Source organism: Pteronotus mesoamericanus, unplaced genomic scaffold (assembly GCF_021234165.1).
Source record: "Pteronotus mesoamericanus isolate MK-2021 breed Mesoamerican mustached bat unplaced genomic scaffold, CSHL_Meso_final contig_20, whole genome shotgun sequence".
NCBI lineage: Eukaryota > Metazoa > Chordata > Mammalia > Chiroptera > Mormoopidae > Pteronotus > Pteronotus mesoamericanus.
Window position 1 is genome coordinate 6,938,973 of NW_026555085.1, and position 69,263 is coordinate 7,008,235.

At 50.0% G+C, this 69,263-nt stretch overlaps 3 protein-coding genes across 5 annotated transcripts in view; 2 read left to right on the forward strand and 1 right to left on the reverse strand.

Annotated features, from left to right (window-relative positions):
* The first annotated feature begins 1,570 nt into the window (after positions 1 to 1,570).
* PI16 (peptidase inhibitor 16) lies at positions 1,571 to 10,670 on the forward strand. Of its 2 annotated transcripts, none has more exons than XM_054568728.1 (6): positions 1,571 to 1,759; positions 5,880 to 6,101; positions 7,975 to 8,084; positions 8,356 to 8,444; positions 9,058 to 9,738; positions 9,947 to 10,670. In XM_054568728.1, the coding sequence occupies exons 1-6, from the start codon at positions 1,589 to 1,591 to the stop codon at positions 10,066 to 10,068; spliced, it is 1,395 nt and encodes a 464-aa protein (XP_054424703.1). In that variant the 5' UTR covers positions 1,571 to 1,588; the 3' UTR covers positions 10,069 to 10,670. The 2 variants fall into 2 exon arrangements, with proteins under 2 accessions (XP_054424703.1, XP_054424704.1); XM_054568729.1 differs by having other exon boundaries at positions 9,061 to 9,738.
* A 4,564-nt stretch (positions 10,671 to 15,234) lies between these two features.
* Positions 15,235 to 32,577, reverse strand: MTCH1 (mitochondrial carrier 1). 2 transcript variants are annotated; one of them, XM_054569301.1, is made up of 12 exons: positions 32,257 to 32,577; positions 28,349 to 28,433; positions 25,045 to 25,151; positions 24,594 to 24,671; positions 24,166 to 24,223; positions 23,628 to 23,679; positions 22,029 to 22,088; positions 19,794 to 19,887; positions 17,714 to 17,761; positions 17,475 to 17,542; positions 17,125 to 17,200; positions 15,235 to 16,054 (listed from the first exon to the last, which is right to left on the reverse strand). In XM_054569301.1, exons 1-12 carry the CDS (start codon positions 32,575 to 32,577, stop codon positions 15,983 to 15,985), a joined length of 1,119 nt encoding a protein of 372 aa, XP_054425276.1. In that variant the 3' UTR covers positions 15,235 to 15,982. The 2 variants fall into 2 exon arrangements, with proteins under 2 accessions (XP_054425276.1, XP_054425275.1); XM_054569300.1 differs by having other exon boundaries at positions 19,743 to 19,887.
* A 17,112-nt stretch (positions 32,578 to 49,689) lies between these two features.
* The window catches only part of FGD2 (FYVE, RhoGEF and PH domain containing 2), a 23,675-nt gene continuing 4,101 nt past the window's right edge, over positions 49,690 to 69,263 (forward strand). The window contains exons 1-14 of the mRNA XM_054568730.1: positions 49,690 to 49,770; positions 49,887 to 50,098; positions 53,006 to 53,237; positions 54,912 to 54,992; positions 55,673 to 55,821; positions 57,000 to 57,156; positions 57,322 to 57,460; positions 58,269 to 58,327; positions 58,575 to 58,721; positions 59,421 to 59,513; positions 67,452 to 67,531; positions 67,612 to 67,642; positions 68,076 to 68,168; positions 68,727 to 68,858. Coding sequence (XP_054424705.1) covers positions 50,031 to 50,098; positions 53,006 to 53,237; positions 54,912 to 54,992; positions 55,673 to 55,821; positions 57,000 to 57,156; positions 57,322 to 57,460; positions 58,269 to 58,327; positions 58,575 to 58,721; positions 59,421 to 59,513; positions 67,452 to 67,531; positions 67,612 to 67,642; positions 68,076 to 68,168; positions 68,727 to 68,858 — 1,461 coding nt within the window. The 5' untranslated portion in view covers positions 49,690 to 49,770; positions 49,887 to 50,030. The remainder of the gene's footprint in view (positions 49,771 to 49,886; positions 50,099 to 53,005; positions 53,238 to 54,911; positions 54,993 to 55,672; positions 55,822 to 56,999; positions 57,157 to 57,321; positions 57,461 to 58,268; positions 58,328 to 58,574; positions 58,722 to 59,420; positions 59,514 to 67,451; positions 67,532 to 67,611; positions 67,643 to 68,075; positions 68,169 to 68,726; positions 68,859 to 69,263) is intronic.

Below are 69,263 nucleotides of genomic sequence, written 5' to 3' on the forward strand. Positions count from 1 at the left end.
AGTTTACTTCTAAATATTTTATTCTTTTTATTGCTATTATAAATGAAAATTTTTAATAATATATTTCTCCCAACTTCTAATGGCTTTATTTTTTTTTTAATTGATTTTTAGAGAAAGAGGAAGGGAGTCAGGTAGAGAGAGAGAGAAAGAGACATCAATTTGTTGTTGTTCACGTGCCCTGGCTGGGCATCAAATCTGCAACCTTAGCATATAGAGGCAACACTAACCAACTGAGCTACCCAGCTTGGGCTGGAATTATTTTGTTTTTGGGTTGTTCATCATTATGTATAAAAACACAACTTACTTTGTGGGCTGATTTTGTATTGTGAAACTTAGCTGAATTTTTAAATCAGTTCCAATAGTTTAGTTTGTTTTCAAATCCAGGTTATTTTGTTTTTTTCTTTTGCTTTTACTCAGAGACCAGAGCTGTGACAGGTTTTCTTGCCATCTTCCAAAGCCAATAAGCAGGTCCCCATTCACTGAGAGTGCAGGCTTCAAGGTTCCCAGCTGAAACCAACAGTACTGGTTCCAGCTGCCTCATGAAGGCCCAGACCTCACTGCGCGGTCATTACAGTGCAAGCGCTTGACCTCTGGGCTCCTTTCCCTTCCAATACCTTCCCCTCAGAGCTTCTGCTGCATCAGCTCACCCACCCCTCTGCTTTTCTGCTCTCTTGATTTCAAAAACAGGCACATTCCATTTTCTACATATTCAGAGCAGTAGTGGTTCCAGCATCCCACTTCCGAATGAGCACCTCAAGCACATGCATTCACAGAGGGCACATGAAAGTCAAAAGTTTATCCATAGTGGATAAATTTATCCATTGCCCTAGTACAGGAAACAGCTCAAGTGGGAAACACCTCAGTCCCTCCTCCAAAAGCAAGAGTCCTGCCTCCGCATGGTGCTGGGAGCAGGCCATGTTCGCACCCTGTGGGTGGGTGGTGTCTACTGTTACTGAGGGCCTGCTATGTGCCAGATACTGTACTGGGTGCTTGATATACATTCCATCTCATTTAACCCTCCTTCCAGCACTATGAAGTAGGTATTATTATTGTCCCTGATTCAGCTGAGAAAATTGCCAAAAACACAGCTAGCAAAGAAGCAGAACCAAGATTCAGACTTAGTTTGGCTCAGCCTGTACCAGATACATCTCGTGTTCTCCATCCTTCCACAAGTTATCTCTACCTTTTTCTCCTGTCCAGTCCTCTGGGGATGGGGTCCATGTGGTTTCCTTCCTCTTATCTGCCTTCAGCACCCAGCGGGTGTGACCTCTGCGGAGGTTGCCGTGCTTTTGCCCCCGGAGGACCTGTCCACTACTTGGGAGGGGCTGCGGCACTCACACAGCTCTTGGCCTGAGCCCCTGTTACTGCGAGAAAGGAGGCTTTTGCCAAGGACTCGGAGGGGAGTTCCATGCTGGGAGTGAACTTGACTCCAGTCAGGCCACCCAGCCCTCCCCGAGACATTGTGTGAGCCTGGATCAGCCTCCAGACAGCCCCTCCCGCCGTCCCAGCCAGGGTGGTGCTTGTATGGGAGGGACTTTAAATCCAGCTGCCAGACCCCTGGGCGGGAGAGGCAGAGAGGGCTGCCACCATGCACAGCACCCGCTGTCTCCTGGAGCTTCTGCTGCCACCATTGCTATTGCTGGTGGCCACCACAGGCCTCGCCAGAGCCCTTGATGATGATGAGAGACATGCGATGGTCAAGCTGCACAACTTCTACCGTGCCCAGGTGTCCCCGTCGGCCGCCAACATGCTGCAAATGGTGAGTGTGGCCAGAGGCACTCGCCTGCCAGGATTGAAGGGGAGCTGAGCAGGGCCCTCCACCGGTCCCTCCCAGCCCTTAGCCGGAGCCATCACAGAGGCTCACCTCTCAGGTCAGTGACAGAGTCTCTGAAAGTGTATGATTCACAGGTCTTCATAAACAGCCCCCTTATACAGATGAGGAAACAGGCTCAGAGGGACAGACTGGTCCTTCAAGGGCTTGTAGATCACTCAGCTGATAGAGCCAGGCCTCGACGCCCCAGTTTCCCACTCCAATGACCCTTTCCATCACTTCCTTAAATGCATGTGCCCCTGGGAGGGGGAACATCTTGGTGACAACAGTCTTTTAGATGCCTTCCTAGGAGACAACAAGAGAAAATGGGGCAGCAGGATGGGTCTGGGCACCTGGGGTAGGAGGGAGGTGCTGAGGACGCGGGGTGAGCACAGGAAGCAGAAGCAGAAGCAGAGAGAACTCTGGACCACAGAGTTCAAACCTGTCTTGGTCACCGGTCAGTCCCGTGAGTTAGGGTGAGCTCCTTAACCTAGTGAGGACCCTCGGTTCCTCATCTGTAAAGTGGGGTTATAATTAGAGTTACATATCTATATTAACATAATTGCAGTTACATATATATCAGTATATATCTATAAATCTCATAGATATAATATTGAGTGGGGGGAATGAAATCTCAAATATATATGTATATATTTGTATGTATATAGAGTAGGATACACTTTCATTAAGTTTGAAAATATAAAAAATACTACTATATACAGGTAGTGACACATGCTGAAGCCATGAACGTACATGGACATGCCTACAGATGACAGAAGCCAGAGGCCGGGTGATGGTGACTTCTGTCAGGGAGGGAGAGTTATCTGATGGCAGGTTTAGGGGCAGGATGTCTGTGGCCAGGATTAAAAGAGGTAAAGTGGGAAATTCACCCCTTCCTGCCCTCTCTGAGGGTTGCGCTGGCCCATCCCCTCCAGTCACCCTCAGGTGGCCTGGAAGGATGACGAGCAGTGTCCAGGGGACCACACCCGGTGCCTGAAGACCAGGTTGTACCTGGGGAAGGCAGCAGTGAGTCTGGAGGTCCAAGACTAGAGTTTTAACAGCTATGTCCACCCTGGCGAAGTGACTCTGATGTGCCCCTTTAATGTCAAAGGTTTCTGTTTCCTGACTTGTCATGTGGGGCTCAGATAGGGTGACATATAAGAAAGATCTTGGAGGGGCTCTACAAACACACACAGCACACACACAGCCACTCAAGCCCTGTCGGCCTGGGCAACCAGGGACAGCGGTCACGAACCAGGAGCCCAGTACCAGCTCTGCCAACAAATTCCCGATTGAGTTCTAGAATGCATTGTTGGGGCTCAGTTTCCCCTTCTGTAGCTTCTTAATGTCTTAGAGCCTTGCTGGCTGAGGCTGGGGGCTACACAGGCTGGGAGCTGCCTCGCCTACAGAATGAGCCTCAGGGAGAAGCAACACTCTGGAAATCAGTGTGGGTACTGAGGGGGTGGCTGCTACCTGGTGGGAACAAGGCTTCGCTGCAACCTCAGCAGTAGTAAATGCAGAGACTTTGGAGCCAGATGGCCTGGGTTCAAATCTTAACTTTGCCATTCATTAGCTGTGTGACCTCAGCCAAATTATTCAACTTCTCTGTGTCTCAGCTTCCTCATCTGTAAATTGGGGAGGATAACAACTCCCTTGAAGGGTGGTTGTAAGGATTAAGTGAGTGAATATGTTGAAAGCACTTGGAAGAGTACCTGAGGATTAATAAGTCCTCAAAAAGCGTTTGATTAAGAAGAGGGAGCCGATCCTGGGTGAGGCAGGTGGGGGTTTTCGTGGACTCTTCACTCTCCCTCAGTCCACATCTCATCATCTCCACTTTTACCTCCCAGAAGCTTCGGTTTTCTTTGAATCCTACTCCCACCCCCATCTCTTTGGTACAAACCTGGTTCAGTCTTTCCTTTCTTTTCAAAAGAACTCCTAGAACAGCCTCTACCTGCTTCCGCAGGCTCTGGCCTCTACTACCAGCATAAATGATCCAGCACACAGGCCTGATCCTCCGGGCTCAAAACCCTTCACTGGCTCCCACCGGCTCCCTCGTGCCTTAGGGGAAAGCTTCAACTCCTGAGAAGGTTCTCTCTGTGTGTCAGGCCCCTGCCTGCCTCTCTAGCCTCCTGTGCTGCCCCCTTTCTCCTTCACTAACTGCTTGTCTTTCCCCCAGCCAAAACATTGCTTCTCACCGCCATGCCTTCGCTCAGGCAACACCTTCTGCTCAGGACGCCTCTTCCCTCTCCACCTAGCCAATGCCTTATCTTTTAACACTTAGCTTACCGTCTCCTGCTCCATCTTCAGGCTGGGCTAAATAGCCCTCTTTGGTGCCTCTATAATACCCACTGCATACCTGTCATTTACTACGTGATGACCCAATTAATGGCTTATGATAATGTGAATCTGGGCTTCTTGCTCCTTGTTTCCTCGGGGCTGGCATCGTGCCCTAGACTGTTGAATGAATGAATGAGTTAGTGAGTGAGTGAATGAATGGACTTGTTGTCACATGGTGACCATGTGGCCAGTGTGGGTGGGTGCTGTGATTCCTGAAACTCCTCAAGTGTCTCTGAATGACTGAGAAGCCTTAAGACCCAAAGCAATGATTCTCTAATAGTGGCACCCCAGACAGCTAGTCAGGATGGAAATGACAGCCAGGCTATGCAGTGGGGGTCACTTTAAGCAGGGCTCTGTCTCAGTCATCAACAGTTGACAAATATCTGTTGGGCACATGTTGTGTGCCAGCGCTGTGCCAGGCAGCGGGGCTATGTCACAGCCCTACCCTGAAGGAGTTTACCGTCTAGTCTGGAGTCCAGCAGGGCATCCAGACACTCTCATCCTCATCCCAGCCCCTTTACCGCTTTCTAGCTCCCATTACTGCCAGAGTGTGACAGAACCTCAGGCACCAGTGTTTTGGGACAAAAAAGCCCAGAGAGAGAGAGGGATTCACCCCCAGTCACAGCACTGGGGCTGTTCCAGCCCAGTACTCCCATCCACACCCCAGGCAGCTGCTACTGAGAACCTGGCATGGCTAGGGAGTGGGTGTGGACACGCAGCCCCCTCCCCTCAGAGTCACCCAAGCCCTTGGTGCTTTATGGGCTGCCTGGCTCCCACAGCTGGATGGGTCTTCAGAGGGTGGAGCAAGAGTTTCCGCCAGGCAATCTGTTTCCAGGAGAGGCCAGGACAAAGTTTAATGGGATCCAGGCCTCCTTCCTCAACCCTTTGGTCAGATGCCTTGTTAACCCGTCTTCCCATGCATGCGCCTGCCTCCCCAGCCAGCGTTGCAGAACCTCAGAGGCCCCCAACCTAAAATGCTATCCTCCTGCTGTCTCACCTCAGGTCCCCACTGGACAGCGCTGTCTTTGGGATTGGACAGCTCTTTGGGCCACCAAATCTCTTTAAAGAGGCCTCTCAGTGAGAGTCACATAGAGACACTATTTTTTGGGGGGGGGAAGTTGTCAGTTGAGAAGAAGTGAGAGTCCTTGGGAGGAGCACTCAGGAGGGGAGCCTGCAGCTGGTAAAGCCATGGAGGCTGGGCTATCCCAAGGGGAGAGTGGGAGCTGAGACGGGAGTGCTGACCCCAAGTCACAGGTAAGTATGACGGGTGCGGGGTGGGGTGGGCAGGGGAATAGCTGAAAACAATCCAACATCTCGCTGACGTCCTGTGGTCTTCAGTGAAGTTGAGGCAGCCCTGGGAAGTAGGCAGGGTATCGCTGCCTGCCTTTCACTTAGATATTAATATTAATTAATAATAATGTTACCACAAATACCTCATTTCCTTCTCCCAGCACCCTATGAGAATTCAGAAAGGCTAGGCAATCTGTCCAAAATCACACAGCTGGTGAATGGTCCCAAATTTGGCTAACTTCACAGCCTCCCCGCAGAAGCACCCTCTGACCTTCCCACAGAAGCCCACCAGGAGCAGAGGCCTATTCCAGATCACAGCAGAGTCACTCAGCTAACGAGGGACTCCCGTTTCTGTCCAGAACTGTGGGCATCTTTATCTTCCTCTCCCAACCCCTCTTTCACCTTCGCTGAGCCTGAGGTGGCCTCACCTTCCTCCCCGCAGAGGTGGGACGAAGAGCTGGCCACCTTCGCCAAGGCCTACGCTAAGCAGTGCGTGTGGGGCCACAACAAGGAGCGCGGGCGGCGCGGTGAGAACCTGTTCGCCATCACTGACGAGGGCATGGACGTGCCGCGGGCGGTGGAGGAGTGGTACGTGGAGCGGGAGCACTACAACCTCAGCACTGCCACTTGTGACCCGGGCCAGATGTGCGGCCACTACACGCAGGTGCGGTGCGAGGCCGGCCTGGGGGGCGCTGGCGGGCGGGGAGGGCTGCAAGGGCAGGGGGCGGCCCCACAGGAGCAGTGGGCGGGGCGGGGCCACCAGTCCCATCGCCTCCTGCGAGTGTCCTAGTCCACACACTCTAAGCCCCTTTAGATCCTTCATAAAAATCATCTCTCCACAGTTATCAGTGGTTGTCTAGGCCTCTGACGACTTCGTCTTCTCAAACTGACTAATCCATTTTCAGCTTACTCGTTAAAAACCACAATCTGAAAACCTAGTCTGCCCCTCTCGGTCTCCTGGTACTGCGGAGGCCTAAGCTAGGTGTCTCAGAGCCCGTTTCCCCCTGAACGGCAGTTGTAGTTATCCTATGAGACGATCCTGACCAAGCGCTAAGCAGTCCTGTCCTCTGGCTTAAGTTATGCCGAGCTTTTGCTCCAGCAAAAGCGTTTGTAAGTAAGCGTTTCCCGTCTGCCTTCTCTTTCACTGCCCTTTTTCTGTCATTTCTCATAGTGTCTAAGTTGCTGCTTCTAATCTGCCAAGGACAAATAAAGCAAATAAACAATTTTGTTTATTTAATTTTTCTTTTTCTTTTAAAAACTTTGTGTAAGTAAGAGCAAATTGTCCCTAAGGGAGGGTTTCAGGGGGTCTTCTGAGAGCAGCCACTTCGTGCTTATGTCAGGGTTCTCGTTGCAGTTTGGAAGTTTGAGTTTGCAGATAAGAGGTGTAAGGGTGTGTGTGTGGCGGGGCGAGGGGTTAACATTAGTGTTACTGAATTCTTCTTTTCCTCTTCCTAATGCTTATTTGTTGTTCAACAATAACACAAAGACAAGTTTTTTTTTAAGACAAAAATAAGCCAACTGTCTTCCCACCCATATCCACCAATTCGATTTTCCAGTGCCTCATTTGAAGGGTATTTTTAGTGCTGATTTTTAAGGCAGGAAATCCCAACATCACCCGCTCAGATCAGGAAGTTGTGAGGGTGCAGCAGCCCTCCCTCTCCACTTCTCTCTGTACCCTGCTACCTGTCACACTCCCCTCCCCACCCCCGTCCTCCACAGGGATTCCTGGCAGTGCCCAGCAGAAGTGGCTCTGCCCAGCCTCCACCCTAGGGTTCTCTAGGGCCGAGTGGACATATACTCAGTCATTTCTGCTGGGAGATGTTCAACAACGGGGGGCCCTCAGCTGATTTAAGCAGAAAGATCCCAGTCCTGGAGTGTGTGCAGTATTAATAGACAACAGCCTGAGCCTGATCTCACAGCAAAAACTGGACTCGGTTTGTGAGACTCCTGGGCAGTCTGGGCCTAGAAATAGCTAGGGGAGGCTACTGGTCTCAGCCCACGGTAGTGCACAAAGACTCTTTTGACGTTTTAAATTTTATACTTAAGATACAACTCTTTCTAGCAGCTAGGAGACCCACACTTAGAGATGGCAGAGCAGGTCCCTGCTTACTTGAGATTTGGGAAAGTTCCACTTCCAAAATGGTTCCTCCTGTTCCCTTCCTTGGATTTTGCTTGTTGCTGATGTTTAAGATTCTCCCATTGGTTTCCTTTGGAAATACACCTTGTTTAAAATGCAAAAGCCTCTAGGAACAGCCTGAAGGAAGAATTCATGAGAATATATCAAAATGGAAGGTTTTCAGAGGCAGAGAGGCCTGGTGAAATAGTGGTTGGCAGGGGAGAGCAGTCTGTTCAAGACAAATTCCCCTCCCCGCCCACTCCCACCCCTTGAGCTCCCTGTTCAATGTATGTCCTCAGGATCTTGGATCTTATAGGCTGTAAGGATTGCTCCTCTCCCCACCTGTAGAAGGCTAGTACAGAGACACAGTACCTGGGGGCTGTGCCAATCACACCGAACTGTTGGGTTTGCCCTCCTTCAGGTGGTCTGGGCCAAGACTGAGAAGATTGGCTGTGGCTCCCACTTTTGTGAGACGATCCAAGGGATTGAAGAGACCAATATCCATTTGCTGGTTTGCAACTATGAGCCCCCGTGAGTCCGAGGGAGCCCTACTGGTGGTCAGAGTCAAAGGGAAACTGGGTTATACACAGTCTAAGGGTGTGGGAGGGGGATAACCTGGAGCCTGTGCCCTTATACCCTCTGGGGAGCTGCGAGGGCACCTATAGGAGCCTACTCTTGTAGACCCAGCACGTTAGTTGGGGGCAAGTAAGAGCCAGGGCCACTCCCGCTGTAGGTGTGTGTCTGAGGGTCGGGGCGTCGCTCAAGACCTCCCCACCCCTAGCATCTTCCTGGCCTCCTGCAGGGGCAACGTGAAGGGGCAGAGGCCCTACCAGGAGGGGACCCCGTGTTCCCAATGTCCCTCTGGCTACAGCTGCGAGAACTCCCTCTGTGGTGAGTTGGGGATGGGGTGGGGAGGGAGAGGAAAGATAGGGAAGGGACACCAACCAGGTGGTCGGGAGGCTCTTGTGGCTTCTGAGCGATGCATGGACAGGGGAGGGGTTGATGGGACGCGACCTCCAGGGGCCCTCGGAGGTCCCACCCCATCCGGGTTCCCAAGCCCGTTTTGCCCTCCTTTCGCAGCCACTTTGGCGTCCAGTCATCCCAAGTGAGTGGATTTCAACCTTCCAAGCAGAAGGCAGCAGAGTCGGGAGCCGCGCGTGGGCGTGGGTCAGGCGGGGAAGTGGGAAGCCTGAGTGGGCAGGGCCTATTGGTGGGCGTGGTCAGAAGGACTCCAGTTGGCGTATTAGGAACTGGAATCCAGCTGGAGAAGAGCCCTGAAAAAGTGGAAGTGCAAGAGCAGGGAGGACTTGAACAAGGAGGTGGATAGAGGAACAACTGTGTCAATCAGAAGAAATAACATATTATCAATGAGGGACATATTCGCTGGAGGGGGTGTATATGTGTGTGTCTTTGTGGGATATTTGGTTGCCTCACCTTGACTGCGGTGGGGTGAAAGATACGGGGTCCTGCTTGAAGCGCTAATGTCCGGCCTTGTTTCTCTTAGCAGAACCCATCAGAGGCTCGGAGGAGGCTCAAGAGTTGCCTCACCTGGTAACTGAGACCCCATCTTCCCTGGCAACTGAAGCCTCAGGCTCTAGGAAAGGGGGTAGCTCTTCTTCCCTAGCAAGAGAAACACCATCCTTCTTGGTAACAGAGGTCTCGGGCTCCCTGACAACCAAGGCTCTACCTGCTGTAGAGACCAAGGCCCCATCTTCCCTGGCAACGGAAGGCACCCCCTCCATGGCAACCGAAGTTCCCCCTTCCTTAACTAGTGAGGTCCCTTGGTCTTTGCAAACTCAGAGCCCGTTCTCCTTGGATGAGGGGCCAGCTACCTCCCCCAAGTTGACCCATGGTCCCATCTCCAAATCGGTAGACAAAGAGGCCAGTGAGACCACAATGCCCTCCAGGAGCCCAGAGAGTTCTGTGCACCTCAAGGTGTCCCTGACAGGGACACAAGAGCTGCTACCCAGCTCCCAGAGGGAGGGCAAGGATGAGGCCGAGTTGCCTTCTTCCAGGGAGGTCTTGGTTTCAGCTTTTCCAACCCAGGCTGAGCCAGGTGAGCCACATGCCACCCTGGACCACACGGGGCACACCTTCTCCAAGTCCCTGCCCAACTTCCCCAATACCTCTGCCACCGCTAATGCCATGGGCGGACGAATCCTGGCACTGCAGTCATCCTTTCCAGGTAAGGCCTCTAGTGTTCTACCTTCCCTCCTGACTCCAGATTGTCAACACTGTCTCCAACATAGGTGGTCAGGGCATAGGGAACATGTACCCTCTGAATAGGAGCTTGCTCCCTGAGTGCTGGGGCCCTCCTTGCATGCCTGGTGGAATGAGTGGGGGCTCAGGCAGAACTATCTCCAGGCTGAGGCAAACCTTCTCCCTCCCTACAGGTACAGAGGATCCTGTAAAGCCTGAAATCCATTCAGGGATGAACTCGGGCCCTGGTCGCATCTGGGGCCCTCTCCTGAGTCTACTGCTACTGCCACCCCTAGCGCTGGTTGGAATCTTCTGAATTTCACTCAAAGGCAAGGCCTGGTGGGGGGACCCTGGCCTCATGCTCACTCTGGATTGTTTTTCTCCAAGAGACCCCAGCTTCCTGGACAAGTCCTGCTCTGTGGCCCAGCAGCCCCCTCACGCCAGCTTCCGGCTGGACTCCATGCCAGTGCCAGTCCCTGGCACTGTCTCGGGAATGCCTCTGCCTCTGGGGTAGCCCACCCCTCAGCACGCTGCAGGCTGTTCTGAGCAGTGTTCCTATGGCCATGGTCCTGCTCTTCTAGGGACAGAAGATCTCAGGGCTCCCCAGGAACCCCTTGGACCCTACCAGCCCCTGGCCTCTTCCTGGAGTCCTGGGATGTTCCCAGGCATGCCTTCCCAGGGTGAGGTCAGCTGTCCTCTGTCGCCTCCCCACCCTGTCCCCAGCCCCCCTAACAAGATGCTTCTTGGCTGAGAGCCCTCTGGGAGGGAAAATCTGCAGGGCCTGTGGCTCACCCAGACGTCTTGGCCTGGCTGGCAGAGAGCTCAGGCTGCCACCTGATAACCGCACATCTGGTCTGGACGCCTCCTGCCCCTCCTGTGTCAGTCCATGTGGGTAGGTGGGGATTCTGGGGTATCCCTGCGTGCCTGGCCTGGGGCTGTCTATCTACGCAAGGTAGGGGGTTCTCCCTCAGTGCCTGCCTCTCCCTGGACTTGCTGTGTAGCCGGTGGGGGTGGGGTAGGTGTGAGGGGCAGAGCAACAAGCCCCACCTGGTGGGGTCCTGTGGGTGGGAGGGCAGAGACCAGGAAAGGGAAGCAGCCCCAACCCCTGAAGTGTAAGAGCACCCATAGTCTCCATTCTTGCGAGGAGAGGGTGGCCCTGAAGAGGCTGAACACTTCCTCCTACCAACCTGTAGCACCTGTTCCTTCTCTCTCACATTCCCTCTATTTCCAAATAACTCCATTTAGTTCTTTGGAGCACCCTTTCTTACCTTCCTATAACCTATCCCCCACTCCAAGTCTTCAGGTTGCTCGCACGGAGGGAAAAGGGCCAAGGGAAAGCAAGGGTGCTGGGCTGACTCTCCCAGCTCCAAGTCACCAGCAGGGCCAAACTGGTTTTGGGGCCCAGGGTCGAGGAGGAGCATGACAACCTCTTTCACAGGAGCGCTGCTACCCAGGCCCACCTGGAACACAAGGTCAGAAATGTAGCTCACACATGGCTTTGCTAACCTTAGTATTGGAGGGGTCTTGGGAAAGATTCTGGAGACACCTCCCCTTCCAACACTCCGCCAGGGGAGCACAGCAGGATTGTCCACAAGTGCTGTGGGGCAGAAGAGCACAAGTGTGTGTGTGTAGGGAAAGCAATAGTAGACAAATGAGGGTGACTTGGGACCAGGCTGGGGTTGGTGAAGAGCAGAGTTACTGTCTCTAGGCCAAAGCAGTGTGAGCAGTTAAACAGGAAGCATCCAAATCAGGCCAGGGCTGCACACCTTCCAGATATGTATATGATATAATGTATCTCTATTAAGATAGAGCTCATATGACATTAAATTTACTCATTTAAATGGTAACCTTCAAGCCCTGACTGGTGTGGCTCAGTGGGTTAGGCATCATCTTGCAAAACAAAAGGTCACTGGTTCAATTCCTGATCAGGACACATGCCTGGGTTGCAGGCTCGGTCCCCAGTTGGGGGTACTTGCAAGAAGCAACTGATCCATGTTTCTCTTTCCACATCAGTGTTTCTCTCCCTCTTTCTCCCTACCTTCCCTTCCCTCTACAAATAAATTGTATCACTCAATGGTTTTAAGTGTGTCACAGGGTTATGCAGCTATCAGACATGGTCAACTTTGAAACATTTTTATCCCCCCAGAAAGAAACACCATACATTAGCAGTCACTCCTTCTCCTTCCAACTCTCCCTCCCCTTCTCAACATTTTCTCATTCTGTCGGTTGTCTTTTTAATTTTTGTTAATGATACACATCTTTTGAACACAAGTTTTAAATTTTGACAATGTCCAATTTATCAATTTAATGTTATGACTAAGAAACCAGGGCCTAATCCAAGGTCACAAAGTCTTATGCCTTTATGTTTTCTTCTAAGAGTTTTCTAGTTATATACTTTTAAATCTGATACATTTTTAGTTTTCGTATGTGGTATAAAATGGAATCCAACTTCATCCTTATGCATGTACATGTCCCATTGTCCCAGCACCTTTTGTTGAAGATTATTCTCCCCCCATCTAATTGTCATTACCACTGTCAAAATCAGTTGGCCATAAAAGCCGTTTGTTTCTGGACTCAATCCTACCCCATTGGCCCGTATGCCTATCTTTATGCCAGTGCCACACCATTACTGTAGCTTTGCAGTTAAGTTTTTAAATCAGGAAGTGCAAGTCCTCCAACTTTACTCTTTTTCAAGACTGTTTAGGCTATTCTGGGCCCCTTGAATTTCCATATTAATTTTAGTATCAGCCTGTCAAATTTCTGCAGTCAGCTGAGGTTTTAATAGTGTGTGTAATCTGTCATCTTAACTATGTTACTTACGCCTTCCAATCCATGAGCAGGGGATGTGTTTCTATTCATTTAGGCCTTCTTTAATTTTAACAATGTTTTAGTTTTCAGTGTTAAGTTTTTCTTTTGTTAAATTTGTTCATCAGTACTTTGTTATTTTTGATGCTGTTGTAAATAAAATTATTTTCATTTTTCCCTTTGTTTAATTGCAAGTGTATAGAAATACCATTGCTCTTTGTATAAAGATTCTGAATCCTACAACTTTGCTGAATTATAGAAGTATTTTTAGTGGATTCCTTAGGATTTTTTACACATAAGATCGATCATATTATTGACAGAGATAGTTTTACTTCTTCCTTTCTGATCCAGGTAATTTTTTTTCCTTGCCTAATTGCACTGGCTAGTCCCTCTAGTGCAATGCTAAGCAGCAGCAAGAGCAACCATCTTTTTCTTGTTCCTGATCTTAGGGGAAAACATTAGGTCTTCCACCATTCAGTGTTACTTGTGGGCTTTTCATACTTACCAGGTTATATCATTGATCAGGTTGAGGCTGTTCTCTATTCTTAGGTTTCTGGATTTTTTATTTTAAATCATGAAGGGTATGGAATTCTGCCAATTACTTTTTTGGTGTCTACTGAGGTGATCCTATGGCTTTTGTTCTGTATCTGTGGATAAAAGTGCATTATGCTGATTTCCAGATGTTGGTCCAAATTGTGTTCCTGTTTTCTTACACTGCCTCCTGGGTCCCATGAGGCGTTCAGCTGTGGAAGCCCCTGGGCACTGCAGAACTGTGGCGGCCCAAGCCCTATTCCCTAGTTTTCGAGTGGACCCTGCCTCCTGTGAAGCACACCTGTGGTCAGCCCTCAGGAAAACTGTCACATGAGGGAACCTATCCAAGACCAGGAGCAGGGACCTCTTTAGAAGCTTATTTGGGGGGAAATAACATGTTGTTCCACACAGTCAAGCCAGCCTGTGACAAATGGGCAGGGAGGGGATGTGTCAGCACAGGCCCATGAGGACACGATGGGCGGGTATGTTCAGAGGGCAGGGGGCCAGCACTCGGGCCTCTCGTATCAGGGCGGGGAGGGGTCAGCTCCAGCACCATGCTACACGGCCCCCAGGCATCTGGGGAACAGCGTATCAAGAGGGACTCCAGTGGGGGCCCAGCACAAGATTCCTCTGCCACCTCAGGCTTTATTACAGGGGGTCCCAAAAGGGCTGTCACAGGCTTTTTCCAGCCTTGTCCATCAGAATTAAGTGTTCCAGGAAGCAAGGAGGGTGACTGGCTTCCCAAAACATTCCTGCTTCCATCACCCCTCCTTTTGCTGACAGCTCAGCTTCTCTCCTGACCAACCTCCTCTGTCAAAATGTGGACCTTGTCATTTTAGTCTCCTTGCCTGACAGGGAACATGCCAGGTGCTCAGAGGGCAGGTGAGGCCTCAGCCCTCAAAGGCTGAGGGAACCAGGGAACAAAGGGAGCCTTTACACAATACGTGCACCTAAATATTGAGGTGAAAATTTGCTTTAGAAGTTAGGGGTAAAACCTGAACTCAGCTCAATTAAAAATATAGAGGGAGGGGCCCTTCAGGGCAAGCTCAACACAGGACTGCAGAGAGGCAAGCAGCGCTAAATCTGGGGGACCTTAGGAAGTAATCAGCACAGACATAGGATTTGAATGCGGAGCAACAAGAAGAAAAGTTACCTCTAACAGTGGCCACTGTTATGGGAAGCCACCCTGGGCTGTAGAAAGGCAAAAGGCTGTGAGGCACACTCATCCCTGAAGGGCCTTCCTTCTCTACAAGAATGATGGTGGCAGGGCCTGGCCCACTCACCTAGCCACATACTCCCCTGTCCTGCTACTTTAGCTATCAGAGGTGAGTACAAGAACTAAGCGGCCTCAGCCAATGTACATTTATAAGGACCCCCACTGAGGCACTTCCATGTGTTCTTGGGGAATAAGGATCCCTTAGAAACTGCTCTTGAGTCAACTGTTACTAGGCCACTGGGGAAAGCCAGTTCTGCAAAAGCGTCCAGGGGCCTTGCCAGGGGGTGACCCCATCCTCCTCCGTCAGGAAGCATGACCAAAGTCACCAGACTGCAATGTTAGAGCAAGGGCAAAGAAAAACCCACAGGAACCTAGCTGGACTTCACAGGAATTCAAATCGCATTAGATGGAAGCCCATGATCTCCAGGACAGGACGTTTTATTTGTAAGTTTTGCCTGTTTATAGAACCCGGCGTTTGGCAGAAGTGACTGGAGGGGCGCTCTGCCTTTTCTAGAGAAGGCAGAGCTTGGTGCTTATGCTGGTCCCATGCCGGCCCCTTCTGTAATCTTGTAACCACTGCACCGAAAGACTCAGTAAAAACTGCAAACGCTGGACAGTGCAGAGAAGACAGTTAGGGGTTTGGGTGGAACATTTTCTGAAGATGAGAAGCCTGTCTCTCTGGTGACAGGTCCATGCACTACTTGTTGATCTGTGAACTGGCATCTCATCATGGTCTGATTGTGAAAATCGTCCAGTCTCCCTGCCCCCCAATCCAGGCTGATCTGCACTGAGCCTGGCACTTCTCATCCCAGGCTGAGCTGCTCCAGCCCTGTGGCTCCACAGCCCGTCCTCACACAAACACCAACGACTGGGAAAGGCTGCAGTTTTTAAGCTCATCAAAATAAGAGATTTCCCACACAACTCCAAATCACCACCAGTACATTTATTTGAGGGAGGAAGGGTCAAATCTTATCAGGAACTTTTAAACTGGGTAGGACTATAGACAATGATCTTCCTAACTTCTGGGTGTGCACAACTGCACAGGTAACTAGATCCTGCATACGAGGCATCACCATTAAACCGATGAGCATTTGATGAGGGGACACATTGTGAGCGGCTACATGATTTCCCATTCAGAAGGTGCTGCCTTTGTATCAGAAAAGTAGTGTTGAGGGAAACAAAGGCAGAACCCAGCAATTGCTCCCTAGCACAGGCCTGGACATGATGGTGGCCTCGTGAAAAGGGATCACGCCCTATTTACAAGCAGGAGCAGTGCTCCCAGCTGAGCTGCAAGGTGAGAGCTGGGGCTGACCGGGGTGTGAGGGGGGTGGGATCTGACACCATGAGCCTCTGCCCATCCAACCTGGGCCTCCACAAGCCATTCTCTGGCCCCCTGCACACAACAGACTTAGCAAATCTGTGAAGGGGGTTCTGCCCCAGTCCCTCAGCCCTGCCCCACCTTCCCCAGGTCTAACAGATGACCAGTTACTGGGCACAGCCTCACCCCCACCCAACCCCCCGTTTCTGGACAGACATGTGGCAAACATGGACGCTGAAGCCCAGCTGGGCAGGAGCACATCTAGATGTTGCTGGGTTGAAGTTGTCTTACAAGTGCCCACGATGAACAGGCCTCACCCACAGTGGCCAGGCTGAGACAGCATGTGTTTAGTGATTCAGGTTACTCCAGGGCAAAGCACGATCCTGATGACACCCGGCGGAAAAGAAGGCTGGAGCCGCGGAAGAGCTGGCCCTGGATTGAAAGGAACAGTCAGGTCAGTCAGTCAAAGGGGAGGCCAACCTTCACATCCTACCCCAGAGCAAGGCCGGCATAAAGCAAAGAAGGCTCCAGCAGCTCAGGGAGCCCAGGGTCGGGGTGGAGGGCCTAGGCTTGCATTCCAGAATGGCAGGGTCGCAGCCTGCCCTGTGCTTAAGTGGTTCACGTCATACCGCAAGGTGTCCAATGTGGATAGGCTACTTGGTAGGCACCCCGCAAAGAGGAGGGTACTGGGGAGTACTGCTCATTTGGCTTCAGAGCCCAAGTGGTCCAGGCCTCCTCCAATGCCTACAGGATGTGATGCATGTAGAACAGACCGGAGTCGCGGGGAAGAACTGCACCCTTCTCTTGCCTCACTGCTTCCCTCCTATCTGTCCTCTTCTTAACCCGAGGCCAGTCAGTTCAATGGCTGCTCCCAGGCCACTGCCCCATTTTACAAGGCAAATGCAAGCCTAGGAAAAGGCAACACTCTGCCCTGGACACCAGGACCCTTGAACCCTGGGTCCTGGAGCTCCAGCCAGCCGGAAGGTGCTTGGGCATAGGACATAAAACCCCAAGAATGGCCCCCTCACCGGGCTCACCATGTGGCCCAGCTCAACCCTCACGCTCTCCTGGGCACCAGGATGTCCAGCAGGAGGGCTCGGCCTCCAGCAGCCAGCTGCCTGGCAGCAGTTGGTCTCAATTCCATGACTGCATCTCCAGCCCTGTTACTCAAGGACTAAGACGGGTTCTTGGGCTTCGCCACCTCCCCATGGCTCCCTCATACTTGTTCCAAGAGTCTTTAAGAGTTGAAGGAAAGGGGACCTTTTCTCATGTAAATTTTTAAGTAAACTCAGATCTAACTACCTCAAATCTTTCCTAAAATATAGTAAAAAGTCAACTTCAATGCCTTAAAGCAAGTCTACATCCTCTTTATCCTCCCAACTCACAGCACTGGAATCCATGACAACCTTTTATCTTTCCACTCAATGAAATGCCCACAAAACCATCTCATGTGCTCCATGTGTGGGAACAGGAAAAACCTCCTCCTCCGGGAGCCTGCTTACCTGCACACTCAGGTACTTCCAGCAGTGAATCCAGGATTTGAACACTGGGGAGTAGGGGGGGAGCCCAGCCTGCAGCCTGCCAGGGAAGGAGAACATGTGAGAAACCCAGAGAACACGGAAGCTGATCAGCCAGGGAAAAGGAGACCTCGTGAAGGAATGGCTTGGAGCTGCCACCACCCACATCCTGAACCAGTCATCCCAAGGGGGCGCAGTGAACCCCGGAGGAAGCCAGGGTGCTCAGTGGGATGAATCCACACAGCCCTGGTGGGAGGGGGCAGAGAGCTGGATGAGCTCAGCTAGATCCCCACAGCAGCCCTAGCAGACTGCCTGGTGGAGGGGCGCACACGTACCCACAGTTGTTCACAGCCATGAGGTCGCCGACCAGCAGGAAGGGGTAGGTCAGCATGCTCACTGCAATCTGAAACCCAGGGAGACCTGAGTGTCCGCGGCCCCCTCACCAGCACCACCCCCCAGGTCCCAGGGAGCAAGGACTCGCTGTGCTAATACCCTACATTATGGCCATTCTCTCCAAAGCACCTCCTGCCCCGAGGCCCACAGGGCAGTGGGAAGGGCAGCTGGCTTGACTTACCCCCATCACAAATTTGGTATAGCTCCGGATGGCCAGGGCCTGGCTGAACTAAAGAGACAGAAAGGAAGACTGGTTTGCCACAGACACCTCAGAATGCAGACATCAGATATGCACACCCCCGCCCCGCTGCCTGGTCTGTAGTCCTTTCACCCCATCCTCCTCTGCCCTGGCCTCACACACACTCTGCACACACTATGTTCCTTTCTGGGCCTGCCAGCAGCTTCCATGACCTTGTAGCAGAGCCAAGAGAAGATGCGGGAGGCAGGAGTTGGATAACCGGACTGAAGGACATCCATGACCTGGCTGGGGATGGTGAGCAGCAGACGTGAAGGCCAGGCGAGTGGCGTCCCTGGCTGCTGGCCTGCGTAACCACGCTGAGCTGCGAGCTCCAAGGGCTTGGCCTGCATCTGTCTTGATTAATGTTCAAGGCTTGGCAGCCACCTCAACTACCCAGGCACAAAATCCTAGTCTTGTAGCAAAATGGGAGGGGAAAGTCTGGGCTTCCTATCATCTTCTACCTCAGCAAGCTCTCGCCCCCTTCACACCCCACCTCCTAAAGCCCACTTGGCCCATGGAAGGGGCTACCTATTCCTGAGCTTCCTATGGTGTGAACATTCCACCAGATGGATACCCTGCAACCTTGGGTGCAGGTCTGATCAGCCCTCTGACTGAGTGGCAGCTTCAGCTCAGTCTTTAAACCATACACAGAAAAGCACTGAAAAATACTTTCAATGGAGCTGTGGACTGCTGCTGTTGGTGACGTTAGGTGCAGCAGTCCCTGTTCAAACACCTGCCCACCTAGGCAGGGGGAAACCAATCAGCTGGGGACACTCCCCTACCCCAAGACACCCCAGCTGTCCCCGCCTGGCTCTGTGTGATTGCAGCAGCTCTCCCATCCAAGAGGCCCCTGAGAAAGGGCAGGGCCATGGCTACTGTAACTACAGATGGGAGCTGGCCTCTACAGAGCCACTTGAATTTGTTCACATTGAAAGGCCAGGAAGACCCACCTACCCAAGTCAAATAGGCTGACAATTTCCCTGAGCAGAGGCTCTTGGCAGGGATGGGGCCCTCCTTGCCACAGACATGTGCCCAGACACACACACACAACTTCCCAGACATAGACACATGTAGACTATGACACACATGAACCTCCCCCCAGCTGGGCTGGTGATTCTGGCAGGCAGGTTCCTAACTCCCCCTCACCTTCCTCGCTGAGGTTGGCAATCTGCTGTTACAATGACTGGCTACCAGAAATCCCCCACCCATCACTGTTCCCCAACTCTCCTCTTGATTCAGGCAGAACCAGCCAACTCATCATGTCCCTGGATGCGTTTCTTCAACAGCGCCTTTTAGAAGGACCACGGCCTCCCTGTGACTGACCCAACCTGCAGAGAGGTCTGTGCACAACAGGCCGTGTAGGCTGCTGCTAACAAAATAGTGGGGTACTCCTGGGTAGTGCACTTCCTAGCTGATTTGAAAAACCTCAAGGAGGAAAGCACCCCGTCTGGCACAGTAAAATATCTAGTCCCTGCCTTGTCAATTCCCAGCCAAGTGCCTCTAGAGAGCCCTTTAATTTCTGGGTCCCAATTTTTCTATCTGTGAAACAGGATGGTATATCTGCCCTGTTCCATTTACAAGAGGGACAATGTCAGGATCAAATGTTATAATGTCCACAAAAGGATTTTAAAAGTATAAAATAAGGAGCAAAAGTTGAAGTGTTGTTAGCTCATCTATCTTCTGTTTCCTGATCTCTAGTTGGGTCCCAAGTCAAACCAGCCTTGGATAAGCTGGGATCTGTCTTATTTCTAAATCTGCCCAGGACGGGCATTCCATAAACTCCTCCTGGTTTCCTGTCTGGAGGGAAAGCCGACCTGGAGATGACCAGAGGGCCTCTTCTTAGACCACATCCCCAGAGGCCCTCCCTAGCCCTTGGGACCTGGCGTTCAGAATCCCAGAGTCCTTGAGTCTGCCCCAGACCCTGGGCACCAGCAGTACATGGAAAGATGGACAAGTCCTTGTTCCAACCAACCTGGGAACCTGGATTCTGGTCGTTTCCCAGCCCCCCTGGGGTGTCACTCACGCTGTCATCCACCAGGTAGGCATTGATGAAGTGGGCCAGCAGGTTACAACCCCACAAGAAAACCACATCTCCCAGGAGGTGAGGGATTAAGCCACTAAAAAACAAGGTGAGCAAAGATGAGCTGGGGAGGGAAGAAGAATCTTTCCTGGGGGCTCCACATGCTGGAAGCAGAATGTTCCAAGCTCTGAACTTCAGCATCCAACACCTCAGGCAGGAGGCCCGCAGGGCCCTGTGGGTCAGTAGCTACCCACACCAGGAAGGCAGCATTCCTTTCTCCAGGGGTGGGTTTCTACGCCACATGTGACATCACAGATTGGTTTACGGTTTTACAAGCAGTTTTCAAACCATACAAGCCAGGCCTGAGGATGTGAATGCTACTATACCTGGGATTTTCCAAGCACATTATGAAAGAGTGCCTACATGTTGGTAGTTTTCTCGTGGCCTCTTTATCTAATCAACTCTCACAAAACACTTTGCTCAATGCATCTGTTGTCCTCACCCCTTGCAATGTTCTAATGAAGACATTCCATGCAAGCCTTTACAAGGAGGACTGACTTTTAAAGTGGTAGCATTTGTGATAAACACCTCTGCCAAAAGATGTGGGAGGTTCCCCCAAAATACAGTGCTGAGGACAAAAAGCCAGAGTGAGACCAGTGGGTCCTGTGGGCAATGTATGGATTTTTAATATGCTTATTTACTTGTTTAGATATGGAATGACTTGAAAAGGTTTCCAGAAGAATGGCTCTCTTGGGAGGGGGAGCTGAATTGTGACTTTTGAATTTTTAAAAATCTTATTTCAAAATATTTAAAAAGTTCAAAAACAATATGCAACACATCTATGTTATGAGGAATATTAATAAACGCTCATGAATGCAATTTCTTAATCATGTTACTTCCACCTGTGCTCAGACTGACTTTCCACACATACCTTGTAGCACCTACACGTACTGCCTGTTCCACATAACACATTAAGAAATGGACAACCCAATGGTTAAGCCAATGGGAATGCTATTCACATGCCAGAATAAAACTTTACAATGAATGTGGAAAATGCCAGAGGTGGTGAGGTATAGTGTTTTAAAGTCTGATGTACCAGTCATATGGGCAAATATTTACTCATATATGTATACATGTATATATGCGTGTGTGTACATACACACAAAGAAACACACATATAAGTATGTGTGTATATAAATCAAGATTTTCCAACTTGGGCGCTATCGGTACTTAGGGCTGAAGAGTTCTTTGTTGTAGGGGCTGATCTCTGCACTGTGGGATGTCTGGCAGTATCCCTGGTCTCTACCCACTAGACACCAGTTGTGACAACCAAAAGATGTCTCCAGACAGTAGCAATGTCCCTTGGGGGGAAAAATCACCTCCTGATGAGAAATACACACAACCATAGTCGTTTCTGGATTAAATGAGAGTTCAGAAATAAAAACACTGGCCCACTATAAAGCCACAACATGAGTTAATAGACAGCCCATGTTTAGCATGTACATGTTACTGCCTAGACCTTTAAAGACAAAGCAAATGACACTTGTTAGGCCTGCTTTTGGGTTCCATTTGTGGATTATTCTGTCGGGACAGTCTTTTCGTTATGCGTTTTCGTTATAGGTGAAGCAAGGCAGGTGAGATATGGACAAGGAGCGCGGGGTTCTGTGGCCCTTGGGAGATCATGTGTCCTGTTGACAGGTGCTCTACACAATACACAAACACAGGCCCAGTGGGGCCCGGCTTCCTGACTTCTCAAGAGAAACCAAAAATATGAATTGTTATGTTAAATGTCCTAAATGTTAAATGTGAAGAGCTAATTTGTCAGAAACGCTGTTAAACCGAACCCATCAGCTGGAGTCAGCCTGTTGGTTGTCAGTGTTCGACCCCCCAGTCCATGTCACCAATTTTCAGTTACTTTTCAGCAGCAAAACCAAGGACGATGGAGTGCCCTAGCTCACATCCAGCCCCATGCCCTCCCCGGCCCTGGGGCAAGTGGATGCGGCCTTCGGGCTCAGTCCGGTCAGTACCAGAGAAACAGTACCATCTTTGGGTGAGCCATGATCTGGAAAGGGCAGGGCAGCGTTGGTCCGATGATCCGGAGCTCATACACACTGTGAAAGTGCAGCTACTCGGGCGGGGGCAGGGCCTGTGGTTAGTCTGAGGCCAGCAGCTGCGGCCTGAGAGGTTGAGAGTGAGGCTGTTAGTAGAGCCAGATTTGCAGTGTATAAACTCACGTACACAAAGAATCCCAGCAGCCCCTCCTCCTTGAAAATCTTCCCAATGGAGCTCAGCACGCCACTGTGAAGAAAGCAAGACAGAAATAGAGGTCACCTGGTCACCTGGAACAGCCCACCCCTCACCTCCTCACCCCTGCTGAGCCATCCAGTCCTAGCTGGGAGGGGCAGGGACAATTCTGTTAACCAGGCAGAACCCAGTGGAGAAGATTAGAAATAGAAAGCTCTGGCCTGGGGATGGGGGCACTTCCTAGTTCATGGAGACCGGAGAAACCCTACCACCACCACCGCCGCCACCACCACCAGAACCAGAACCCTAGCAGTCAGCAACCACTGTTCTCCGTGGTTCTGGAATTTAGAAATAACCCTTCCAAACCTGGGCTGTTGCACCATGACGGGTGCTTCTCCTACTTGGCCCTAGTGCTTATCTCTGCCCGAACAACCTTTGGGCAGAGAAGCCTGCCTGACTGACAGAGTGAGAGCAGGTGGAGTGGCAAGTGGTGAGAACCACCTTTCCAGAAGACAGAGGAGGAGCACAGGGCCCTGTAGCAGGAGGCCCTGGAATTAGACCGCCCAGAAACAGCCTGGGAAAAAGCAACTGGCTACCCCCAGCAGGGAGCTTAGGGACGAGTGCCCTGGTTACCACATCTTGTAGGAGACCAGAGAATGGGCTCCGAGGTGTGACAGGCAAAGGAGACTCAAGAGCAACCTCCGTGATCTGTGGCTAGCGATGCCAAGTGGCCTGTCCTTTATGAAGCTCTGCAAAGCCTAAGTGCAGTGGTGGCCTAGGAGAGAGAAAGGCGGTGGGAGCCAAAGCCCTGGCTAGTGCTGGTCCCAGGACACCGAGCCCTGCCAGGCCCCACTACCTTTCTTCTCAGGACAGTGGCTTGGCCACTCCTGGTCCCGTCTGCAAACCTCACACGTGGGTCTAGGGAAATGGGCCAATTTCCCATTAGTGAACCCAAAATGAGGCCCCATAGCAACTGAACTTCCTGGAGCAGTGGCCCCACAGGACAGCCGCAGAAAACAACTGAAGCCGGGGAACGAGAATCTTAGAGAGGAAGGGTAACGGGCATGTCCTCCTATCACATGCCTCTGGTCCTGGACGGAACATCAGAGGGGCAGGGAGGGCATAACTGCCACATGGAAGGCCTGTGTCAACATACCTATTCCCCCTGTAGCGCCCCCACGCAGTGTCAAACACGCAGGCGCAGGGTAAGTATTTGTTAATCAACTGAGGCGGACAGAGGAGGAAACGAGCTGTAAGCCAGGTGCTATGACAGCTGGAGAAATCGTGAGGGCACAATCTAGGGAGTCCAGGAGAGGGGCCTGGCTCAGTCTGGTTCCAGGACTCCTAATCCAAGCCAACTCCAATCCCACTCACCCCCTCTGCAGGGCACCCAGGCTTGTACCGGGCCGCTCGAACAAGAGACACAGAGAAAATGTCCCTGGACACAGACTAGGGAAACCACTACCATGTTCCCCTGAAGTCAGCACATTAGAACTAGGCCAGAAAAGGGGCAGTAACTGACCCAACACAGCCTGTCCTGGCAGACTCTGCATGGCGACGAGGCCACACCTATCTGTCCCAAGAATTACCCACCTGTACTTGGCTTCCCGTCCCACAAACTGAACCATGCAGCGCATTGAGATGACTGGGGAAAAAGAAAACACAGGTGACATGAGGCAAACACACACAAAGCCCATGACGGCCCAGCGGTGGGGTGCCCGCTGTAGTGGCCACTGCACAACACAGCCCGCGTCAGAGAGCGGGACGGCAGGAGGGCCTCTGGGCTTCCCCGTCACACCCCACAACCCTAGCATCCCACTTCCTCTGCCTGGGGGGAGCCCCAGCTCCCTTTGGACAGGACTCCTGGCATGTATATGTTACTAGACCTTTAAAGGCAAAGCAAATGATACTTGTTAGGCCCAGCTTTTGGGTTCTATTTGTAGATTATTCTGTCTAAACAGTCTTTTCAGTATGCGTTTTCTTTATAGGTAAAGTAAGGTGGGTGAGAGACACCAAAGAAGGTGTCTCTCCCCAGTGGGGTTGCCATGGAATACGCCTACCCCGCTGCCCAGCTAGAGTCCGCCAGGGGCCATCCCACGGCTGTGCTGCAGTCTCCAGGGGGGCTGCTCACCGTGCAGGGGGTGGGCCAGCATGCGGGACACGCACTGCATCATCATCTCGTAGGAGGTCTGCGAGAGAGCAGAGGGGGACACTCGGTTCGGCCTGTCTCTGGAGCAGGCACTCCTGGAGAGCCAAGAGTGACGAACAACCTGTGATTCCGCAGCTCCCATGTGGGCGCAGTCTACCTTAGATGGCCCCACTTGTCGACCCAATTCCCTCCACCCAGGAGTGCTGCTGGGTCCCAGCCCAAGCCCTGTGACGGCTAAAGGCTTTCTTGAGAGTCCCCATGTGTCCACAATGGGACTCCTTCTACGTCCCCCTCCTATGCAAGCACGAGGACCCGACTCTTGAGACTCTTCAGTGACCTGCCCAACTCGGCAATGAGAAATAACCCGACTCCCCTCCAAGGTCCTCACCCTCTCCAATTCGAATACCCACCTCTTTCACCACTTTCCTCAGAGAAGTCTTCATGTCATCCTTATTGGATACCTGCTCAATCTCATCCGGAGGGAAAACCTGAGACACAAAGAAACAGGAGGGCCAAAAGCAAAATACAGCTATGGCTCTTAAATGTAACTCATGGGGCAGAGACGGTAGGAAGCAGCTTCTACAACTTTCTCTGGAGTGATCATTAGCTGAGCCAGTATCAGGTAACCCCTAGGGCTGGACCTCAGGGGAAAAAGGCCCTGCCTGGTATCACAGCTGTGGACTGTGGGGGCGGGAGCCTTCCCAAGGAGTCTCAGAGTTGGGCCACCAGGGTTTGGAGCCTGGTGATAGTGGTGGGGTAGAGGCCCAACCAATCTGGGAATGGAGCAGCTGGACCAGGGCACATGGCTGCTTCTGGGGCGGCAGGGAGCTCAGGGAAACCTTGACTTTGCCCAGGGCTCACCTTCTTCATGCTGCCCCGAGTCACGGTGGAGAGGGCATTGGACATCAGCCGGGGGCTCAGGCCTCGGAAGAGCCCTATCTTCCCATCCACTTGCACAATGTACTTGGCTATAAGGAAGCAGAGGTGGTGGTGTCACGCCCAGCCCAGACACCCACTCCTGAGAAGCACTCACACCCTGACCAGGTGCCTGTCCCTCAGTACATGCTGCCGTCAGTCACAGAGGGGAGCATCTGTCCAGGACCCTGGAAGTGATTAGGCCCCACCCCCAATTTCTTCTCTAGTCCCTGTTCCTTTGTGTAAAAGCCTTCAAAACACATTTTTGACAAACAAGATCACACATTTCCTTTTTTTAGCTTTGAAGTAACTACTTGGCAAACTCAGGTGCAGTTTTTTTTTTAACTCAGCAACTTTAGTGCTGCAACCCAGAAACCAATTCTGTTGTTTATTAAAAAATATGTTTTTGGGGGGGAAGAAAAAAAGGAATACTGCAGAGTTCCCACATCAGTAATAAAGTTTGCAACCTAAGGAAGGAAAAAAGAAAAAGGAAGGACTCCCGGAAGAAAGGCTCCGAAGAGTCCGCTGAGCGTGCCCCGGAAGGGCGTCCCCACCGTCACTGCACTTTGCCCAGGACCCCACCTGGCACCTGTTGGCATTTATTTATTATCTAAAGATTGTATTTATTTTTAGAGAGAGGAAAGGAAGGAAAGAGAAATGTTGATGTGAGAGAGACATTGATCAGTTGCTCTCACACAGGCCCCAGCAGGGGACGAATCCAATCCACAGCCTAGGCATGGGCCTAACCAGGAATTGAACCGGCAACCTTTCGCTTTGCAGGACAACATTCAACCAACTGAGCCACGCCGGTCAGGGCACTGGTTAGCATTTATTCATCAATTGGGAAGGCGGGGAGGGGGACACAAGCAGAGAAGTAACCAAAACAGAGGCCCCGATGAACTACTTCACAGAAAAAACTTAAGCAGCCTGGGGAGCTAGGCCCTACTGGTGAGTCAGTGTTTTTTCATTAGGGTCTCTGAAAAGATCACTTTTTTAATGTTTTTTTTTATGTAATATCAGCTTTTGAGCTATGTTCAAAAGGCTATGTATTTTTCTGCATACTAGGAAGCTGACAGAACATTCTCTCAGACAATGCGCTCCCCCTCATACCCATGACTTTAGCTCTCCGGCACCGCTCAGTGGCAGGAACCAGCATGTCAGGCCTTTCTTTCTGCAGCACGTCTGCCAACCCAGCAACCCAATGTCGCTGCCAGCTCGGGCTTTTACTGGGCCCCAGAGCACCTGTTACCTGCCTACTCGACTTCCTGAGATGGGTGGGGCTGGGAAGAGAGGAGTGGAAGGTGAGAGGACACTGGATGATGTGGCAAGAGGCCCTGCTTCACAGTGAACAGGCAGAAGGCAGGCTTATTTTGGGGGAGGGGAGCCCCACTCAGTAAAAGGGAGAGCAGGGAGGGTAAAGCCAGAGTGTAATCTCTAGAGAGACACTTAACCTCTTTCTATCCAAATTGCCCACCAGTGAAAAAGGAATTAAAGATCCCTATTTCTCCCCACCTCAGAGAGGAAGTATAAACAAGTGAGAGCAGAGAAAAGCATGCCAAAAACAGAGGCCAAGGGGCCCCGTGGCTGGCCAGGGAGTCCCTCATTACAGGGGGTTTTCTCGGGTCCCAGGAAAACTCTCCAGGAAGTTCTTTTCATTACAACCTCACCATGACACGGGAAGGAGCGGATGCTGTCCAGACAGGCTCCAGACATGCAGACAGTCGAGCCCTCTCCCCGATGGAAGAGCCGCATGGTGTCTGGAAACACCCAATAGGCAACTCTTACAACATCTGGACTGAAACACTTATGTAAACTGGGGTGGAGGAAGCACCTCAGAACTCTGGTCATCTTTGCAGAGGCAGTAAAGTGAGTCAAGACCCCTCTAACCTGAGTCCTTTCGGGAATGATTGTGTAACGTGAGCAAAGCCGGTCTGGGTCCTACCGTGAGTCCCCCACATGGCTGGAGCATGCCTAGCACAGTCAGAGAAACTACCTCGGAGGGGCTGGCAGCCGGCTGCCCACAGATCCAGTGCTGGCTGTGTCCACCAGCCTCGCTCTACTTCAAGAGGGTGCCTTTCTAATGCTGACGTCCCCTCTCCCACAGTGTCAATCTTTAAATAAAAACAAGTATGAACACATTTCCCCATAAAATGACATGTTCCACCTGGCCCTAAACTGTATTCAATAACATGGTGGCGAGACTGAAAGAGAAACATCACATCAGATTCCGCCAAAAGTGTGTGAAGTGAAAAAAAGAGTATGACAGGAGGCGAAGCCCTGAGTTATTCAGTAGAAAGAGACTTTCAGAGAACATTTGGAGTGACCACACAGGTAAGAGCAGAGGTAGAGGAAGCATGAGGGGATCAGGCTGGCTGTGAACATGGACAACAAAGGCACATTTAAAGAAAGTCCCCGTCATGATCAACCTGTGAGGGTAGGGACTGGGGGGTGGATAGCGATGGAGGACTTGAAAAGACCTTGGGCAGCTGGCGCCCATGGGCCAGAGGGTGAGCAGGAGAGGCAGCCAGGCAGGCTTTCCTGGCACCAGGCAAGTTCCACTGTGTTGGCATGTTGGTGGAGGGACCTCCAGACAGGCAGAGCTGCTTGGAGCAGGGAGGAGGCGCATGAAAGGCCAGGCAGTGAGACGCGGGCGTGGCTGTGCAGAGGGCCCGCGGGGCCAGGACACCGAGGCAGCCTGCCCGAGCTCATGGAGCTGGCTGGGGTGCTCCACAGGGGAGGCTGCGACTCACCGCTCGCTCGTGGGTCCATACCCAGCAGGTAGGGATACCAGAAGGAGCTGGCACCGTGCCTGGGGAACACGAGGAAAAGAACCAAGGAAAAGACCTACGAGGTGCCAACAGGCCTCCTGCTAAGAGGAGCGGGAGAGCAGGAAAGCTAGTATCAGGGTTGGCTGCTCAGAAGGCAAAAGGACTCCCCCTCCCCACCCACTCCAGGCACAACCTGGAGGCAGGATGATAAGGGCCAGCGTCCTGACTCGTCCCTCCTTCTAGCACCTGTCTGCCCCCTCACCCCACCTGAGGCAGAGGCGCTAGACCACAGCTGCATCGTTCACCTGCTCTGCCCCAACAGCCTGGTGCCTCTGGCCACACTCCAGGATCTCCTCTGCCATGCCAGCTCTGATGCTGGGTGCCTTGCTGCCCATGGTGTCCCCAGGGCCAGCTGGACCTGCTCCCCATTTGATGCTTCTTTTTTGTCAGCATGGGCTTTCCTGCCTAGGTAGCACACTCACCGTAGGTGAAGAAGCTCGGCAGATAGAGGACCTTCCTCCCCAGCACATTGGTCCCAATGGTGGGGGGCATCGGCTCATGACCCACCTTCAGAATCAACATATACAAAAGGAAGGTCAGATTCTACTGCTGGTTCAATCTCGCTGCTTTTCATCTTCTCAGGCCTCTAACTCTTTCCCACAAGTTCTAATGCTGTTTCTGTTGATACCCATTAGCATCATGGAATCTCCCAATGAACAGAAATGTCTAGTCCCAAACACTGCCCATACCACAATCTAAGTCACCTCCATTCCCCGATGTTGTTACCTTCAAATTCCAGATATTCCCAGGGCAACACCTCCCATTTTCGTGTACTTTAAACGCCATGTTCATCTCAATAAATCTCAGATGAACTCAGAATTAACTCAGATAAATCTCAAGAGTGAATTCTCATATCCAGGTTAAAAACTTCAGTAGTCTCAATCCTAAACGTGGCAACACCAAAATCTCAGACCCAAAGACAGCTCAGTTCAAAAAACCCATTCCAAAATTCACCCCACACTCAAATTTCTTACTATACCCACAAAAGATACAAATCTGTCCCTCTCACTCCCTGGCAGAACAAACTTCCCTCAAATCCCAGTTGCTCCTCAAACTATTCCTCAGCTGTGTTCTAATCCCAGTCACCTATATCCTTGTGACAGAATATCCCATTTGTGGGGCGATGGTCACTCTTGCTGTGTAAATGCTGGTTATATCTGTGAAACTCATGGGTGAGTGAAGAACCAAGCCGTCCATACCTGGTGAGCACGGGGGAGGTCTCTCTGAGGGGTGAGGCCATTTCTTATGCTGCCAATGAATGGCAGGCTCTCTCTGCTGCCAGGCAGGAGGCAAGGGGTCTAGGAGACCAGCACCTAAGTGGGGTGTGAGAAGTCTCCTTCATTGACAGGGGACAGCAGCCCTCTCCCTAAGAGCAGGCCAGGTGAGCCCATGAACCAGAGTAGCAACTGCTGAATGTGGAAAGCAGAACTGGCAGGGTTGGGAAGCTCTGCCTTAAAAACTGGACTAGGTATGCTTCTAGTGCTTTCCTGGCTCAATTTTCTTTCTTCTTTGGCTTAGTGTTTTTGAAAGTTGACCCTATCCCTGTGGATGTGATTCTGAGCTACCTGACAGATTACTGATGGTAAATTAAGAAACCCCCTCTGGATCATGACCTTCTTTAAAGAAATTCTATCTCAGAGGAGTTGGAGAAACAGGATGTGCCAGCTGACCTGAGCAGTCAGCCCTCCCCTTCTAGACCTTTCCCCTTCTGGGTGAAAAGCTCAAAGGGTCTGAGTTTTGCATTGTTTTTCTTCTCTACATACGCAAAGTTCTCTTCATCACTGTCACTCCAAGTCTGAGCTACTGCTTTTTTACTGTCTCATCCAGTCCAGTCACAATTTGGGAGTCCTACTGATTCCAATTGCACCCCTTAATCTATTGTGTCCCTTTGCCCCATAGCTCCCAAATTTAATGAGTCTATATTTTTAACTTCCACCCAGGTTATCAAATGCACACTAGTCACATTTCACCCCATTCTCCTTGCCCTCAAGTTTTCATTAGTTGTGCCCAAGTCATACCAACCCAATTTCACACCCAAATCTGTTAACCCAATCCAAAACTGTGGCTCTGTATCAGATTCTGGCAAAGCCAGCTCATCACCCTCAAATCTCCAAATCCTAAAACCTAACACCTATGAGCCCTGACCTGAGGCACTGCATTCTTATTTACCTAACCCAGACAGCCCCAAATCTGCCACTTCAGTCCTGCTACCCACCCCAAACTGGTATCTGCCTCCTTACAAAATGATACTCTGATTCCCAAGCTATAGCCATTAAGATTTCACCCTAAAATATATTATGCTCTGCATGACCTGAGTTCAAATGGGATAGGCCACCTGTCGTCCCAACTGGGTTCAGGCTTCGTTACCCCCCCACCATCCAGTTCTTCTCACCCTTTTGTCTCCCTTCTTTCCCCAATCCCCCCTTCTCCCTCATTCCCAATTCTCTCTTCAAATCACCCTTATTTCAATTTTCTTCTCAAACCTGTAAACCAAATCTTCAATGGTCCAAATGATGAAGCCACTTTCCACTTCCTTCCCATGGAGCCCCCATTCCTATATTCCAGCACCCTCCACTCCTCAGACCCTCCTACCTGCCACCCTAAAATCCAAGACCGCACCCCATCTCATTCCATCAGCCAAGAAACTCAATTCCTAGTATCCTTACTTCACATCTCAGGTGCCCATTTCTCTCCTAAACCTTTAATCTCTATTGCTGTAAATACAACCCTAATTCTGTAAGTAGAGCAGCCCTCACTCCCAAATCACAACTAAACTCCTGTCTTGACCTTCCCAGCCATTTCCAAATCTCAGTCACAGTTAGATTTCAGTCAGGCATCCTGATGTTCCCGAATCTCCTTATTCCTTGTCATATTCCTGGTCACATCCCCATTCCTCAGATTTCAATTGCTCCCACTCAAATCCCTCTCATTCCAATTGTATCTCCCACTCTGTCAGCACAATTATAAAGACAGTAAATCTGACACCCATTTGCCTCAATTTAAATCAAAATTCAAATCTTGGTTGGGTCTCCATCTCAATGTTTACCCCTCACTGCCCACTTTTTTCCACTGGAAAATTCCAGGCGCAACTGTTCAGTCATCAATTCAGGCCTGAGCCACCCCTATCTAAACCCTGCCGTCTCCAGCACCCCTCCCCCAATTCTGCCAAATGCACTCTCCAACCCATCTCTTTCCAACTCAATCCCTCCCTTTCTCAAGAAGCCTGCTTCATCTGTAAGGCATTGTTGCCCACCACCGACATATCCAGGGCACCTGCATGGCACCGTTCCAGAGGCATCCCTACCTTGACCTCAGTTTTTGCCAGCCTGTCTCTATCCTGTCACTCTATGTCCCAACTACCCCTTCTTCCCGATTCCAACACTTTCAAATCCCTTCAGCCCACCTCCCCAGGTACAAGGGCTGTGATTCCCATCTCCCGACCCCAACCGGACTTCTATTTTCTCCTCCAAATGCGTCATGCCTTTCCCCCAAAAGCCTCCTCTCCTCGCTTCTCTCTCCAGACAAAACGCCACCAGTCCCCACCCCCACTGCATCGCCCTACCTCTCCCCCTACAACGCGTCACCCTGTCCCCTCCTCCCACCAAATCTGTCGTCGCCATCAGATCCAGAGCCCCCATTTCCTGCTAACCGAAAGCTCTCCTCTGCTAAATCCTCTGCCTTCACCCTCTTCCAGCCAATTCCCTCACTATTAATTCCACTGACCCCATCCCCTCCTTCCTGGAATCTGATGCCCTTTCTCCTCTCCTAAATTTTTGGCCCTAGCCCCCTGTCCTTTGTTTTACCAAACCGCTTTAAATCTATCCCTACCAAATTCTGAGCTCTTGCTCCTCTCTACCCTAAGTATGTGCTCATCTTCTAAATACTTTGCCTTGGCCCCAAATCCTCCTCCTCCCCACACATTCGCCAAAACTTCCCGCCTCTCCCCCAATTCTGTTGCTTCTTTACTCCAAAATGATGCCCCTTCATTCCTATTCCAAGTTCATCGCCTCTATTCTTTCATCCCTAAAACCCGTTTCTCTATCCCATCGCCCTCTCCTTGCACCCCCAAATCCCTTTTTCCTTCCATCCTTTCTCAAATCTGTCGCTTCGAACCCTTCGCCCTCTCTTGCACCCCCAAACCTGTGCCCCCTGTATCCCCCAACTCCTCCCCGCTTTCCTCCTCTCCTATTCCTTCGGCCCACCAAAACCTCTGTCTCTACCGTTCTCCCCAAATCCGTCGCCATCGACTCTTCCGACCCAATATGTCCAAATCGAGGCCTGTCACCTCCACAGGAGCAGCCACCTCCCTACGGTGCCTCCGGCCCCCCACCTGGATGAGCAGTTTCACGTAGAGCAGCGGGTGGCTGAGCGCCGTCACGCCCGCGCCCAACGCCACGAAAAGAGCCTCGGTGGTCGGGGCGTTGTCCCCGGAGCCCAAGCCCCCGGACGAGCCATCCATCCTGCGAGCCGAGGGCTGCGCCGCAGGCCGAGGGTGGCGCGGGTGTGCGCGGTGCGCGGGCGGTGGGTCACGAGCCCGGGCCTCGACCCCCGCTGCAGCTCCGCCGCGAGCTCCGGCTCCCGCTCCAGCTCCCGCCATCCCCGCGGCACCGCCGCGAGCCCAAGGTGCCACTTCCGGGTCCGAGGCCCCCATGGCGCCTGGCGGCGAGGTCACTCCCTGTCACGTGACGGACGGCGCCCCGCCCCTCGCTGGCGTCTGGAGCCCGGCTCAGCTGCACAACTCCGCGGCCGTGGGGGAGCGTGGGAGGGTGACGAGGTGGGTGGTACGTGCTTGATACGGCCCACGCACCACCCCCCCACCCCGTGCCCCAGCCTGCAGAGTTGGGACCTGGCACCAGCCTGGGTAGCTGGCCTAGGGGCAGTAGTCGCAGGCGACCGGAGTCGCGGGCTTGGTGCCTACGTAGGCCTCCGCAGGCTAAGGTGCCCGCCTGAGAAGCCCGGAGAGCGGCGGGGGCGGGGCTTGGAGGCTCCGTAAGCCAAACGACCCCAGCACGGTCTGCGGCATTTTTAAGCCCCCTCCCCGGCTTCGAGAGTTTTCTCCGCAGTTCTGTGCCCGCCTCTTTGCGGCCCAGATCCCAGGCAGAGTACCCTGCGAGACCTCCTGCTGCAGGGCGACCCCTCTGCGGTCTCCAGATCCCTTTACCCCTTCAGCTTCCCCACCAGACCAGACCCAGTCGCCCCTCGGCGATGCGACCAGCTTCCTTTGCACTTGGGCTTTGGCGAACGCCAGCCATTAGAGCCCAAGGTTAGGAAATGTGTTTTGCTCTAAAAGTACTTGGCTAATCGCCCTCACTAGAAAGAGGGGAAGGGGGGCGCTGTTTAATTAGTCGTTCAATGTGAGCATACGCAGGCACCGTGCCTGCTATGTGTCCGCCATCTAATCTTTAGTTAATAAAAATGAATAGTAGTAAGTGATCCTAAAGTAGCACTTAACTTAGTGCTAGACACATTTATAGGTGCTTTGCACCATGTTAACTTCAGTATAATCCTCGCAACAACCTGGGGAGGAAGGTATAACTAGCCCTCTGTTAACATTTTGTTCAATTTCGTTTGTTTATGTTACAATGTTGAGCTTTGATGAGATGCGTGGGGACTTACGTCATGTTTATATCAATTGGCCTTTAGTAAAATCGGTTTTGTTATAGGTTTAATGGAGGACCTACTGAATTTATTATGGAAAATACCCTGTTCCTGTTTGTAAACATGCTCACCCCTGCGATGACACCTAGAACCGTGCCCTGCTGCTTGTAAAGGTGCTTCAGTAAAAGTTTCTGTTTAAATGGAAAGGAATCGAGTAACCCAGAGTCTGCAGGAACAATGGGGCACCTGGCCCCTCTGCCTATACTTATCCTGTGTTCATTATGAGAAAGTTCTTTAGAATAGACCTCTGCCCTTTTTTTTTTTCAAGATTTTATTTATTTTTTTAGAGAGGGGAAAGGGAGGGAGAAAGAGAGAGAAACACTGAAAACATCTAGCCCATACGCATGCCCCCAGTTGGGTACCTGGCCTGCAACCCAGGCATGTGCCCTGACCACCAGGAATCGAATCAGCGACCTTTCTGTTTGCGGAGACTACACCCAACCCACCGAGCCACACCAGTCAGAGCAACATCTGCCTTCTGACCACGTAGTCCAGGTTTCTTGCATTCTGCCCTTCCCAACTTCTTGCCCTACCCCTTGAAAACCCCCTTCCCCCTTGCCAGTCTTGACAAATATTCTATACATCTTCCACATCCAAATCTTGACAGTCTGCTTCCCTCCCTCCTTCCCTTTCGCCCTGACGCTGGCTTCCCTAACCTAGATATGTACTGGTCTAAATCACTGCAAACCCCTTAGTCCTTTTAGGTTACTGTGTTTTCTTCTTTAAACACAACTTTCATTAAACCTACCTCTTGCCCCAGGAGCACTTTAAATGACTTCCTTTCACCTGGGTTCTGATTTAGCTTTCCCAGCAGGGACCTTAAAGTGAAGTTCATCCACAGCCTCGTTTATTGATAACATTACAGCAGCACATTAACTCTCCACCCAGAAGTCGGATTTCTGAAACTTCCTCACACAAACCTTTTCCTTCTGGGGATTCACCTCCCCATTTTTCCTCAGCTGTTTTTCATTCTGACCTTGTCTCTAGGTCCAATTATTAGCCCTTTCACTTTCTCTGCCTTACATGGTCACCTAACTTTTTGTGTATATTTGGTCCTTTCAGACAGTGGTTCCATGTAAGGCAGCTGCATTGTTTTGTCTTGCATCATTTTGTATCTTCCACGCCAAATATGGGGATATAGTAAATGTTCAGTAAATTGTTTTTAAGTGATTGAATAATTTCTCTAAGCAAAGAAATTAAAGTAAAAATATGTCAGTTCAAGCAGTTAGACACCCCCCTCATCCCCCTGCCGCCCCAGGAAACCAGACAGAAGCAAATGTAAAACTGCACCATGGCTATAGTTCCACAACCCAGGGCTCGTAGTAACACCAAGAGAAAGAAAAAAAAAAAATTACAGACCACTCAGAAACACACTCCATAATGACAGTGAGTGGGCAAAACAGGAATTACTACTCCTGGGAACTTCACGTAATACAGCAATCTGAAAGAAACTTTAAGGGAGAAAATACAGTTTCATAGGGAGGCAAAGATAAAGAATAAAAAATACTAGGAAAAAAAGAAAAGAACAGTGTGAAAAAAAGAACGGGTGTATTTGCAAAGGAATCAGATCACCTAGAAATGGAAAACATACTCACTGAAATGAGTGAATGAAAGAAAATCTTGCCCAGAATTTACTGAGCAACTGGCAGCAAGTACGTACTTAGAGCAGTTATCTCCGGGCTGGTTAGTGCCCCCCTGTGGTCCCGTTCGGTCTGCAGTCTCCACCAGAGCGCTCGCCACCGTGCTGTGGCTGCTTGTCGGTCTCCCCTGTTAGAGTGTAAGTTCTCTGAGCCCAGGGGCTGTCTTGTTCATAGTTGGCACGGTATGAATATGGCAGGAAGCCACTAAACATTTCCTAAAAAATACATGAAAAGAAAAAATACTTTTAACAAATTATTTGTTGTAACACCACTGACAGAATGAGAACTTAAGCGAGACTCATATGCCCCAAAGTAGGATCCAATAAATAGCAGAAAATTAACAAGAAGTAAGACTCTTAGAGACTTCAAGAATTGCCAAACACATAAACCACCAGTCCCTGGAATTCTGTGGGAAAACCAATGAAAAGAGAATAAATACCAAATAATAAGTACCCACTATTGCAACTAAACTGACACCACACTGATCAGATCAGGAGTGAACTTGAGGTGGTGAGGCCAAGGTCAGCATGAGAGTTCAGGCCTCACGCTGGAACAGGCGAGGCACAGCAGGTATCAGAAGAATTTACCCTGGTGTAAAGCCTGGATGTGGGCTCCCTGTTTAGCAGTTCTGGGTGAAAACATTCTGGCTGCTGCCTCTGTTCACTTGTTGGCCTGGGTGTGGGTAGGAAGCACTGGCCTCCCTTCTGTCCTGAACTCCTGTGGTCCCATACTCAGACATCAACCCTACGCAGAGACCAAGCTTCAAAAGGAGCCAACTTTAGGTTCTGGCATCCTTGCCCCTACCATTCCCCACCCTTCCCAAAGGCACATAAGATTCTACCAGCAGTTTTAAGATTAAATTTGACCAGCTATCCCATGTTCTGGGGTTCTTCTGCTAAGTGAAGTGAGGCATGCCTGTGCAGGTGCCCAGGTTCTGCCAGACACGGTTGCTGCTGGCTTTACAAGTATTAAGGCCATTATTACAATATGAGGCCAGGGCTATGATGATCATCTTCATTCCACAGATGAGGAAACAGAGACCTAAAGTTAAGTAACTTGTCTAGGGTCACACAGTTAATAGAAGGCAGAGCCAGGATTCAGACCCAGATTTGCCTGAGTGCAACACCTCACACCCTTAAATGGAAATGAAAGACAAAAAATGGACAGGTGTCCAGGGTGATGATCCTGGGCCTCCAGGGGCTGCTGCCAGGTGGACCAGTCACTTCAAGATTATTAATGGCACAAAGGCCTTCTTGATGCACAGCCCATGAAGAAAGCAAGATTCCAGCAGCTGTCACACACGCCCTGTTGGCCCCCATCCATCGGTTCAAACTCAATGCGGGCGCCATGCACTAGTGAGCCAGATGGCGGCCTGATGCCAGCCTCACTCTGGTCTTCCTCTTCCACGTCTTCATACCTCCTGTGGAGACAGCACCTCCTTGAAAGCTCATCACTTTCCCTGGAGACTACGCTCTCTGCAGGCCTAGTCCAACCTTGGGAGCTCCGCGGTTGCAGGGCATATACACAAATCAACCAATGAATGCATCAATAAGTGGAATAACAAAATTGATGTTTCTCTCTCTCTCTCAAATCAATACATTTTTTAAAAAACTATTAAAAAAAGAAGCATTCCAGGCACAAAAGAGCACCTATTTTGTGGTTCCGTTTATGTAAAGTTCTAAGGTGGGCAGAGTTAATCTGTGGGGGTGACAGTCAGCACAGCAGCTGCCTATGATGAAGCAATGACTAGACAGAAGCATGAAGAACTTTCTAGGGGATGAAGGCATTCTTCATCTTGATTGGGGTGGTAGTCATGTGAGTGGAGGCACTAACAAAAGCTCAACAAACCGTACTCTCAAAATCTGGGCATTTTATTGTATGACCATTATTCCTTAATTATGGAAAATATATTTTAGAACTAATATTTTTGTTGCTTTCTCTGAGTGGGTATCTAGGGATTTTAAAGGGAAAGTTCTGTCCAAATGCCTACTGCACACAGCCATATGGATTCTTACACAGCTATAAAGATGCACCTACCCCCTTCTCTACTGATTCCCTGCCGGCCCTTGGCAGAGTCTGAATCCTCCTATGTAGTGGTGTGCTGGAATTAAACACTTACCAAAGTGTTTAATAACTGTTTCTCCAGGAAAAACAAATTCTGATTTGTAGCACTTGCTGATTCATGTGCTATAAATGTTCTCATCATGTCTGACTTCACGCTGCTGATGTGATGTCATGGAGCGTGGGGTGGGGAAGAAACGGGCACAATTGACTTTTGCACAACAGTAGAGACTGGCTCCAGCACACCACTGCGACAAGCCTTATTTCAAAGCTTTGAGGCGTCTTGGCAGAGCTGAGGGAGTAGCAGTTAAGCAGCATGTGGCTCTGAAGAGAGCAGCCATTTCCTATTAGCTTGAATGTGAAAGATGGTGGGAAGAGAGGGACCCTGCCCTAAAATGGTGAAGAACTGACCCCAACGTCAGAGGGGTCGACCTTGCATGATATGGCAGTTTGGCAACTGTGTAACTGAGGTTAGCAACCCGTTGGCAGCATTAGTATTTGTCAGTGAAAAATATGGTTTATTTTATTAAAATTTTCTGAATTCTAATTTCTCCTGGGAACAAAGAAGAAAACCTGGCACTGCAGGGCCTGCATTCCCCCCTCACAAGAGCAGGTGAGAGCAACCCTAGCTGGTCTGGCTCAGTGGGTTAAGTGCCGGCCTGCAAACCAAAGGGTCACCCAAAGGGTTGCTGGTTCGATTCCCAGTCAGGGCACATGCCTGGGTTGTGCGCAAGTCCCCGATAGGGGGTGCACAAGAGGCAACCACACATAGATGTTTCTCTCCCTCTCTTTCTCCACCCCTTCTCATCTCTATAAATAAATAAATAAAATATTTTTTTAAAAAAAGAAGAGCAGATCAGAGCAGAGTAAGTAAAGCTGCCCCAGGAGGAGCTGTGCCAGGAGAAGAACATGGATTCTCCACCCATCTCCACATCTCAACAATACACCTGAACTGCAACCAGCTGCGTTACCTGCATGTTGGCATTTGAGTTTGTAAATCCTGGTTTTACTGGGCCATCTCTCAGAATTTGTTTGCCTTCTGGTAGAACAGTGCATGTGGTGTGAACCTGCTGGGTGAACTGAAGAATATCTATGCACACCCATAATTCCACCAGTTGGAGAAACCAGATTTGACATCCTAGGGTACCCATGCTCACTCTGGGTGCTCCGGGGACACTAAGGGACAACAGAACCAGGCCGGGACATTGTCCAGACCTCTCATTCTCAATCCTGGTTGAATATGCACTGAAGCACTGGATTAAAAAAAAAAAAAAATAGAGCCCAGGCCTCAACCCAGACAGTTGACTAAGAATCTCTGATAGAGTCTGAAAATAAAATGTTTTAGAGACACCCTACTGATGATGACTGTAATGTGCGCCTTCTTTTTAAAATTTTTATTATTTATTTAGTTAGTTATTATCCTCACTGGAAGACACTTTCTCATTGCCTTTAAAAAGAGAGGAAGAGAGAGAGGGAAACATCGATGTGAGAGAAAAGCATTGACCAGCTACCCCGAATGCACTCAGACCAGGGATTGTTGGCACCCAGACTGGAGATCAAACCCGCAACCCAGGTTTCGAGAAATCCAGTCCAGAAATAAAACTTACAACCTTTCAGTTATGGGATAACATCCAACCAACTGCGCCACACTGGCTGGAGCTATTCTTATTTTTACTTTTATTTCATTTTCCCCACTTAAGGTGTTTTTTTCCTTGTAATAAGGGAGAAGTCGCAGGGAGGATCAGTGTGAATTCTCATCCCGCCCCAGGCTGCAGTTCCCATTCCTGCCTCTAACAAAGTGGTAAGGCAATAAAAGAGGTATGGCTTGCTCCCTCCCACCCGGGTCGGGACCAGGTGAAGCCAAATCCTGTCCAAGAGACAATGGCTGGGGGCTCCAGCAGGGACCAGAGCAGAATGAACTTTGGCTCACAGTAAAGCTGGGCACACTGGACCTTCTGCCCTGTGAGAGCTCAGGAGGGACAGAGAGTGAGAATTCCCCTGATTCCTTCAATTAATATTTATTAAGCACCCACTATGTGGCAGGTGCTGTTGTAGATGTATATGTAGGGGTATAGCAGTAAGTGAACTAGACAAAAATTAAGCACCCACTATGTGGCAGGTGCTGTTGTAGATGTAGATGTAGGGGTATAGCAGTAAGTGAACTAGACAAAAACGCCTGCTTTCATGGAACTGGCATTCTAATGGAGAAGACAAACAACATAATGAAGAAATTAGTATATCAGAAAGTGATAAGTGAGAAAAATAAGGTAGGGAGGAGGACTGGGAAGGTGTTACGATTTGGGAAGTAGATGATGTGAGAAAAGGCCTTGGTGAGAAGGTGACATTTAAGTAAAGGTGAGAGGTTAAGCCATGCAGTTATCTGGCAGAAGAGAGTTCTAGTTAGGAATGGCAAATGCAAAGGCCCTGAGGTCGAAGTTTGTCTGGTAGGTGGGAGAGCAGAAAGGAGGCCAAGTATCCAGAGCAGAATGAGTGAGGGGCAACTGGTGGAAATGAGGCCAGGGAGTTGGGCCTTGAGGCCATTGGCTGTGGACTTACCTATCACACCTAGAAAGAAACTAGATATATCCCTAATGTAGACCACAGGAAGGTAGACTTCAAAAAGTGGGGGGAAACTGAGGTTAGAGGAGTGACCATTCAGCCAACACATCTTTTTGATTTGCCCTGTGGGGGACGGTGAGGGGAGAGGTGGTGGCTCACTCACACCGAGCCCCGAGGGTGGGAAACTGAAGAGTGTGCTCCAGCTCAAGGGGCCGGGACCTAGGGGAGGAGAGAGGGCCGGACCCTGATGGAACCTGGTCAGAGTAGACGGTGAGGTTGGGGGACAACACCAAAGCCAAACTCAAGAGAGGGCAGAAGATGGAGGAAAGAAAACGCTTCACTCTCCCACAAACCCTCTGCTCCCTACTCACAAAAGATTTGTGGAGGACCTACTATATAATACATGGCAGCACTGTGCTAACATCTGGGGACACAGAAACAAATAAGCCAAGGCCCTGCCCTCTCAGGGTCTTAACGAGGACTAAGGCTCCGGGCAAGGTTTACGAATATTGTTTGTCATAATTCTCTAAATTCTGAACACAGGAGCTACTTGTTGAAAGAAAAAGAAGGAAGGGAGAAACCTAGCAGGCAGGAAGGAAGGAAGCATGCAGCTCTACCATGGGGAACTGGATTTTAGTGGGCTTCTGAGTGACCGGTTACATAACAGCCCTCCCGGAAATATGTGATAGAGGAGCTTAGCAAAGGTGCGTTAATGTGGAATGGCAGGCAGAGAATAACTCCTGCCTTTGTGTGGGAACATGGGAAGAGGTGGCTCAGACTGGGAGGTGGGTCATGGGAGTAAGGTCAGCAATGGGCAGGGCAGCTGACTGTGCAGGACAATGGCTCTCCAATTGGAACCTGTGGATCGCCTCCAAGCTGCTCATGTTTCTCTGTGCACTGCTGTGGAGGCCCCAGTGGTCTTGGAGAAAGGCCCACAGCTGTTTGGAACCTGACCTGAGGGGGAGCGGGGTAAGCCCTGCCTGTCAGCCGAGTGCTAGTGCTCTCTCAGCGCTTTCTCAGGAGCGGCCTGGCACCATTCCCAGGCCCTGGCCTTGCCTTGCTGGCTCCCTTCTGGCGCCTTCCTGCCCAGACCCTGGCACCGGCTCAGCGGGGCCCTCTCTCATCCCCAGAAACACATCCGTCGCTCTGCCCCCTCCCAGTCTGGGGAAGGGGCGGGGGAGCGGGGCGTATTGCTCTTGCTTGCTGCACATTGGCTGGCTGTTAGTTCAGCCCCGCTGCTATTTCACAGACTCCACATGCCGCCCCTCCTCTTCATTCCCGGTTTCCCAGGACACCTCCCTCAGCCCCACCTGCTGTCTGCCTCTGGTGACCTTGAGTCCTTCCTGAATAGTGGGGCGGATGCCAGGGCCTGGTGCAAGCCTTGCCCAATTTCTGAGAATGCCAACTTTGAAACTAGAGCGTTCACACTCCGCCAAAGAAAAAAGCTGTTTACGTTCTTCACTGACGTCCTCAGGCCACCCACGTCAGGACTGACACATTTGCTGTCTTGTCTTTCTGCTGTCTTTGCACCCCTGAGGGAAGCGCTGCCTTGATGGCCAGCCCTTGGCTAATGTTGAGGAAGGTTGATTTTTGCCTCCCTGTGTTCCTCATAGAGAAGCATGGCTCTGAGTAGTTGCAGCCCTCCGACTGACAATACAAGTTAAGAACACCCAGACCACTAAAGGGCAGGGACATACAGAAGCCAAAATCTGGGAAGCTTCCTGGAAAAAGTCAAGGGCAGGAAGGTAGGAAGCCTTCAGGCTGGACCCAGACCCTCAGAAGGAGCAGTGGCAGTGGCAGCCACCAGCCCAGCCCTCCCAGGAAATAGCCTCTGCAAACAGAGTGCACCAACAGGACAGACTGCACCAGAGGGACCGAATGGAGAAACTCTGGCTATTTGGGCGAGGGAACAGGCCTGTCTAGTCTGTGAGGGAGGCTAGCTTTTTTCAGCCTCCTGCCTCCAAGTCAGGGACTGGTGACAGTTGCCCACTACTCCCATTGGCACTGGTGGTGTGGCCTCTGCTCACATGGGACTACCCAGACAACCCCTGCCAGGGCCTCCTGAGGACCAGCGGGGAGTAGGAGCTGAGGGGGAAAGAGGAGGCTGTGAGGTGGGCATGGGGGGTGGTTGGCAAGGGCTACACCAGCTCCAGGAACAAGTTTTAGCCGGCTGCCTGCATCTTCTCTGGAACCATGTCATTCCTTGCTCACAGGCCTATGTGTCACAGGCCATTAAGCTCTGGCAGGTGCTGTGCTTGGCTGAGGCTGGGGCCAGGCAGGCAGTGGAGGCTAGGGGCAAGGGGGAGCCTAGGGAGCAAGCCAGGCCAGCCTTTCTTCTCCTGGGCCTTGGCTTACGGGAGATAAATGCTCCTCTGGGGAGTCCTCGCTCTCCCCTGAAAAAGTTACACCTCACTAACCCCTGCACACACTCACACCACACCCACATCACACAAATACCACATACACACCATAGTATACCACACACACCACACATCCCACACACACACACCACATACTTACAGCACATATGCATACCACATATATACCATACACACAAACACACACACCACGCAGACCACATATGCCACTCCCATATCACAAACACACTCATACAACACATATATACCATGCATGCACAAACATACATAGACAAACATACATACCCCACACATACCACTTACAGGTACACATACTACATAAACACACATCACACACACACACACACCACATGCCATATGGACATACACTTAAACCGCACACTCATAGCATCCAGGCCCCATATTTTGACACTTCCTCCCTGGCAGCCCCCAAATGCCTGCTGCTGCCCCAGGTTCTCAGGGAGAGGCCTTCTGGGTGCCCCCAGTGTGCACACAAAGCCCCCTTTGCATTGCAGGGCAATGATTTCAGCCCAGCCAGCCAGCCAGCCACTGACTGCCTAGCCCTATAGTTTGTGCGTGGTCCTCTCTTTTCCCCCTTCCCTTCTTCCCTCTCTCCTTATTTCTCCGCATCTGTGCTGCAAGGAACTGAGCTCTTCAATCCTCCTCAGGGCTTGAAAGAAGTGAAGAGGGGAGAAAGCATGAGACTCATCCATGCCAAGGACCTCAACAGCCCTGAAGTGGAGACATTGCCCCCATTCAGAGGGACAGGAGTTCACGCCCATTTGACCAGAGGCTCCTCTGCTTAAAATTCTGTACTCGCTCTCCTTACCTGGCAGGCACCTCAACTCAGCAGACAAAGCCTGCCAGGAGCAGGCTCCTAGGCCCCCTCAGCCCATGTCCCGCCATTCCTCAGCCCCTGGACACCCTGATGTGCTGGTCTGCCTGCTCTTCTCCCTGGTCTTGCCCTGGTTTCTCAAGTCCACACCGCTGAGTGCATGCTGTTCCTTCTGCTTTGAATGCCTTTTCTTATTTTGTCCACCTGGAGAGTTAATTAAGCCTTTATCCTTCAGGTTGCTTCTGCTAGGAAGCTTTCCTTCATGGCACTCTCTGTTCTCTGGAGGCTGCGGTGTCCCTTCTTTGGGTGTTCACAACTCCCTTTTCAAAGCATTTCCCACATCATATTTTCATAGTTAACAGGTCCATCTTCCTCATTACATTGTGACCCAAGGGGCAGGGGACCGTGATTAACCCATAACATCTACCATAATGCTGACACATACGAGGTGTTCAAGAATACTTGTCAACTAAATGTATGATGTAATGAATGGGGCAGAAGCAATGAACGTAAGCAGAGAGGAGCACCAGGTCTCTGAGGAAGGAAAGGAATTTACAGCAGTGGATATCAAGGGAGGCTTCCTGGAGGAAGTGAACATGCTGTTGACATGGTATAGAACTGATTAGCAAAGGAACTGATTGGTCAAGCCAGGGGGGAGCCATGGGAAAGATCTTCTGCAGGGAATAGAAATGTTTGTAGCCAACAGTCACTGAGCACCTACTCTGTACCAGGCCTTCCTCTAAACCCTGACACGTTATTATCCCTTTTAATCATCACGGTACCACAGGAGGTTGGCACTGTAATTATCCCCATTTCACAGACAAGGAAAGTGAAGTTCAGTTACTGGTCCAAGGCATATAGGTCAGATTTTTTTTTAAATGTTTTATTGTTTATGATATTACAGTGGTTCAATTTTTCCGCTTTGCCTCCTTCCACCCAGCCGCCACCACTCCCTGAGGCAGTCCCACACCGTTGTCGCTGGCCGTGATTATGCGTGTATATTCTCTGGCTAATCCCATCACCTCCTTTCAGCCAGTCACCACTCCCTCTCCCTTCCTACAGCAGTCAGTCTGTTCCATATCTCTATGCTTCTGATTTTATTTTGCTCATTGGCTTATTTTGTTGAATAGATTCCACATGTAAGTGAAATCATAGTTGTCTTTCTCTGACTGTTTTTTTTTTCACTTAGCATAATTATCTCCAGGCCCATCCATGCTGTTGCAAAAGGTAAGAGCTCTTCTTTTTCACTGATGCATAGTATTCCAGTGTATAAATGTACCGTAGGTTTTTTTATCCACTCATCTACTGATGGGCACTACAACTGTTTCCAGATCATGGCTATTGTAAATAATACTGCTATGAACATAGAGGTGTATATATTATTTTGAATTGGTGTTTCAGGATTCTTAGGATATATTCCCAGAAGTGGAACTACTAGGTCAAAAGGCAGTTTCATTTTTTACTTTTTGAGGAAGCTCCATACCATTTCCCTTAGTGGCTGCACCAATCTGCATTCCCACCAACAGTGCATTAGGGTTCCCTTTTCTCTACATCCTCGCCAGCACTTGTTGTTTATTGATTGATTGATAATAGCCATTCTGACAGGTATGAGTTGATATCTCATTGTGGTTTTAATTTGTATCTCTCTGATGGCTAGTGATGTTGAGCATTTTTTCATATGTCTATGGGCCGTCTGTATGTCCTCCTTGGAGAAGTGTCTGCTCAGGTCCTTTGCCCATTTTTCAAATTGGATTGTTTGTCTTTCTGATGTTGCGTCACGTGAGTTCTTTATATACTTTGGAGATTAAACCCTTGTCTGATGTATCATTGGTAAATATGTTCTCCCATACAGGGGATTCCCTTTTCATTTTGAGGATGGTTTCTTTAGCTGTGCAGAAGCTTTTTAATTTGATGTTTATTTTTTTATTTGTTTTCCTTGCTCTAGTTGATATATTGGTGAAAATATTGCTACACAAGATATCTGAAATTTTAATGTCTATGTTTTCCTCTAGGATTTTTATGGTGTCGCAACTTGTATTTAAGTCTTCTATCCATTTTGAATTTATTCCAGTGTATGGTGTAAGTTGGTATTCTAGTTTCATTTTTTAGCATGAACCAGTCCAGTTTTCCCAACACAATTTATTGAAGAGACTATCTTTACTCCATTGTATGCTCTTGCCTCCTTTGTCAAATATTAATTGACCATAAAGACATGGGGTATTTCTGTGCTCTCTATTCTGTTACAATGATCTATGCATCTGTTATTATACCAGAATGTTTTGATTATAGTGGCCTTATAGATATCTGGTATTGTGATTCCTCCAACTTTGTTCTTCTTTCTCAAGATTATTGAGGCTATGCAGGACATTTTTTGGTCCATGTAAATTTTTGGAATATTTGTTTCAGATCTGTGAAATGTGCTATTGGTATTTTAATAGGAACTGCATTGAATTTATGGATTGTTTTGTGTAGTATAGACATTTTAATGATGTTAATTCTTCATGGGCACAATATGTGCTTCCACTTATTTGTATATTCCTCAATTTCTTTCTTCAGTGTCCTATAGTTTTCAGAGTGCAAGTCTTTTACCTCCTTGGTTAAATTTATTCCTATTGCAAATAGTAAATGAGATTGTTGCAATAGTAAATGGGATTGTTTTCTTAGTTCATTATTGTTGTATAAAAATGCCATAGATTTCTGAGTATTGATTTTGTATCCTGCTATTTTGCTGAATTCATTTACTAGGTCTAGTGGGTTTTTTGTGGAGTCTGTAGAGTTTATGTACACTATCATGTTATCTGCAAATAATGACAGTTTTACTTTCTTCTTTCATATTTTGATGCCTTTTATTTCTTCTTCTTGTCTGATCGCTGTGGCTAGGACTTCCAGTACTACGTTGAATAAAGAGGGGTGAAAACAGACATCCTTGTCTTGTTCCTGATCTTAAGGGAAACGCTTTTAGTTTTTGCTCATTGAGTATGATGTTGGCCTTAGGTTTTTCATATATAGACTTTATTATATTGAGGTATGACCCCTTTATTATCACTTTGCTGAGAGTTTTTATCATATAGATCAGATTTGATGAGAGAAATAGAAGAACCAGAGTGAGACAGACTGTGAGATTTTATCTTATACAGTGGGGAAGCTACTTAAAGAATTGATACTTGTGAGTTTACAATCGTCAGGGCAGGCAATGGGGTAGGAAAGATGGACGTGAAGTTGGGGGAACAACAATGATCTGAACCAGTGAGGAAGAGCTGGGGCTCTTAAGGATGAACAGGAAACCACCTCCAAGCGGCCCACTTCAGCGACACAGGTGACCTGCAAAAGAAACCACACTCCCTGTCCTGGAGCTAAACATGCACTTGGCCCCAGGAGATAGACAAGCTAAAGCGGAGATTCGTTGAGAGCCCAGAAGCCTACATCCACCTGTGTGAAGTGCCGCTGCCCTGGAGCCCCACACCCACCTCGAGAGCCACCACAGCTGCTTCATCCCCTCCTGGGACCTTGGCCAACTTGCAGGAAAGGGCAGTCTGAAACTGGTTCGGCTTAGCTCAGCTGACAGAGCACAGAGCTACCACTTTAGGTCACAATGGAGACCTGGGGCAGGGGAGTTGGGTCTGAGAAAAAAATGGCTGTGAGAGTTGATCAGAGCCAGACCAGGAATTTGGGAACCCTCCCGTGGGATCCTGGGCTGGTTTTAGATACTGTGTGTTAAGTTGGAAGTGAAGGTGGAACGTGTCCCTGGCGATGTCCTAAAGGTGTTGGGCATACTCAGTCTGGGGCAGGAGGACAGGAAACTTGGGATAGATTCTGAATTCGGTGTGTGTGAAGTAAGAGACCAGAGGCTGTGGCTGAGCCTCAGGTGATGTCTGCAGGTGAGGGGCAAATCAGGCAGAAAGGCTGGCAGAACTGTGAGGGGCCAAGGTCAGAGAGATGGGGCCACAGGGAGGTAGAGCCCTGGAAGATTGTTTGGGGACGTGGCCATTTTGGCCCTCCTTCCTGGGCAGATGCGGCTTTGATGGTGCCCATGTCGTATTCAGAGTTGGGGTATTAGGTGGCCTCCCGCAGGGACCTCTATCCAGTCTTCTGCCTCCGTGTGAGGGGCCGGTCCTGCTGTTCAGGCTCAGACCCTGCTCTGAAAGCTCGGGCACTGGAGGCTAAAGTGTGCCATAAGCCTCTGCGCTCAAGGTGTGACATTTGTCCACTCCACATGCCTTCTGAGGTCCCATTGTGTGCGGGACACTGGGCTGGGCTGGGGACCAGCCAGGAAGCATGTGTGCCTGGGCCCTGCCTGCGGGGAGCCAGGGTGCAGGCTAGTGAGGCGGAAGAGGAAACTGGGCGCTACAGTTGAGAGCACCCAGGGAGGAGGCCCCTCAGACCTGGGAGGGCATCCGGAAAGAAGTGGTATTTGTGTATGAATCTGGTCAAGCCCCTAGATCTAACTGTCATGAACAGGAAATCCAAGCATCTGACCATCATGAACAGGAAATCCAGGAACTGGCGCTGTCAGCATCCTGAAAGAGGAACCTGTTCGTTCAGCAAGCAGTGTCCTCTCAGCTGTACTGTGCAGGGAAACAAAAAGAGCGAGTGCACCTGTGGATGAAAGGAGAGTTAGTAGACGGGACAGATCATTGTGATATGTGGGCCTTGTCTGAATCCTGAGTTTTTTAAAATGATGATGAATTACTCTGCTCAGGTTGCCATAGCAAAATACCAGACTGAGAAGCTTAAAAACAACAGAACTTATGTCTCAAGTTCTGGAAGCTTGAAGTGCCAGATCAAGGTCTGACAAAGTTCCATTTCCAGGAAGGGGTCACTTCCTGCTTCCATTGTCACTTATCCTCACATGGCCTTTCCTCAGAGCCATGCCGGGGTGGGGATACAGAGGTGTGGAGGGAGAGCTCACTTCCTCTTCTTACAAGGCCACCAGGCCTATCAGATTAGGAGCCCACTCTTAGGACCTCATTTAACCTGAATTACCTCCCAAAGGCCCTTTTTCAAGATATAGTCACACTGGGAGTCAGGGCTTAAATATGTGAATTTGGGGGACACAACTCAGTCCATAGCAGATGGTATTCATAAGTGGTTGGCTCTTTGAATGCTGACTTGCTATTTGATTGTATTGAGAAACTATTGCTAAATATCTCTGAGTTATGATAATGGTGATATTGTTTCATATATATACATATCATGTACAGTTGACTCCTGAATAATGTGCGGGTAAGGTGTCCTGACCTCCCACACAGCTGAAAATCCAAATGTAATTTAAGTTGGCCCTCCACATAAATGATGGAAAATAGAGTTGAACCTTGAATAAAGTGGGTTTGATCTGCGAGGGTCATTTGAACTGTGTTTAATTGAAACTATCTGTGTATAAGTGGACCAGTGCCATTCAAACATGCATTGTTCAAGGGTCAACTATATAGAACATGTATAAAATATATGTATGTGTGCATATATAGAATGCATTACCATTATATGTATTTGTGTGAGTAAGTGGCTTGTGTATACGTCTTTCAGGTGCACAGGAAATATTTATGGGTGAAATCATCTGATGTCTGGGATTTGCTTCAAATGATGTGGGAAATGGGAGTGAATGTGGCTGCATGTGCAGCAGGACTGGCTACGAGTTGATAGTGGCTGGGTCTGGGTTATAGCTTCACTGGGGTGCCTTATATTATTCCATAATAAAAAGTTAAAACAAAAAGTGAGGAGGATCCGTAAACTTTACGGTGGGGGAGGGGACAGGCATCTGCTGGCAGGAACTGTTCCGGAGAAGCTCTGAGAGAGTGAGCTGTTGGTGTGTGGGCCCCGGTGGTTCAAAGCTGTGCCCTGCACTTTGTGTACCGAGTCCCTGCCCTGCAGGACAAAGACCAGTCCCAACAGAAGGCCTTGGCTCAGGAAGAAAGAAACCAGAAACCAGTGGGAGGGCCCCAAAAGGCCTAAGAGGCTTGAAGAAAGGAGTGGAGGCGGTGGCTGTTTGTGCTAGAAAGGCTGGAAGACCAGGTGGTAGAGGAGACATCAGGCAGAGGCAACCCCGCATGCTAGGAGCAGGGGAGCCTGAGGATGGAGCAGTCAGAACGTGGTCATCGAGGCTCCCAACTGAATCTTTGCTGAAACTGTAGGACATTCACCTTTGCTTTGCTTTGGAAACATGACTTCTGTTGTGTTCTTACTGGGTAACTTTGAGCAAATTACTTAACCTCTCTGATCCTCACTTTTTTCTTCTGTAAACTGGAAGTAGTAAGAGGACCCACCTCATAGACTGTTATGGGATTAAATGAGAAAATACTTGTAAAATACTAAAGTGTGTGTGTTAGCTATTATTATCACCAGAGTTTCAGGGAGGAAGCTGCCCTCCCCTGGGGTGATGAGGTGGAAACAGCAGCCATTAAAATGAGAGTACCCTGTGGGGAGGTGAGAACACCATGTACTCCTCCCTGCCAGTCCTTTACATGCTTGTGGTTATTTTTAATTAAAAAAAAAAAAAGTCTGTTTTCTTACAGTAGTGAACAAGGTCAGAAGCAGAAAAAAAGTTGTTGAGAGAGGACCAAGTAGAAGCCACTGGACCCTGTGAGAGAGAAAGCATGGTTGGCCAGAGATGCTCTGGCCAATAATCCAGCCAAGGGCCCAGCTCCAGAAACTACCTCTGGGCCCCATTGGCCCCCTGTTGTGTGCTTTCTGGAAGTGGAGGTCTACAGGAGTGAAAGGTAAGCCCCTGGGAGGGGGAGTGGGACCGAGCAAGTTCCTCCCCCTTCAGGGAGCACCAGCCTTTCCCCTTCAAGGCTGTGGCTCTGGAACCACTTCCTCCTTCTTCACTCTGAAGCCAGGAGCAGGCCTGGGGAGCTCTCCCGAAAGACAGGAGCAGATTCCCGATGCTTTAGCCCACCTGTGACCCCTGGTGGGGGTGGCTGAGCGTGCTGGCTGGAGGCCTCTCGCCCTGCCTCAGGCGACCCTGGAAGCCTGTAGGATGGAGGGGGCAAGGAAGGAAAATCTGGCCTCCGTGTCCAGTCTGGTGACTATATTTGAGAACAACAGGTACGGGGTGGTGGGGATGGGAAGGATCACCATGGCCAACCAGCAGCCTCCCTTCAGCTCCTCCGCCCACCCTGGGACCCTGGGCAGCACAGGCTGAGGAAGAGGACCAGGGCCGCCTTGAGCCCTCAGTGAGCAGCCCTCTCTCTGGGTCCTGTCCCGGACACCCCCTCCTGACTGGGCAGTGTCACGTCGCTTGGTCATGGGTTCCTCAGAGCACAGGAGAATGTTGTTCAGGCACTAAGGAGCTTAGTAGGGATGAGAGTGTGTGTTAATGTGTTGAGGAGAGTCTAGGTGTGCGTAATTTTAAGTAAGAGTGAGCTGCAGAACTCCACCCACTGCCCCTCCAGCAGAAATTAGAGCTAATACTTATGAAACACTTACTCCTTATGACTAGAATAACCATATAATTTATCTCTCAAACCAGGACATGCTTGATGCTGAATATGAATGCCATTAATTTTTTTGGTGGGGTGGGCAATAGGAAAATCTGAGGCTGTGTCAGGCAAACCAGGGTGTATGGTCTGCTTACCTTTGGGGCACTGTTCTAAGTGTATTTTGGTACTTCGTCTAATCATCTAAGAGCCTAATGGGGGCAGGGGGAGGTTCTGTTTCTATTCTCATCTTATAGATGAGCAAATAAAAGCACAGGGAGGTGGGGAGGCTTTAAGTGCTTTAAGTTTGATGGCAATGGGTGATTCCGTCTGAAGGAGCTTCCGTCTGAAGGAGAAAGGCTGGGTCAGATGTGTGGAGGTCATTGGTGGCTTTGTCAGGGGTGGTGCATGTGTGCGTGCATGCGTGTGACACTAATCCACTCTGCAGGCATGACAGGGACTGTCACAGGTGGGTTCTCCGGAAATAGGCTCCGAGGCAGAGATTTACTTCAGGAGCTTTCTGGAGGAATGCAGCATGGGGCAGAGGGACAAGCTGCACTGCTATGCACTTGCAAAAGAGGTTCCAGCCTGGCTCAGGGAGCTCCGAACTGGGCTGCCCCTCAGGTTGTTCCAGTTGAGCAAGGGCTGAGTCTTTTTACCCCACATGCACTAGTCATTGGATGTGGACTTAACCTTGGGTGAGGCACCTCTCTTCCAGGAGGGCAATTCCCAGACAGGAACCCAGGCAACAGCCCATCAGCCACCAGGGTAACACAGCACAGCGTCGCACAGGAATTGTAGCAGATGTGGGAGCCTAAAGAATGATTCCTGTCAGGGAGATTTTTATTTTCCGATGCTAAGCTCATGGAATTAGCACGATGCCAGCTCATGGACAACAGATATCCTGGGAGGGACCCAGATTCTTGCTGAGGGCACTCAGAGCAGACTAAGCCTCCAGTGGGCTTCCCGGCGGAAGTGGCATAGATGTGGACCTAGAGGGCAGCTCAACTTTCTGAACCCGGTGACCTCACCCTGCCTCTCCCAGGGTCCTTCGCCAAGCACATTCTGTTCAGCACCGAGGACAGCTCTAGGAGGCCCCTTCCAGGCCCAAGGAAGAGTTGGAGAGCTGGCCTCGCCCATCCCAGCGCTCCAGGCATCCCAGTGGAGACCTTCAGCATGTGTGTCCTGCCCAGCAACATTCCTAGCGGGAGGGGGCAGCCCTCAAACCAGAATGCAGTCAGAGCAGGCCCTGTCAAGAGGGTGAAAGCCTCCCTTTACTGTGTGAGGGGCCCCATGCCAGCTGCCTGGGCCTGGGCTTTCTTGCAAGGTCTTCCAGCACTTTTGCTGATCTGAAACTGAGGGGCGAAGAGGAAAGAGAAGCTGGCTTGGGGCACTTGGAGAGAAATGCAGAAGCTGAAACCACATGTAGAACAGAAAGCTTGAGGCCCAGCTGCTTCCATGAACTGTAGACACACAGGCTGAGGAACCAGGCACTGGGGCACTAGAGAGGGATGGGAGAGCCTGTGAGGGGCCATCGGGGCTGGGTCCCCATCCTCTCTCTGCTACAAATCAGCTGTGTGACTTGGGACAGGTCGCATTGACTCTCTGGACCTATTTCTCCTTGACTTCAATGGGGAAGGGCAGTTTGGGGTGAAGGCTCAGGAGCCAGCCTGCCTGATCTGAGTCTCACCTCTGCCACCCCCTGGCTGAAAGTGACTTATCCTCTCTGGACCCCACTTTCCTTAGGTGAAAAGTGGGGGTAACAAAACTTTCACAGAATCTTGGAGATTTTGTACCTGGCAGGTTGCGCATTTCCCAGCCTGTCTTTCTCTAAAGGATGCCTCTGCTGTCCTCACAAGACTTTCCACAGCAAGGGGAAAGGGATACTGCCCAAATCGTTGGAGATATTCTGCGAGGGTGGCCTCTGTTATCTAAAGAATTTAACTGGCCTGCAGACCCAGCAGGTAGAGTGACAGAGCTCTACCAAGACCCACCGCTGGGGGTACAGGGAAACTGCTCCCAGACTGGCCTTCTCCCCCAGCCCCACTACAGGTATGTGGGGCACAGCTCGCGCTGAAAAACCTCAGCGTCAGCAGCTCTACCATTCCTTCACAGCGTTCTATGACTCCCACCTTCCCTCGGTGTTTCAGTTACTAAGGTTCTAAGGCTTTCCCTGCTGCAAAGACTAAAAGCAGGGGTGAGGTCCTCAGGTGAGAGTGATTGGCGGCCAGGGGTTTGAGGCACTTCAAAGCCTCTGTGTGTGCTCCTGGCTGCATTTTAAACAGGGAAGTACGTAGTTCCCCAGAGAACAAACACAGTTCGTGCTGACTCATTTTGAAGACTGGAGTTCCCTCAAGAAAGTATTGGGAGGGAAGTGGATGTTTTACTTAACAAATTCCTGCTGAGGGCCCGGGGGCGCTCAGGGGCCACAGCACCCTTGTGATTTGCATTAATCACCCTGAAATCCTGACCAGGGAGGTGCTATTCTTTTCCCCACTCCACAGACAGGAAACCCTCAGGCATGCTCTCTTCCCAGGATGCACGGAGCAGAGCCTGGAGCCCACACGCTGGAGGCCAAGCATCACCGCCCTGCGTGCAGCCCTCCCCCACCTGCTGGACCATGGGAGAAGCCCAGCGCAGAGGAGGCCCTGGGCTCTGGGCCCAGGACGGTCAGCAGGAGGTACCTGAGCTCCCTGAAGAACAAGCTGTCCAGTGAGGCCTGGAGAAAATCCTACCTGCCCAAGACCTGCTCCGGGCCAGGGACACAGGTGCCTGAAGGCTGGGGTAGAAGTGGGGAGCTGGGCGTCCCTGCACTGACCTCCTCTCCACACACTCTTCCAGGCAGAGCCCACACTCCCCCAGCTGGAAGCTAAATTCTCCCCGTTGAAGGCTTTTGATGAAGTGACTAGCGTGCACCCCACTGCCGGTATTGTTTCACATATCCCTCAGGGTAGGAGTCTTTTAGGCAAGGAAATGCAAACTCAGATAGTTTAAGGAACACAGCTTGGGACAGTCTCCACTTATAAACCAGGTACTCATTCCAGGTGTGGCCTAGTTTACCCACTGAAGGAAGCACCAATCCCAACTAGAAATGGAGGTTGGTACTAATTCCTGCCCTTAGATGGGTCCTGGGAAGGTCACTTCCTTTCTCTGGGTTTCACTTTCCTTGTCTGTGCAGTTCAAAGGTTAGGCTGCACGATACTTGGACCTGAAGCCAGGCTGTCAGGGATCATGTCCCAGCTCTTCTGCTTACTGTGTGACCTTGGACAAGTCACTTTAACCTCTTTGGATGATCATAATAGAATGTTTTGGTTATTAATTGCTACATAACAAACCACCCCACAATGCCATAGCCAAATGCAATTCATTATGTCTTACAATTTTCTGGGTTGACTGGAATACTATTGGTTGGTTTTTCTTTTATTTTTTTAAACAGTTATTTATTTATTTATTGTCTTAGAGAGAGGGGAAGGGAGAGAGAAAGGGAGGGAAAGAGACATCGATGCGTGAGAGAAACATCAATCGGTTGCCTCTTGTACACACCCTGCTCCGGGACTGAACCCACAACCCAGGCACGTGCCCCAACTGGGAATTGAACCAGTGACCTTTCACTTTGCAGGACAACACCCAACCAGCTGAGCCGCATTGGTCAGGGGTGGGTGGTTTTTGTGTTGGTCTCACTTGAGGGTTTGTCCTAGTCAGCTAGGGCTGCCATAAGAAAATACCACAGACTAGGTAATTTAAGCAACAGATTTATTTTCTCACAGTTCTGGAGACTGGAAGTCCAAGATCAAGGTACTGGCAGGGTTGGTTTCTGGTGAAGCTTCTCTCCTTGGCTTGCAAATGGCTCACATGGTCTTTTTTCTGTGCACAGTTTTCCTGGTGTCACTTCCTCTTCTTATAAAAACACCAGTGGATTAGGACCCTAACCTTAAGACTTCAATTAAACTTAACTACCTCCTTAAAAACCTGTCTCTAAACACAGTCACATCAGAGGTTAGGGCTTCCACATAAGAATTTGAGGGAGACACAGCTTAGTCCACGACAGGGTCTTTCACACGGTTGCAGTCAGAGGCCCCAAAAGCTCAGCCCTCCAGCCGGGACAGCCGAAGGCTGGGTTCAGCTGGAAGGCAGCACGGCCAGGAGTCGCAGGGCATCTCCTCTCCGCGAGGTCTCTCCATCAGGGCAACCAGACCTTCAGACAGGGTGGGTCAAGGATCCCAAGAGAGCACAGGCAGAAGCTTCCAGGCCATTTGGGGCTTTGGCACAGCCTCACTTCTGCCCTATTCTCTCAGTTAAAGGGAGACCAGCCCAGATGTACTATGGGAAAGCTTGAATGCTGGGAGGTATGTTTCACAGGGGCATCTTTGGAGACCATGCCCCAGGTCCCCATCAGAGGAGACCAAAGCTCTCCCTCTCGTTCTCCCCCAAACCCGCTGCAGGAGCCTGAGGAGAAGAGAATCATCCAGGAGCTGCTGGAGACGGAGCAGGCCTACGTGGCACGACTCCACCTGCTAGACCAGGCCAGTGGCTAGGATGCCCCAACCTGAGCCCCAGTACCTGGGTCTCCCCACCTCACCCCTGCTTTCCCTCCCTACCCACCTCACCAGAGCTGAGAGTTAGGGCCCCTGGATTTGACTCTGGGAAGCCTGAGTCCTCTAACCCCGTGGGCGACAGCTGGGGCAGAAATCAGGAATAGCCCTTTAGCGCCACTCCCCATTCCAACCGTGAGGCCTGGCCTCACCTGCGCAGAGTACACACCTGCCAGTCCTCCCGGGCCCCACACGGCCTCCTCATCTGTCATCCCAAGGCAGACGTCCTCACCGTTAGCACTCCCTCACACCTTCTTACGGAGCCCCAAGGCTAAAGGGTTAAATCGCTGAACATCAGCAGAGGAATCTTTAGCTCGACAAAGTCTAAGGCCCGGACAAACCCCGGACTGGCCCATTTCTGACGTTCATCAGCTGCCAGCCTTTGACCAGGTCCTTGAATCTCTAGGGCAGGATTTGCCCATCTGTAAAGTGGCCAGAATACAATCTTCTCTGCCTATGTCTTCTGGGGTTGTTATGAGGATGATGGGAGGTTAGGAAGGTGAAAGCATTCAAAGCTGGGAGCTTGACCCTGGGGCTGTGCTTGTGCCCCCTTGGTTGCTCTGGGTGGCTCCCCCTCTGCCGCAGGCCCAGTGACCCTGGGGTGGCTGCAGGTGTTCTTCCAGGAGCTGCTGGAGGAGGCCCGCAACAGCAAGGCCTTCCCCGAGGACGTGGTCAGGCTCATCTTCTCCAACATCTCCTCCATCTACCAGTTCCATGCACAGTTCTTCCTCCCAGAGCTGCAGCGGCGGCTGGATGACTGGTGAGGTCCCCCAGGAGCCCGAGACCCTTGGCTGCAGCCCCAGCCAGATCGGGGTGCAGCCCCCAGGGCACTTGTTGTGTGGCCATGACAGTCTCCTGTTCAGGGCTGTCTACAGAGCAAGGGGCTGGATGAATGAGCCCTGGGATGAATGTGAGTGTGTGAGTGTGTGAGTGTGTGTGTGTGTGTGTGTGTGTGTGTGTGTGTCCTGGGAAGGGGATGGATCAGGTCCTGTTAGGCTGGGTGACTTCGGCAGCTGTACTGAGGGCTTCCTACGTGCCTGGCTATGGCCTTTACACCTGTTAACTCAATCTTCATATCAGCGTCCTGGGTGATGATGGCATTGTGGTTATGCAAGAAACTCTTTGTTTTCAGAAATGATCATTAAAGTATTTAGTGGAAAAATTATTTGTTTTATGTATTTTGCCAAAGAAATGCCACAGTGTCTGGGATGTCCTTTAAAATTCTTCAGCAAAAGGAATGTTAGTAATTGTTAAATCCAGTGATGAATATACAGGAGTTCATTGTTATATTTTTTTTTACTTTTGTTTGCTTAAAAGTTTTCATAATATGTATTTTTTAAAGACAACCCTGTGAGGTCACCTACCATCATTTTCATTTTTTCCAGATGAGAAAATTGAAGTATGTAGAGGTTAGTTGACTTGCCCATGAACACACAGCTAGAGTAAGTGGTGCAGCTAGGAATCAAACTCAGGCAGTCAGCTCCTTACCACTCTGCTCTAACAGGCTCTGGGCTGAGCGACCTTTAGGCCCTACTACAGGATGGTCCTGGATATGTTCTTACCACTCTGAGTCTCAATTTCCTCATGTTTAAGATGGGCCAAGGACTGTTCTGCCTGCAGAGAATTGAATGAATTGAGACGTGCAGTGCTTGGCATGTGGTCCTCGTTATTGTCACGAGAGCAAGTATCAGTTGGTTACTGAACACCTGTCCTGGGCACAACATGGTGCTGGGCCTTTGGGGGAGCCCAATTTGTGGGAAAGAAAAGCATCCGACCTCACACACATAAGAGAGGAAGACATGCCCCCCATGACTGCATCCAGAAATGCAGTGGAAAGGCTATTTTGGGGGTTTCATGGAGGCTGGCCTAACCCCAGTCTGCCTGGAAGCAAGAGGAGGGCTTCAGGCCAAGAACAATACCTGAGTGCCCCTCCTGCAGGACAGCCACCCCCCGAATCGGTGACGTGATCCAGAAACTGGCCCCCTTCCTGAAGATGTACAGTGAGTATGTCAAGAACTTTGAGCGAGCCGCTGAGCTGCTGGCCATCTGGACTGACAAGTCTCCTCCCTTCCAAGAGGTTCTCACTCGAATTCAGGTGAGGTTGGGGTCGGGGCCGAGCAGAGCCTGCACTGCCACCCCCATGTGCAGTGGCTCAGTTTCCCCAGTGTTTTGGGTCATCTTCCAGGGTCAGTGCTTCCATGAATTCCCCCACCCCTCCCTGCTCTCACCCCACACTATTCCTCCCCTGTGGCTCCCCAAGAGCAGCAAGGCCTCAGGCAGCCTGACCCTGCAGCACCACATGCTGGAACCTGTGCAGAGAATCCCACGCTATGAGCTGCTGCTCAAGGAATATGTCCAGAAGCTGCCAGACCAGTCCCCGGACCGGGCTGATGCCCAGAGTGAGGACACCCCCAGGGGACCCAGGGGGTTGGGGAGGCCTAGGCTGTTCCCACATATTCAATGAGCACCTGCTAGAATGGTTATAATGAGCATCAGCCCTCAACTTCGATTGTTGGTACTTGGTAGACATCATCTTTACCATTAGCCATTTTTTACAGACAAGGACACTAAGGCCCAGAGAGGTTACTAGTAAGTGACTGGCTCAAGGTTACACAGCCAGAGCCCTGGAGCCCTGGCTGGTGTGGCTCAGAGGATTGAGCCCTGGCCTGCAAAGCAAAGGGTTGTCTGTTCTATTCCCTGTCAGGGCACATGCCTGAGTTGTGGGCCAGATCCCCAGTAGGGGGCGCTTGAGAGGCAACCACACATTAATGTTTCTCTCCCTCTCTTTCTCCCTCCCTTACCCTCTCTAAAAATATCTTTAAAAATAAATAAATAAAATCTTTAAAAACAAAGAGCCTACACAGCCAGAAAGGAGCAGAGCTGGGATTTGAAGCCATGCCTATAGGAGGCTAAAGCCTATGCCTTTCCGCACCCTCTGGGTCCGGCTTGGTTACGGGAGCCGTGAGAGACACAGAAGCACAATGCCTACGCTCTGTCTTCCTGTGGCTTCCAGTCTCTCCACCCAGGGGAGGAGGTGGCCCCTGTCATCCAGGCACCTCCTGTGCTGGGCTGCACAAGCAGGACAGCTCCAGGGGGTGCTCGTGGCAGGCCCCAGGCTACTTTGTCAAGCCTCAGGGACCTCCTGCCTCAGCCACTAGCCCCAGATTTTCAGGGGATAACTATGGTTCTACTCCCCCACCCCTTCAGAAGCCCTTGACATGATCTTCTCAGCTGCGCAACACTCCAATGCAGCCATCACGGAGATGGTGAGCAGCCCAGCCCCCAGGGCAGAGAGTGGGAGCATGGCGGGGCGGGGGCGGGGGGGCGGGCTGTCGCCTCCACCCTGTCGCTCTCAGCCTGCCCAGGTCTCTGCATCTGCTCATCCCCTGATCCCTGTCACTGGCCGCACAGCCCCTCACCCCCTCACACCCTGCCCCTGTCCACACAAAGCAGACTTTCTCGAAGGAGGCGGGCCCTGCCTGTCCTTGCCTGAAGGTACGCCCCTGTCCCTAGGAACGCCTGCAGGACCTGTGGGAAGTATACCAGCGACTGGGCCTTGAAGATGACATAGTGGACCCCTCCAACACCCTGCTCCGCGAGGGCCCCGTCCTCAAGATCTCCTTCCGCCGAAGAGACCCCGTGGAGCGATACCTTTTCTTGGTAGGGGGAAGCTGGGGGGTCCACTGTCCTGGGCAGGGAATTCATGAGTGACACTGCCCAGGTCGCGCCTGCCTGGATCTACCCGGTGCTGCAGAGAGAAGCAGGAAGAGCCTGCTTCTCTGTCCTCCTCTGCTTTGGCACCTGGCTGACTCTGCACTGGTGCTGCCTCCAGCCCTCAGGGATTTCCAGACGAGGGGTTTCCCATAAATGCCCTAGGAAGCCACAGGGTAGGCATTTGAACCCCGTCCATTTGGCTCCAAAGCCTGTGGCATTATTTGTGCCCTAGGAGTGCACAGCAGGAGAGATTTAAGTTAGCTACTAGGAAGAACTGCCTGGGTTTGCACTGAAGAAGCCAGGGGTCTCCTGGAGATCTGGAAACTGGTCCCGCCTGGTGGTCAGGAGGAGGGAGCTACCCTTGCATAAGCCTCTGTCCCTCTGAGCGCCCGTGAGAAAGACCTCATAGGTCTCTGAGCTCTGCCTTGGTCCCTGGATGCCCATAGGTAGGGCAACCCTGCAGTGACATCCTACTTGAACTGGGGCCAGATAACCCCTTCCTTGCAACCTGTGGCATCCTGGGAGCTGGCCCAGAGTGTGGCGAGAGGGACAGGAGACCAGTGGTGCTGGGCCCCCTCAGGGGGGCCCACCTGACCACCTCCCTGCCCCGCTACTGCACACACGTTTATGTTGTGTCTCCTGCAGTTCAACAACATGCTGCTCTACTGCGTGCCCAGGGTCATCCAGGTGGGTGCCCAGTTCCAGGTGAGGACTCGCATCGACGTGGCCGGGATGAAGGTGAGCAGCGCTCCAACCACTGTCAGGCTTCACCCCGAGGGTGGGCCCAAGTATGGGATGAAGCAAGATGTGCCGACTTGGGTTCGCAGTCCAGGAACCCAGGCCTGGCAGGGCTTGAACCAACGTGGACACAGAGGTGTTAGGGGTTAGAGCTGTTCCGTCTGGGCTCCCAGCCTTCCTGCCCAGGGCCTTTCCGAGCCCCCAGAGGCGTTTGGGGCGCCCGCTCCAGCCTGGCCCCACTCGGCTTTCCCTACCATCTACACCAGTGCTTCTAAAACATGCGTACAGGCAGGAGTCCCCAGCAGGGACTTGTTAAAATTGCAGGTTCTGACTCAGTAGGTCTGGGGGATCCTGAGATTCTGCATTTCTGGCCAGCTCCCGGGCAATGCTGACACTGCAGATCCACAGGCCACACTTGAGTAGGAAGCGTCTACACTGTCATCTCCCCATGCAGAGATGGCCACAGCCGTCCCTAACGGTGCCCACTGACTGGGCGGTCACCATGGGTTGGGCCCTGCATCATCAGACCCTCATAACAGCCCTGTGATGTCAGGGCTCTTATTAACCCGTCTGTTTGGGTATTTTTAATCTTTTAAAAATAATAAGTGCATCACTTTAAAAATATAGATAATACATGTTCCAAAATCAAACAATATAAATATATATACAATGCAAAGTCTCCTCCCCACTGCATCCCCTAGATCTGCTTCTTGGGGGCAGCCTTGGCTTTCTTGGGAGGACTTCCAGAGGTATCTTTTTGTACACAGACTAACTCTATATTTTCGCTTTCTTTTGTTTCACATAAACAGTGAAACTGTTTTTCATGTACACTATTCTGCACTTTGCTTTTTTGACTCACGGGAGTGATCTGGAGATTGCGGTGCGTCAGCACAGCAGGAGGTCGTCTTCCCTTTGCTCAGCTGCACAGGCTCCCAGGTGTGGGTGTGCCGTGGTTCACTCTGCCAGGCCTCCACTCAGGCTGTTTTCAGTTGTCAGTCTCTGCAAATGAGTTGAGTGACTGTGTTCAGTTTGCCTGTGTGTGAGTATATCTGTACTTAATGCTATTTTTAAAAAGATTTTATTAATTTATTTTTAGAGAGGAGGAGGGAGGAAGAAAGAGCAGGAGAGAAACATCAATGTGTGGATGCCTCTTGCACGCCCCCTACTGGGGGCCTGGCTGACAACCCAGGCATGTGCCCTGACTAGAAATCGAACCAGTGACCCTTTGGTTCACAGGTGGGCACTCAGCCCACTGAGCCACACCAGCCAGGGCTAATTCTATTTTTAAAATAAGTAAATAAACTCTGATACATCCAGACAATGGAATACTATTCAGTGATAAAAAGAAATGAGCTATCAATCCTAAATGCATATTACTAAGTGAAAGAAGCCAATCTGAAAAAGCTACATACTGCATGACACCAACTATATGACATTCTGGAAAAGGCAAAACAATGGAGACAGTAAAAAGATTGGTGGTTGCCAGGTGTTGGGGGAGAGAGAGGGATGAATAGACAGAGCACAGAGGATTTTTAGAGCAGGGAACGATTTTGTATATTATAATGGTATATACATGTCATTATACATTCTTCCAAACCCACAAAATATACAATGCCAAGCATGAACCCTGATGTAAACTATGAACCTTGGGTGATAATGACGTGAGGTTCGTCGGTTTTAATGAACGCTCCATTCTGTTGGAGGGGCGTTGATAATAGGGGAAGTTATGCATGTGTAAAGGCAGAGAAATCTCTACCTCTCTCTCAATTTTACTGTGAACTTAAAACTGCTCCAAAAAAATTTGTCTTAAAAAAAATAAAGAAATGAAAGCCCATAAAGATTAAGTAACTTGCTTGGAGTCAAACCAGGGTTGAAGATTCCTGTATAACCCAGTCCAGAGCCCCTGTACCTAATACCATACTACATGGACTCCCACTAAGGCTTCACCCCAGAGGGATGAAGCATAGGGCGGGACTGCGGCTCAGTGGAAGAGATGGTGGGGGACCTTCTTGGTCACTCCTCTCTGATCCTCCTGAGTACAGGTGTGTCCAGAGGGCTGGGGCTGGATGAAGGATGTGCAAGCTCTTTTTTTAATAAATTTTTCAATGACTGTTTATGTTCAATATTATTTTAGAACTTGTATTAGTTTCAGGTGTACAGCATAGTGGTTAGACAATCATAAACTTTACAAAGTGTTCTCAATATTTTTGGTACCTATCTGGCACCATCCATAATGCTTACAATATTATTGGCTATATCCCCTATGCTGTACTTTACATCCCTATGACTATTTTGTCAATAACCACCAATTGGTACTTAATCCCTTCACCTCTTTCTCCCTGTCCCCCAACCTCCTCCCCTCTGGCAACCATCAGTCTATTCTCTGTATCTATGAGTCTGTTTCAATTTTGTTTGGTCATTTATTTTGTTCTTTAGATTTCACATGTAAGTGAAGTTATATGGTATTTTTCTTTCTCTTCACTTAGTATAAGACACTCTAGGTCTACCCATGCTGTGGCAAATGGTGAAATTTCATTCTTTTTTATTGCCCTCGTATATATGTATCACAACTTTTTTTATTCACTCATCTACTGATGAGCACTTGGGCTGCTTCTGTGTCTTGGCTTTTATAAATAACACCGCAATGGACATAGCGATGTGCATATTCTTTGGAATTAGTGTTTTGGCTTTTGTCAGATATTTACCCAGGAGTGGAATTTCTGGGTCATAAGACAGTTCCATTTTTAATTTTTTGAGATATCTCCATACTGCTTTCCAATCTGCATTTCCACTAACAAATACACAAGGGTTGTCTTTTCTCTACATCCTTGTCAACATGTTGTTTGTTGTTTTATTGGTGATAGCCATTCTGACAGGTGTTAGGTGATAGCTAATTGTGGTTTTAATTTGCGTTTCTCTGGTGATTAGTGACATTGAGCATTTTTTCATATGTCTGTTGACCATCTGTGTGTCCTCTTTGGAGAGGTGTCTGTTTGGGCCCTCTGCCCATTTTTTCATTGGATTTTTTTTTTCATTTTGTTGATAGTTTCCTTTGCTCTACAAAAACTTTTTAGTTTGATGTAGTTTCATTTGTTTATTTTTTCTTTTGTTTCCCTTGTCTGAGGAGATATGAGATCAGAGAAAATATTACTAAGAGAGATGTCAGAGACATTACTGCCTATGTTTTCTTCTAGGAGTTTTATGGTTTCAAGTGTTACATTTGTCATTCATTCATTTTGAGTTTATTCTTGTACAGTGTAAGAAGGAGGTCTAGTTTCATTTTTTGCATATATCTGTCCAATTTTCCCAACACCATTTATTGAATAGACTATCTTTACTCCATTGTATGTTCTTGCCTCCTTTGTCATATATTAATTGACCATATAGGCATGAGTTTATTTCCAGGCTCTCTCTTCTGTTATTGATTTATGTCTATTTTTATTCCAGTACCATGCTGTTTTAATTATTATAGCCTTGTAGTATAGTTTGATATCAGGTAGCATGACATCATCAACTTTGTTCTTTTTCAAGATTGCTGTGGCCATTGGGGGTCTTTTATGATTTTATATAAATTTCTGGTTTGTTCTAGTTCTATCAAACATACCATTGGTATTTTGATGGGAGTTGCATTGAATCTATAGATTTGGGTAGCATGGACATTTTAATGATGTTAATTCTTCCTACCCATGAGCACGCTATGTGCTTCTATTTATTTATGTCTTCTTCAGTTTTTTCTTCAGTGTCTTATAATTTTCTGAGTACAGGTAGTACAGGTCTACCTCCTTGGTTGAATTTATTCCTAGGTATTTTTGATGCAATTTTAAATGGGATTGCTTTCTTAGTTTTCCTTTTTTGATAGTTCATTATCAGTGTATAAAAATGCAACTGATTTCTGAATATTTATTTCATATTCTGCTCCTTTACCAAATTCATTTACCAGTTCTAGTAGTTTTTGGGTGGAATCTTTAGGGTTCTCTAGATACAGTATCATGTCATCTACAAATAATGACAGTGTTACTTCTTCCTTTCCAACTTAGATGTTTTTTATTTCTTCTTCTTCTCTGATTGCTGTGGCTAAGACTTCTAGTACTATATTGAATAAGAGTGGTGAAAGCAGACATCCCTGTCTGGTTCCTGATCATAAGAGAAACATTTTAGTTTCCCCCCCGCTGCATATGATGTTAGTTATGTGTTTGTCACATATGGCCTTTATTATTTTGGGGTATACTCCCTCTATTCCCACTTTGCTGAGAGGTTTTATTATAAATGGGTGCTGGATTTTGTCAAATGCTTTTTCTGCATCTATTGATATGATCCTACAATTTTTATCTTTCATTTTGTTTATGTGGTGTATCATATTAATTAATTTGCAAATATTGTACCATTGCCTCCCTGGAATAAATCCCACTTGATGATGGCATATGATCTTTTGAATGTATTGCTGAATCTGGTTTGCTAATATTTTGTTGAGGATTTTTGCATCAACATTCATCAGGGATATTGGTGTATAATTTTCTTTCTTTGAGTGTCTTTATCTGGTTTTGGAATTAGGATAATGGTGGTGCATGTGCAGGCTTGTATTTCTGGGAGACTTGGTGAGTGGGACTGAGAAAGGCAGGTTTATGAGGAGTTAGTTATATAGACAGACAGATAGAGATAGGCAGCCCTGTCTTAGGACTGGCAGAAACCCATGCATAGAGAAGAAGAGGCAGAGATCGACAGATAGAAAAGCCAAGAAATATGGAAGCTAAAACAGAGTTATCAGAAAAAATACATAAAGATGGGGCTGAGAGTGTCAGACACTTAAGGCGCATAGGCCCAATGTGTGTTGGGTTCCTGGAGTCTCTAGGGTTCTCTAGATACAATATCATGTCATCTACAAATAGTCCCAGTGAGTATGTTCGCTGCAGGGCCTGCTTAGTGCTCCAGAGGTCACACAGCACCCTCTCCTGGATGGCAGGGCCTGGAAGGTGGAGAGTGGTGTCTGCACCCGTGTCTGCATGGGAACCATTTTCTGTGTCTGAGGTTTGGAGGCAGACCTGGCCTTCGACCACCATGACATTTCCCACTGGCCTATGAGCCCCTGGACTCTTCTTTCCTGGGTTTCAGGGAGGCCTAGTTCTCAGCAGCTGATTCTCCCAAGGTCTGACTTGGTCCTAATGCTGTGCCATCCCATGCAGTGCCAACCTGGGAAGAAGGAAGGGATGTGAGACACACCCAGGGTCTCCATGTGCAACTGTGCAGGTTGTGCACTGCACAAGCACACCTACCTCATCCAACACACCCATGGATGGTATGGTCACAACTCTCATTGTCCAGCAGAGGGCAGTCAAGTGTCTTGCCCAGCAACACCTGACTATTATGCCAGTTTGCCAACAGATGTCAGTAAGGAGTTCTGAGGAATGGTGTCTTTTGCTAATTGGCACAAAGGCACTGTATGGGCTAGCAGGGACCTGAACCACCCCAGACTTGGGCATTCAGGAAAGTGTCTTCTAGAAACCTTCATCCTGTCTCTCTGCAGAGGTAGGTGGTCCTGGACCTCCAGGTCAGCAGCTACCCCATTGCTATTAGAAGTATCATATTTCTTTCTATCTCTGGACTCCAAACCTTAGATTTCTCCCTTCTTTTCCCTCTCCTCCCTCACCCAATTAGTCATGAAATTTTGCCAGATTTCCTAATATTGTTCCTCATGTAGAAACCTCTTCTCCCTCCCCAAGTGCAGGCAGACCTCCGCCATTTAGGGTATCACTTCCAAGCTGGCCTCTGGGGTACTGGTTTGCCCCATTTCCCTCGGATCCAGCCCTTTGACCCTGACACTCAGCTGCAGGAGTGACTTCCCAAACACCTCTTTCCACATGAGTGTCTCCATTTATAAAGCCTCAGAGCTTCCCTATTGCCAAGAATGTTGAATCCAAATCACATCAGGCCATTACAGAGTGGGGCAGGCTGGTTTCACAGGCCTGATAGGTAGACTAGGCCTAGCGTAAAGAAGGGTGTTCCCAGAGTCCATGCTTTCTGGGATGTGGTGGGTCACCCTGAAAGTCATCACACATGGCAGGTCACATGTGGCAGGTCACATGTGGCAGGGGGCCAGCAGAAGGGCTCAAGTGTCACATGGAGTCAATGACAACAAAATTCCCCCATGCCAGGATTCTTGGGCTCTAAGTTTGTGTCTTAGCTTCCCATTGTGACTCTCCACACTACCTGGGAGAAGTCTGTGTTTACAGGATGCTGGGGATGAGTGGAAACAGATATTCTTCCATTTTACCCTTGGGGGCCAAAGACCTGAGTTTTAATCCTCATTCTGCCATTCAGGTGCTGTGTGACCTCAGGCAGGTCTCTTGCCCTCTCTGAGTCCCCATTTCCTCATCTCCTAGATGAGGGTGATATCTACCTGACAAGATTGCTGTGAAGATTTTCTTTAACTTTTTATGAACATTTTGACTGAGAAAATAGAACCCCCATATACTCATCACCTGGCTTCCACAATTGCCAACTCAAAGCCAGTCTTGTTTCCTCAGCATTTCCCTTCTTAATTCCTTTGTATCACTGGATTATTTCAAAGTAAATCCCAGTCACATAATTATTTCACCTGTAAGTACTTCAACATGTCTGTCAGAGATAAGAAATCTTTTGGGTTTTTGCCCTAAAAGATGACAACAGTACTATTATCACATCAGACATATGGATAACAATTATTTAGTAACATTAAGATTCTTCGGTTTTCCTTGACTGTCTCATAAATGTCTTCGCACGGCTGATATGTTTGAATCATTTGTGACATGCTCCTTACATCCCTTTTAATCCACTCCACTTTCATCTCCTACTTTTTTTCTCCTTTATTTATTGAAAAAATCAGATCATTTCTCTGGTAGAGGTTTCATAGTCTGGATTTTGCTGACTGCACCCCTATGGTGTCATTTAACATGTCCCATGGCCTCACATATTTCTTGTAAACTGGTGGATAACCCAGAGACCCCACCAGATTCAGCTATGCAGGAAGCTGTAGCTGGAGAGAGACACTGTCTGTGGGGGGCACATCATGGCTTTTAAGTGATAGGATTGATCAGTGGGTTTAGCAGTTGTGCAGATCGAACGAGAACACGTATGGAGAGCCCTGGACTCAGATCAGTGGCTGTCACATGGTAAGCTCTCTCTGACTGGCAGCTCACATAATGGCCGCGGGCCCCTGTGGCATTCTGGGCAAGAGGATGGTGAAGGACAAGAAGGACTTGATTGCCCAACTCATGGATCTCTTTGAGGGTGGATCTCTATGATCTATGAACTGAGTAATCAATTCCTTCATTCACTGTATGGGGTAAAGCAGCAATTTTCAACTGGTGTGCTGCAAGAATTTTTAAAACATGCAGTACCTGACTATTTAGCCAGGGCACTGACCACCTTTTCCTTAGAGTGTCAAATTAAAAAATGACAACAGCCAACACAACATAGCCATCCAATGCAAATGAATCAAAATTATACCTATTTTTTGTTAGATTGGCAAAAACATATATTTTTTTTGGTATGCTGCAGGATGTTAGTAATTTATGTGTGCCATAAGATGAAAAACATGGAAAATCGCTGGGGCAGAGGGTCTTACTGTAGGCCTTAGGTCTGCTCTTGCAAAAGCTGTGTCCCCAAACCCAATTGGTGACCCAGTTTTCATATCTGGTGAAGCATTTGTCAGGAACTGTCACCCCGACTACCACTGGGCCGATTCAGCTGCTGCTAAAATTCCAGGAGCCCCAAGCGCCACTTTTGTAGAGCAAGGCCCAGTGTAGGTGCATTTGCTTGGGAATAGGGAGGTGGTGAACAAGCTCCCTATCCTTGTCCCAGGAGTTTGAATTGTCCCTTGGGCACATTCCATCTCCTTCCCTCCCACAGCGCCTGGGGACGGTCGGGACAAGTCTGAACGGCCTCCATCCTCTTTCTGAGCAGGTGCGGGAGCTGACTGACGCGGAGTTCCCACACTCCTTCCTGGTGTCCGGGAAGCAGCGCACCTTGGAGCTTCAAGCCCGGTAGGCGTCGGGCTAGGGGCGGGGAGGCGAAAAACTGGGAGGGGCCGCTTCCCTAACACCAGTGTTCACTTTCCGAGCAGGTCCCAGGAGGAAATGATTTCCTGGATGCAGGTATCAGACCAATCCAGGGCCCCTAGGATTCTAGCCACCCCGCCCTGCGCCCAAGCTGAGAGGGAGAGAGGGCTGTATGCTTGTATGGGGGTGGGGGTTGTGTGCACGGGCGCGCCTTCCCATGCCTAGCTCGCCCTGCTCTTCCTCAGGAGGCGGCGGTTTGGAGACACACCTGAGTCCAAATCTTCCTCTCTTTCTCACTGTCTAACTGGGTGGCCTGGGACAAATCACTTAATATCCCTGAGCGTCAGTTTTCACATCTGTAATCTGGGGGTAATGGTCTCTCTTCCTTAAGTCAGCCAGTGTGTGCTGAGAATCCAGTGCCTGGCACCCAGCAGGCTTTCAGCAGTGTTTGTTGAACGTGTGGATGGATGGACAGATGAACAAGCTCCCCCTGCCACCCCTTTAACCACCTCCCTGTGCCCCTGCCCAGGCCTGCCAAGCAGCCATCGACCAAATTGAGAAGCGGAATGAAACCTTCAAGGCTGCGGTCCAGGGCCCTGAGGGAGATGTCCAGGGGCAGGAGGTAAATGAAGACTTTTTGTTCCTCCCTGGAGACTCACAGAGCTTGAAGGGACCAGGGAAGCCCAGCCACCTACCCCAACATCAGCCTACTCAGAGACTCAATGCCGAAGTTTCCCCATTCACAAACAATTTCTAAGGGAACCTGCATACACCTAGCTGCCGGAAGGACTTTGCGACTATACAGCCCTGGCTGTAGGGGTGTTGCAGGTTCGGGGTTTAAAGTGCCTGAGAAATGTAAGACCTGGGGAAGGTGGAGGCAGGAGAGATGGGGTCAGGGAGAGTGTCTATGACTAGATTTCGAATCTAACCTCTGAACTCCGGCTTGCGGGGCGTTTCTGCTGAGTCACTTAACCCCTCTGGGCCTCAGTTTGCTCACCTGTAAAACAGGAATGATAGTCACCGACCTACCATATGGCCTTCATCAGTTCAGTCAGGGCCATGTGGAAGACAAGGGGAAGCACCAAGCACAGAACCCTGCCACAGGCAGGCGGGGAGGGGCCCCAGCGCTCAGGGAGTGGGCAAAAGAGGGTCCTGAAGTGCCCGCCCTGCTGCCCCACAGCCGCAGTCTGAGGAGCTGGGCCTGCGGGCGCCACAGTGGGTCCGGGACAAGATGGTGACCATGTGCATGCGGTGCCAGGAGCCCTTCAATGCCCTGACGCGCCGTCGCCACCACTGCCGGGCCTGCGGCTATGTGAGTACCCGTGCCAGACCCCCGCCTCCCTGCCCGCGCGGCCTGCTTGGAACCTGTGCAGCCCAGGAGCGCTGGCAGGAGCTCTGTGCCAGGTTTTTGAGCTGCCTCATCGGGACCTCATAATGCCCACCTGTGAAGCAGGACCTGCATTATCCCCATTTTACAGATGGGAAGGTGAGGCTCAGAGAGTCTAACCAACTTGCTCAGGACACTCCTCAAGGTGACCCTATTAATTCACCTGCTTTCTTTCTGCCATCTCCCAAGGCCCCCAGACCCAGCACCAGGAATGGCCTCCAGTTTCAGGGTGACGGTCATGCAAACCCCTCAGCCCCTCTCCAGCCTTGCACTCACCACTTCATCAGTCCCATGCCTGTTACACACGACCCTCGTTGTCCTCTTCCTGAT

What these genes read in the sequence shown, in the direction of transcription:
- PI16 (XM_054568728.1), top strand. Translation starts at nt 1,589, where the DNA reads ATGCACAGCACCCGCTGTCTCCTGGAGCTTCTGCTGCCACCATTGCTA. An exon ending in TGTGCGGCCACTACACGCAG is followed by an intron (nt 6,102 to 7,974) that starts GTGCGGTGCGAG and finishes GCCCTCCTTCAG; the next exon opens with GTGGTCTGGGCCAAGACTGA. An exon ending in CTGCGAGAACTCCCTCTGTG is followed by an intron (nt 8,445 to 9,057) that starts GTGAGTTGGGGA and finishes TGTTTCTCTTAG; the next exon opens with CAGAACCCATCAGAGGCTCG.
- MTCH1 (XM_054569300.1), bottom strand. Translation starts at nt 32,577, where the DNA reads ATGGGGGCCTCGGACCCGGAAGTGGCACCTTGGGCTCGCGGCGGTGCC. An exon ending in TGAGGAAAGTGGTGAAAGAG is followed by an intron (nt 24,224 to 24,593) that starts GTGGGTATTCGA and finishes GCTCTCTCGCAG; the next exon opens with ACCTCCTACGAGATGATGAT. An exon ending in ATGGCTGTGAACAACTGTGG is followed by an intron (nt 17,201 to 17,474) that starts GTACGTGTGCGC and finishes CTTCCCTGGCAG; the next exon opens with GCTGCAGGCTGGGCTCCCCC.